Source organism: Anomaloglossus baeobatrachus, chromosome 5, assembly GCF_048569485.1.
Source record: "Anomaloglossus baeobatrachus isolate aAnoBae1 chromosome 5, aAnoBae1.hap1, whole genome shotgun sequence".
NCBI lineage: Eukaryota > Metazoa > Chordata > Amphibia > Anura > Aromobatidae > Anomaloglossus > Anomaloglossus baeobatrachus.
The window spans coordinates 233,255,295-233,327,383 of NC_134357.1; positions in this window are offsets into that span (position 1 = coordinate 233,255,295).

Sequence of the window (72,089 nt, forward strand, 5' to 3'; positions counted from 1 at the left end):
TATGAGAAACGTCTTACTGTTACTTTAAGGTCAAAGTTCAGCGAGCTTCAAAGGTTTATAAATAAGTTGAAGTAGGTTTTGTTACAAGTCTCTAGTGCGCAAGTACACTTATTTCGCGGGTAAAACGTACCACGTGACATGATGTAATGTTCAACTAAATTAGGATAGTTACTTTTTGTGTTACCATGTAAAGAGATAAGGGCTATCAGGAGGAGGGGTTTTGGGTTATAAAAGAAGCCCACACTTCAAAGGTAGGGGGAGAAGGAGGGAGAGGCAGAAGGTGACAGGAGAAAGACGGACTCATCTACAGACCATCCCGAGACGGCTTACACACTACAGCGATGTAAGATATATGAACTGTTATTTTTTCTATCTGTCTCCATCTATTAACTCAAGCCAAGACAGTTATTTTTCTCTAATGACTGTAACCCTCCAACTCTTATCTGAATAAATTCATAATATGTTTTTGACCTATCTTCGCTCCAATCATTATATACTGGCTATGCAGTTGTCGCCGTAAACCCATTATTTAACACAATTTCTCCTGAAAATGGTAATACCCCACATGTGACCATACAGTATTGTTTGGCCACACCACAGGGCTCGGGAGGGAAGGAGCGCCATTTGAATTTTGGAGCACAGATTTTCCTATAATAGTTTGCGGACTACATTTCCTGAGCCCCTAAATGCCAGAACAACAGAAACCACCTCAAATGGCCAAATTTTGGAAAGTACACCCCTCTGGGAGTTTATCAATGACATTATTATTATTATTATTATTATTATTATTATTATTATTATTATTTATTTATAGAGCACCATTAATTCCATGGTGCTGTACATGAGAAGGGGTTACATACAGAATACATATCCAAGTTACAATAGACAGACTGGTACAGAGGGAAGAGGAAAAACACAAAGAACTATATAAAAAAAACACCAAAAAGGAGCCAAGACAAATGATATGTGCACACACAGAATGTGGTGAGCCTTCCTCATAAAGATGGCTGCAGCCGAGGTGCAAGATGCTGATGTCACAGCCACTCAACCTCCACACTAGGGGGGAGGGGCGGTTGCTTAGCATAAGACATGCACACTAATAAGGCTTGCACTGGGAGCCCATCATATAATGAGTGAAATGCACAGTGTCTGAACTGTGCCCTAAAATGACGCCAGAAACCCAGGTCAGGCGGGCAAAACAGCACTATATAGGTGCATCTTGCACGGATACACGAGACGCACAGTGTCTGAAAAATGGCCTATAAATGACGCACAACACCAGGTCCAGGCGGGTCAGTTAGCACTATGAGTACATAACACATGACAGGCTCACCATTTAACCACCTGAATTCAAAAGGTCCACACACATCCTGCAAAAATGGATAAAATGTGCCATACCTCAAATAGTGAGATATTAGTTTATATTTGGCCCAAAATATGTAAGCTCGCAATCCGTTCGTCAAGGATTCTCACACTTGCGAGTCCCTACACTGAATTAGTTAGAAAAACCACAAAGAACTTATCAAAAAACACCAAAAAGGAGCCAAAGACAAATGATATGTGCACACACAGAATGTGGTGAGCCTTCCTCATAAAGATGGCTGCAGCCGAGGTGCAAGATGCTGATGTCACAGCCACTCAACCTCCACACTAGGGGGGAGGGGCGGCTGCTTAGCATAAGACATGCACACTAATAAGGCTTGCACTGGGAGCCCATCATATAATGAGTGAAATGCAGTGTCTGAACTGTGACCTATAAATGACGCCAGAAACCCAGGTCCGGCGGGCAAAACAGCACTATATAGGTGCATCTCGCATGGATACACGAGACGCACAGTGTCTGAAAAATGGCCTATAAATGACGCACAACACCAGGTCCAGGCGGGTCAGTTAGCACTATGAGTACATAACACATGACAAGCTCACCATTTAACCACCTGAATTCAAAAGGTCCACACACATCCTGCAAAAATGGATAAAATGTGCCATACCTCAAATAGTGAGATATTAGTTTATATTTTGGCCCAAAATATGTAAGCTCGCAATCCGTTCGTCAAGGATTCTCACACTTGCGAGTCCCTACACTGAATTAGTTAGAAAAACCACAAAGAACTATATCAAAAAAACACCAAAAAGGAGCCAAGACAAATGATATGTGTACACACAGAATGTGGTGAGCCTTCCTCATAAAGATGGCTGCAGCCGAGGTGCAAGATGCTGATGTCACAGCCACTCAACCTCCACACTAGGGGGGAGGGGCGGTTGCTTAGCATAAGACATGCACACTAATAAGGCTTGCACTGGGAGCCCATCATATAATGAGTGAAATGCACAGTGTCTGAACTGTGCCCTAAAATGACGCCAGAAACCCAGGTCAGGCGGGCAAAACAGCACTATATAGGTGCATCTTGCACGGATACACGAGACGCACAGTGCCTGAAAAATGGCCTATAAATGACGCACAACACCAGGTCCAGGCGGGTCAGTTAGCACTATGAGTACATAACACATGACAGGCTCACCATTTAACCACCTGAATTCAAAAGGTCCACACACATCCTGCAAAAATGGATAAAATGTGCCATACCTCAAATAGTGAGATATTAGTTTATATTTTGGCCCAAAATATGTAAGCTCGCAATCCGTTCGTCAAGGATTCTCACACTTGCGAGTCCCTACACTGAATTAGTTAGAAAAACCACAAAGAACTTATCAAAAAACACCAAAAAGGAGCCAAAGACAAATGATATGTGCACACACAGAATGTGGTGAGCCTTCCTCATAAAGATGGCTGCAGCCGAGGTGCAAGATGCTGATGTCACAGCCACTCAACCTCCACACTAGGGGGGAGGGGCGGTTGCTTAGCATAAGACATGCACACTAATAAGACTTGCACTGGGAGCCCATCATATAATGAGTGAAATGCACAGTGTCTGAACTGTGCCCTAAAATGATGCCAGAAACCCAGGTCAGGCGGGCAAAACAGCACTATATAGGTGCATCTTGCACGGATACACGAGACGCACAGTGCCTGAAAAATGGCCTATAACTGACGCACAACACCAGGTCCAGGCGGGTCAGTTAGCACTATGAGTACATAACACATGACAGGCTCACCATTTAACCACCTGAATTCAAAAGGTCCACACACATCCTGCAAAAATGGATAAAATGTGCCATACCTCAAATAGTGAGATATTAGTTTATATTTTGGCCCAAAATATGTAAGCTCGCAATCCGTTCGTCAAGGATTCTCACACTTGCGAGTCCCTACACTGAATTAGTTAGAAAAACCACAAAGAACTATCAAAAAACACCAAAAAGGAGCCAAGACAAATGATATGTGCACACACAGAATGTGGTGAGCCTTCCTCATAAAGATGGCTGCAGCCGAGGTGCAAGATGCTGATGTCACAGCCACTCAACCTCCACACTAGGGGGGAGGGGCGGCTGCTTAGCATAAGACATGCACACTAATAAGGCTTGCACTGGGAGCCCATCATATAATGAGTGAAATGCAGTGTCTGAACTGTGACCTATAAATGACGCCAGAAACCCAGGTCCGGCGGGCAAAACAGCACTATATAGGTGCATCTCGCACGGATACACGAGACGCACAGTGTCTGAATAATGGCCTATAAATGACGCACAACACCAGGTCCAGACGGGTCAGTTAGCCCTATGAGTACATAACACATGACAGGCTCACCATTTAACCACCTGAATTCAAAAGGTCCACACACATCCTGCAAAAATGGATAAAATGTGCCATACCTCAAATAGTGAGATATTAGTTTATATTTTGGCCCAAAATATGTAAGCTCGCAATCCGTTCGTCAAGGATTCTCACACTTGCGAGTCCCTACACTGAATTAGTTAGAAAAACCACAAAGAACTATATCAAAAAAACACCAAAAAGGAGCCAAGACAAATGATATGTGTACACACAGAATGTGGTGAGCCTTCCTCATAAAGATGGCTACAGCCGAGGTGCAAGATGCTGATGTCACAGCCACTCAACCTCCACACTAGGGGGGAGGGGCGGTTGCTTAGCATAAGACATGCACACTAATAAGGCTTGCACTGGGAGCCCATCATATAATGAGTGAAATGCACAGTGTCTGAACTGTGCCCTAAAATGACGCCAGAAACCCAGGTCAGGCGGGCAAAACAGCACTATATAGGTGCATCTTGCACGGATACACGAGACGCACAGTGTCTGAAAAATGGCCTATAAATGACGCACAACACCAGGTCCAGGCGGGTCAGTTAGCACTATGAGTACATAACACATGACAGGCTCACCATTTAACCACCTGAATTCAAAAGGTCCACACACATCCTGCAAAAATGGATAAAATGTGCCATACCTCAAATAGTGAGATATTAGTTTATATTTTGGCCCAAAATATGTAAGCTCGCCCGTTCGTCAAGGATTCTCACACTTGCGAGTCCCTACACTGAATTAGTTAGAAAAACCACAAAGAACTATATCAAAAAAACACCAAAAAGGAGCCAAAGACAAATGATATGTGCACACACAGAATGTGGTGAGCCTTCCTCATAAAGATGGCTGCAGCCGAGGTGCAAGATGCTGATGTCACAGCCACTCAACCTCCACACTAGGGGGGAGGGGCGGCTGCTTAGCATAAGACATGCACACTAATAAGGCTTGCACTGGGAGCCCATCATATAATGAGTGAAATGCACAGTGTCTGAACTGTGACCTATAAATGACGCCAGAAACCCAGGTCAGGCAGGCAAAACAGCACTATATAGGTGCATCTCGCACGGATACACGAGACGCACAGTGTCTGAAAAATGGCCTATAAATGACGCACAACACCAGGTCCAGGCGGGTCAGTTAGCACTATGAGTACATAACACATGACAGGCTCACCATTTAACCACCTGAATTCAAAAGGTCCACACACATCCTGCAAAAATGGATAAAATGTGCCATACCTCAAATAGTGAGATATTAGTTTATATTTTGGCCTAAAATATGTAAGCTTGCAATCCGTTCGTCAAGGATTCTCACACTTGCGAGTCCCTACACTGAATTAGTTAGAAAAACCACAAAGAGCTATATCAAAAAACACCAAAAAGGAGCCAAGACAAATGATATGTGCACACACAGAATGTGGTGAGCCTTCCTCATAAAGATGGCTGCAGCCGAGGTGCAAGATGCTGATGTCACAGCCACTCAACCTCCACACTAGGGGGGAGGGGCGGCTGCTTAGCATAAGACATGCACACTAATAAGGCTTGCACTGGGAGCCCATCATATAATGAGTGAAATGCAGTGTCTGAACTGTGCCCTAAAATGACGCCAGAAACCCAGGTCAGGCGGGCAAAACAGCACTATATAGGTGCATCTCGCACGGATACACGAGACGCACAGTGTCTGAAAAATGGCCTATAAATGACGCACAACACCAGGTCCAGGCGGGTCAGTTAGCACTATGAGTACATAACACATGACAGGCTCACCATTTAACCACCTGAATTCAAAAGGTCCACACACATCCTGCAAAAATGGATAAAATGTGCCATACCTCAAATAGTGAGATATTAGTTTATATTTTGGCCCAAAATATGTAAGCTCGCAATCCGTTCGTCAAGGATTCTCACACTTGCGAGTCCCTACACTGAATTAGTTAGAAAAACCACAAAGGACTATATCAAAAAAACACCAAAAAGGAGCCAAGACAAATGATATGTGCACACACAGAATGTGGTGAGCCTTCCTCATAAAGATGGCTGCAGCCAAGGTGCAAGATGCTGATGTCACAGCCACTCAACCTCCACACTAGGGGGGAGGGGCGGCTGCTTAGCATAAGACATGCACACCAATAAGGCTTGCACTGGGAGCCCATCATATAATGAGTGAAATGCACAGTGTCTAAACTGTGACCTATAAATGACGCCAGAAACCCAGGTCAGGCGGGCAAAACAGCACTATATAGGTGCATCTCGCACGGATACACGAGACGCACAGTGTCTGAATAATGGCCTATAAATGACGCACAACACCAGGTCCAGGCGGGTCAGTTAGCACTATGAGTACATAACACATGACAGGCTCACCATTTAACCACCTGAATTCAGAAGGTCCACACACATCCTGCAAAAATGGATAAAATGTGCCATACCTCAAATAGTGAGATATTAGTTTATATTTTGGCCCAAAATATGTAAGCTCGCAATCCGTTCGTCAAGGATTCTCACACTTGCGAGTCCCTACACTGAATTAGTTAGAAAAACCACAAAGAACTATATCAAAAAAACACCACACAAGTTACACAATTTCTCCTGAAAATGGTAATACCCCACATGTGACCATACAGTATTGTTTGGCCACACCACAGGGCTCGGGAGGGAAGGAGCGCCATTTGAATTTTGGAGCACAGATTTTCCTATAATAGTTTGCGGACTACATTTCCTGAGCCCCTAAATGCCAGAACAACAGAAACCACCTCAAATGGCCAAATTTTGGAAATTACACCTTTCTGGGAGTTTATCAATGACATTATTATTATTATTATTATTATTATTATTATTATTATTTATAGAGCACCATTAATTCCATGGTGCTGTACATGAGAAGGGGTTACATATATAATACATATCCAAGTTACAATAGACAGACTGGTACAGAGGGAAGAGGACCCTGCCCTTGCGAGTTTACATTTTATAGGATTTTGGGGAGGAGACAATAGATGGGGTGTTGTTTGGGCAGCGGCTCCGCACGGTGGTGAGGCGGCGGCGGCTCCGCACGATGGTGAGGCAGTAGCTGTGGTGGTGGTGAAGCAGTGGGGTCATTTAAGATTATAGGCATTCCTGAACAGATGAGTTGTCAAGTTCCGTTTGAAGCTTGGAAGTGTAGCAGCTAATCTGACGTGGTGAGGCAGCAAATTCCAGAAGACAGAGGCTACTCGGGGGAAGTGTTGGAGGCGGTTGTATGAGGAGCGAATGAGAGAGGAGGAGAGAAGGAGATCTTGGGATGATCAAAGATTACGTTTTGGAGTGTAGCTGCAGATTAGTTCAAAGATATACAGAGGAGACAGATTATGGATGGCTTTGTAGGTCAGTGTTAGTAGTTTGAATTGGATACGGTGGCAGATTGGGAGCCAATGGAGGGATTTGCAGAGGGGAGAAGCAGGGTGGTATTGAGGAGAGAGGTGGATCAGTCGGGCAGCAGAATTAAGGATGGACTGGAGAGGGGCAAGATGGTTAGCAGGGAGGTTACAGAGGAGGATGTTGCAGTAATCCAGGCGGAAGATAATGAGGGCATGCACTAGCATTTTTATAGATTGCGAATTATAGAAGGGACGGATTCTAGAAATGTTTTTGAGTTGAAGACGGCAGGAGGTGGTGAGGGATTGGATGTGTGGTGTGAAGGACAAGGCAGAGTCGAGCGTCACTCCAAGGCACCGAACTTTGGATACTGGGGAGAGCATGAAGTTATTTATTGTAATAGATACATCAGGTAGAGTGTGTAGGTGAGATGGAGGAAATATGATTAGTTCAGTTTTAGCCACATTGAGCTTTAGGAAGCGATAGGAGAAGAAAGAGGAAATAGCGGATAGACACTCTGGGATTATGGACAGCAGAGATGGCACATCGGGGCCAGAGAGGTAGATCTGAGTGTGATCGGCATATAGGTGGTACTGGAAGCCATATCGTTTTTCCAGAGCCTACCAGTAACATGAAAGTAGAGATGAGCGAGCCTCTGAAGGCTCGAGTTCGGTTCAGTTCGTCGAACAGAGGCCCCGTTCGACGAACGTTCAACCTACCGTTCGACGAACCTCTTGAACCCCATTGAAAACAATGGGAGTCAAACACAAACACATAAAAACACATAGAAAACACCTTCAAAGATGTCCAAAAGGTGACAAACAACTCCCGAGACACCACAGACACATGGGAAAGTGACAAGGACATATACTCATGCGAAAACAAAAGAGCTACACGACTAAAAGGAGGAGGAGACACAGATATAGGCATGTCATGCCCTTCTAAAATCATTACCCTAAGAAAAACTCAAAGAAATTTATTGCAAAAAGTAAACTTTATTATTAAAATTTATTTAAAACAGTAGTACAGCAGAAAAAATGTGAAAAATATACCCATTAACTATGCCCCATGATACAAAAAAACATCAATCTGTCAGATTCAGGATATCAAACCCAATATCAAGCATTGGTAATCATAGAAGCAAACTGAAATTTATGATAGATATATAATTAAATGACAGAATATCAGACATTAAATAAAGAAATCAAAAAATAAATGTATCAAACAAGGGGATGATTTCACATAGTAAGGACACAGGCTTATCCAATAGCAACTGTGATCAGATGGTATTGTATAAGCAGATGGATACTAATAATAATATAGTAAACAAAAAAAGGCTTATGATAAAGCCTAATGTGGAGTAACAGTATCAAACATGCCTGTTGGAAAAATAACACAGTGCTACATATTATGACAGCCTCACCAATATCACCCTAACGAGTTTTGCCGTGGCTTTCTCCAAGGGCGTATATAACAGAGTGGTCTGAGTGGGGTTTTTTATATACTGGTGTATCAATTCACTAACCAAGGCAATCAGTACTATTAAAAAATTAACCCATAGGTGTACACGGAATAAATACTGAGGTCCTGATGTTGGTGAATTCAAAAAATGATTTACAAATTTCCTCAACCCTTATTAAAATATACGTTTTATTTATAATTCATTAAAAATCCCAAAGACACACAAACACAAAATACTAGGATCAGGTGATCCCTATATAGATGTATATGTCGCGGGCGGAGGGGTGGGGACGCCGCTCGCCTGGGATCGCTGGCGCTCGGGTCCGGTGCTTCTGCTCCTCGGTAGCTCGAGCACGGGGGCCAGACCCGGGGCTCGAGCAGCGCCTCCTCGCCCACGAGTGAAAAGGGGAGGTTTGTTGGTGGGTATTTGGGGAAGTCGGTTGTGACGCCACCCACAGGTTGTGGTGATGGTGGGCACCACCGCTGCTGGTGACGGGGAATCCCGGTAGCGATGGCGGAGAGCTGCGGTGCCGGATGGCACTGTTGTACTCACTCAGACACAGAAGGACAGAGTCTCTGGTAAACCAAATGGCTGGATAGACGGGGCCCACAGTCGGCTGCGGTGTTCATGCTCTCCCCGGACGGGTTGATGGTGGCTGTCGTTTTCCTGCACCTGTGTATGTGCATTTGACTCCTATGGCTTCCCACGGGTAGTCCGCTCCCCGGTGTGTACGTGTCGGGAGAGCCCGTTTGCCCGCAGGCGCAGGCCCTTGGATCTCTGGCCCTTGGTGGTGGCACTTATCCGGACAGGTTGGGCTGTTGCCTTCTGACGGGACTTGGTTGGGAATGAACCCCTGAGGTTCAGACCGCAATGAGATAATTTGACCGTTACGTGGCTCCTAGCCTGGACGGGGTCTGAGTACCCTGCCTTGGTGCTTGGCTTCAATCTGCTCTACGGTTCGGTACCGGCGGGCCACTGCCCGACCCCGGTCCTACAGTTCCGCTGACCTCCACAAACTCCTATATGGGAGAGAAAAGGCGCAATAGGGTCTTACCCGATATATTGGGCAAACATAAAAGAAGTGATGCACTCACCTGATCGGGTTGTGCCAGTCACAACACCATTGATAGCAAGAATGAGCGCCCAAGCGGTCCAGCAGCAGCCCTGCTATACAGGAGGAACATCAGAAAGAAACTGGAGAAAAACAGGTTTTTTGCCGCGCTTGAAGACCACAGACATTGATGTCGGAACAGATGATTCTTTTATTGTTTCATTCCTACGCGTTTCGGAGATCCAAACTGTCTCCTTCTTCAGGGAAAGAATTTTACAGGGGCCAGGGAAGAATCCTTTTAAGAAGCAATGAAAAGGGGAGGGGAGACAAAGAGGAAATCCCTGCCCATGACGTCAGCTCACCATGTGTTGCAGAGCGATGACTCATGGCCACATGGAGTTTAGCCTCATCAAAGGTCACACTGAAAAAAACATATACATATATATACACATATCATACATGAATCCAAAAAAAGAATCAGAAGACTGTCAGAAAAAGCCAAATGTAGCTGAAAAAAACATATTAAAATAAAAACATTCATATACATATGAATCTATGCAAATACATATACGTATAAAAACAAAAAACTAGACATACATTAATATAGACCCAAGAACAATTTCTTTTTTGTGAAAAATCACTAGCTGCTTCACAGTCATTACTATGACTGAAAAGACATTGCACTGTATATGGTGACAGCGTATGTACCTGCAGGCTAAATTATTAAGATCCACATTTAATGATATTTATCATTCCTATTGTTAACCTTGTTAGTTAAAACATAGGTTTTAATAAAGCAAAAAGGCATTTACAAGAGGGGTGATGAAACGTGTATCTGGAAAAAAAAAAAAAAAAAAAAATAATAAATAGATCTGAAAAATCAGAAAAAGGGGGAAATCAAAAAAACTTTGTGATATATTGTGCGCATGCGTAAGGAAGGAGAAGATCCTCTTACCATGAGAGGTGAAGTGAGTTCAAGCCGTGAGAAAAAAGGCAGCGCGCAAGCGCGCTGCACATGGAAAGAAGCAATATCCTCACAAGGAGGTCAAATGAGTTCAGAGGCGTGGGAACTAACTGTAGCGCGCGTGCGCATACATATCGCAGTTCCACAGCAAACTGAAAGGGAAAAAAAGGGAATACACATAATCGTGCCATAAAAATGAATAACATGATGGCGGGGGATAAATGGAACGGGACCTTGCCCGACCGTGCAAAAAATAAGACAATTCAACAAAGAGCGAACGAAAAAGAAAGAGTGCGTTTGAACTTGAACAAGGGGAAAGCATTCCAAGTGACAAAATAGATGAATATACAAAAAAGCAACCTTCGTATGACAAACAAGGCAGTGAGCGGATGACAAGGAGGGGAGAAAATAAAAAATTATGAACACGCAGTAATATCTATACTGACCCAATATTGAAAGGACATTAAAAAAGCATGAACAAAAAGTAATTATATGTATATATACATCAGCCAGTACATGAAACTATAAAATAAGGTATTTATCACATTGATGTCTGCATATTTTGAGCAGAGGGGGAAGGGGCACGGATTGAAAACCATCTATATTTTATTGACATCTGGAATATACATTAGAAATTGAAAAAGTGAATATATATATATATATATAAAATATATATATAGAAAAAATATATATATAAAAAAAAATATAATATAAATAAAATAAATAATATAATATAAAAGTGTACAAAAAATGTGGAAATATAGAGGGGGAAGGGGCACAGATTAAAAACCATCTATATTTTATTGACATCTGGAATAAACATTAAAAATTAAAAAAATTGAAAAATATATATATATATATGAAAAATGATATATATATATAAAATATATGTGCACAAAAAATTGTTGTGGAAATATAGAAAACTTTTTTTTTAAAAACATATATATACCGTATATAAATTTAAAAATATTTTTTAATTTGGAAAAATATGTTGAAAAATGATGGAATGAATTAGAAAATGATAAAATAGATGCAGACATCAAAAAGTTACTGGGCAACATACAGCAGATTCATCTAAAGATTGATAAGATTAATAAAATTGATAAAATTAATAAAATAAATCAGTGACTTCATTAAGACCGAAAGGTTTAAGAGTATTCAGCCTGTGTATCCAATAGGACTCCTTTCTACTGAGGGTTTCTGCTCTATTGCTGATGCTAGAAGGGACTTGCTCTATGGGTGTAATTTTAAAAACTAAATTCTTATTATGAACAAGCGTGCAATGTTTGGACAACCCATGCTTTAGGAAGCCAGTTTTAATATTAAAACGATGGGAATTTAATCTGTTGTGAAGCTCCTGACTGGTTCTACCCACGTACTGTTTCCCGCAGACGCAATCCACCAGATACACTACATGATCAGACTGACATGTTAAATGCCCTTTTATTTGAAAGAACTCAGAGGTTCCTGGAGCGCTAAAGGTGGTCCTACCGTGATTTATGCTTTTACAACACAGACATTTTTTTATACCGCATCTATATGCCCCCCCCGTAACTGGAACACTTCTTTTTTGGCTCAGTGTTGGTGGGATCCCACTTAATCAGTACAAGAGGATTAGGAGGAACTGTACACGTGATGCCGATTTCAGAGACCAAGTGGGTATTCTAAAAGGACGTTTTTCAGAGAAAGAATATCCTGAGTCCTTAGTCCGGAAAGCATATCAGGAGACTGCTAAATTTAAACAGTCCGATCTTATCAAAAAGAAAAAAGATCCCCTGAACCCCATGCTGGTAGCCAATAAGGGTGTCTTTGCATGTAACTTCATTACCACGTTTAGTAGGGACAATATCACTATAAGGAATACCCTGACTAAACATTGGGCTCTCCTACAAAAGGATCCCATTCTGAGCCCGGTGTTGCCTCCAACCCCTGGAGTCACTTTCAGATGAGCACCCACTATTAAAACTATTGTGGCCCCCAGTAGACTCAGAGCACCAACACTGAGCCAAAAAAGAAGTGTTCCAGTTACGGGGGGGGCATATAGATGCGGTATAAAAAAATGTCTGTGTTGTAAAAGCATAAATCACGGTAGGACCACCTTTAGCGCTCCAGGAACCTCTGAGTTCTTTCAAATAAAAGGGCATTTAACATGTCAGTCTGATCATGTAGTGTATCTGGTGGATTGCGTCTGCGGGAAACAGTACGTGGGTAGAACCAGTCAGGAGCTTCACAACAGATTAAATTCCCATCGTTTTAATATTAAAACTGGCTTCCTAAAGCATGGGTTGTCCAAACATTGCACGCTTGTTCATAATAAGAATTTAGTTTTTAAAATTACACCCATAGAGCAAGTCCCTTCTAGCATCAGCAATAGAGCAGAAACCCTCAGTAGAAAGGAGTCCTATTGGATACACAGGCTGAATACTCTTAAACCTTTCGGTCTTAATGAAGTCACTGATTTATTTTATTAATTTTATCAATTTTATTAATCTTATCAATCTTTAGATGAATCTGCTGTATGTTGCCCAGTAACTTTTTGATGTCTGCATCTATTTTATCATTTTCTAATTCATTCCATCATTTTTCAACATATTTTTCCAAATTAAAAAATATTTTTAAATTTATATACGGTATATATATGTTTTTTAAAAAAAAGTTTTCTATATTTCCACAACAATTTTTTGTGCACATATATTTTATATATATATATCATTTTTCATATATATATATATATTTTTCAATTTTTTTAATTTTTAATGTTTATTCCAGATGTCAATAAAATATAGATGGTTTTTAATCTGTGCCCCTTCCCCCTCTATATTTCCACATTTTTTGTACACTTTTATATTATATTATTTATTTTATTTATATTATATATTTTTTTTTATATATATATTTTTTCTATATATATATTTTATATATATATATATATATTCACTTTTTCAATTTCTAATGTATATTCCAGATGTCAATAAAATATAGATGGTTTTCAATCCGTGCCCCTTCCCCCTCTGCTCAAAATATGCAGACATCAATGTGATAAATACCTTATTTTATAGTTTCATGTACTGGCTGATGTATATATACATATACTTACTTTTTGTTCATGCTTTTTTAATGTCCTTTCAATATTGGGTCAGTATAGATATTACTGCGTGTTCATAATTTTTTATTTTCTCCCCTCCTTGTCATCCGCTCACTGCCTTGTTTGTCATACGAAGGTTGCTTTTTTGTATATTCATCTATTTTGTCACTTGGAATGCTTTCCCCTTGTTCAAGTTCAAACGCACTCTTTCTTTTTCGTTCGCTCTTTGTTGAATTGTCTTATTTTTTGCACGGTCGGGCAAGGTCCCGTTCCATTTATCCCCCGCCATCATGTTATTCATTTTTATGGCACGATTATGTGTATTCCCTTTTTTTCCCTTTCAGTTTGCTGTGGAACTGCGATATGTATGCGCACGCGCGCTACATTTAGTTCCCACGCCTCTGAACTCATTTGACCTCCTTGTGAGGATATTGCTTCTTTCCATGTGCAGCGCGCTTGCGCGCTGCCTTTTTTCTCACGGCTTGAACTCACTTCACCTCTCATGGTAAGAGGATCTTCTCCTTCCTTACGCATGCGCACAATATATCACAAAGTTTTTTTGATTTCCCCCTTTTCTGATTTTTCAGATCTATTTATTATTTTTTTTTTTTTTTTTCCAGATACACGTTTCATCACCCCTCTTGTAAATGCCTTTTTGCTTTATTAAAACCTATGTTTTAACTAACAAGGTTAACAATAGGAATGATAAATATCATTAAATGTGGATCTTAATAATTTAGCCTGCAGGTACATACGCTGTCACCATATACAGTGCAATGTCTTTTCAGTCATAGTAATGACTGTGAAGCAGCTAGTGATTTTTCACAAAAAAGAAATTGTTCTTGGGTCTATATTAATGTATGTCTAGTTTTTTGTTTTTATACGTATATGTATTTGCATAGATTCATATGTATATGAATGTTTTTATTTTAATATGTTTTTTTCAGCTACATTTGGCTTTTTCTGACAGTCTTCTGATTCTTTTTTTGGATTCATGTATGATATGTGTATATATATGTATATGTTTTTTTCAGTGTGACCTTTGATGAGGCTAAACTCCATGTGGCCATGAGTCATCGCTCTGCAACACATGGTGAGCTGACGTCATGGGCAGGGATTTCCTCTTTGTCTCCCCTCCCCTTTTCATTGCTTCTTAAAAGGATTCTTCCCTGGCCCCTGTAAAATTCTTTCCCTGAAGAAGGAGACAGTTTGGATCTCCGAAACGCGTAGGAATGAAACAATAAAAGAATCATCTGTTCCGACATCAATGTCTGTGGTCTTCAAGCGCGGCAAAAAACCTGTTTTTCTCCAGTTTCTTTCTGATGTTCCTCCACAAACTCCTGCAGACGGCCACCACCGTCTGCCGACCTTGCTGGACGTGCCTGGGCTCCAACCCAGACACAAACAGTTTTCCTCCTCTCAACTCAGCTCAACTCCACTCAACTCCTTTTTCTAACTGAAACTGACAAACTCTGACTACTTTTCCCCGCCTACAGGCCTGTGAACTCCTCGGTGGGTGGGGCCAACCACCTGGCTCCGCCCCACCTGGTGTGGATGTCGCGGGCGGAGGAGGGGACGCTGCGCTCTCCCACTGCTCGGGTCCGGCTGCTGCTGCCGCTGCTCTGTGGTGGCTCGAACGGTGGGCTGGATCCCGGGGACTCGAGCGGCGCTCCTCGCCCGTGAGTGAAAAGGGTGGGGATTGGATTGTGGGGATTTGATTATTGTCCGTGACGCCACCCACGGTTGTGGTGATATTGGTGTCACCACCGCTGCTCTAGACGGGGATCCCGGGAGCGGTGACAGGGAGCAGCTTTGTTGTTAGTTCTCCCCTCTGTGGGTAGGGGGTTGGTTGTCCCGGGGCCCGGTGATGGGGTAGGGATGATGGATGGCAGGCGGGTTAAGGGGCCTGGTGAGGTGCAGGGTCGCGGGGGCAGCGCTGTGCCGTACGGCACGGTGGTACTCACTCAGCCAATGATGAGGACACAGTTCTCGGTAAAACACACGGCTGGATGGACGGGTCCCACAGACGGCTGCGGTTTTGTTTCTCCCGGCAGGTTGATGGTGACTGCCTTTCCCTGCACCTATGTATGGTAGATGGTTCCAATGGGTTCCCACCGGTAACCCGCTCCCCAGCTTGGATATGGGCTGGAGGAGCCCCTTCTGCCCGCAGGCTCTGGCCTTGGGAAACGGTTGCATTGGCGGTGGCGGTGTCTCCCTCTCTTGGTTGGACTGTTGCCTTCTGTCGGGACTTGGCTGCTGGGAAACCCAGGAGGTTCCCTTCAGTAACGAATTCGGCAAATTCACGGCGACTCCTAGCCTTGCCGGGGTCCGTAAGCCCCTGCCAGATGGTGCTGGCTTCTCTTTGCGTACCGGTCCGGTACCGCCGGGCCACCGCCCGTCCACGGTCGTTACGGTAAGCTCTGATAGGCCACTCCTGCAGACGGTCACCACCGTCTGCCAACCTTGCTGCTCCCTCCGGGCCACACACCCGGACCAACTTTAGTCTGCTCAGCTGCCACTTTCCTTCCTTCCACTTTCACTTCCCTAGCTGAACTCCTTACTTTTCCCGCCTCCAGTACTGTGAACTCCTCGGTGGGCGGGGCCAACCGCCTGGCCCACCCCCTGGTGTGAACATCAGCCCCTGGAGGAAGGCAATAAGAGTTATGTGTCTGACTTCGGTGTGCCTGACCGGGAGTGTGGGGTGTGTGGGTGTTGTGCTCTGTGGCCCCTGGCTTGTTTAGGGCGCCACATGGACATCAAGCCTGGAGGGTGGCAACAAGGATTTTGTTTGACTGGTGTCACCTACCCAGGGGAGGGTGTGTGTGTGTGGTGTTCTGTGTTGTGACCCCTGTGGGTCCAGGGCATCAAATATAGGGTTAGGGCAACGTATTAGAGATGAAATAAGGAGGGGGAGGGGGGGACTATGATGACCCTTGGTAAATCAAGTGTCCTTACCTGACAACGGAGGGTGTGACACCTTGAGTTACCGGGCGCCCCCGTTCCTCGTCGACTTTCCCTTTTCCTTGCCCTAAGCTTAGGGACAATACATAAAAATAGAAGGGGATAAGGGAAAATAAAGGTTGCCGTTCCCAGAATATAATAGGGTGCAATACATCAATATGCGTTCTAGACCTGACTCTAGGTAACATAATATACAACCATAGGAGGTGATGTACAAACAAAAAATGTCTGCATATTTAGCTCATATAATGATCCTTTGTACCGCAGATGTCACAAAGGGAGCCACCATAATCCCTCCAAAATAAGAAAAGAGACCGGGTAATTAGCAGAAGTTTACACTACCACCAAAGTCTTGCTGGGGTACAATTAGCCCCATAAAGATATTATGCATAAGACAAAAAGGTAATATACAGATAATTTACTTCCCTGAATGAAGCAGGTCCTCATCCCTGCCTAGCCTCTATGCGTTTCTCATTTCCCATTAAAGGTTCCTCAGGAGGCTTTGGGAGACAGCAGCAGATCCTGTAAGGTGGTAATCCATGGCTATAGGCAGCATTCATGTGAAACAGTAGAGATTTTATATGGTAGCGCCAGGAAATGGTCACATTCACTGGCCAATGGTACTCTGGGGCTACAATGTCCCTGAAAAGCAACTGCGCATGCCCAGTAAGGCTTCCGGACACTAGAGCGCCCGAAATCAGACTGCGCATGCGTGGGACCAGCGTCACTACACAAGCAACATCACTGATCATTCAAGCCGGCCCGCGCACGCTCAGTTCAATCGCCGCTTTTACAGGGATTTACAATGAGCTGCAGGAATGTAGCTCGGCCACCAGAGGGCCAGGAACCAAAAGTAGCCATGACCCTGGATTGTTGACTCCGGTCTTCTACACATCTCCTCCCTCCATTCCCATTCTTATCTAAAATAACTACACGGACACCGAATATCTTTGGATAATTCTGGCCATAGCAGCCATTTATTAAACAAAATACATAACCAATAAAATTGCAATATGGTAAGGTCCTTGAAGCTACAAACCCTGGTGATTCCTATAAACCGAACCATAAAACCAACTTGCTCCCAGCCGTTACCCACACTGGCTCAGGCGCACCACACTGTAAGGGTTAATCCTTCGTTAACCCCAACACACCCACAGGGGCCCCGACATCCCGGTCGGGATTCCCCTCAAAATCACCAGGTGACCAGCCATTCTGCCAATGAGGGGATCCATACCCGTATGGATTCCCCGAAACAATTTTAAACCAACTTCAAGGACCCACCAATAAAACGCCAACCAGCCACTACGACCCGAGAAACCCCACCCACACCACCCCCTCCCGTACAATGCACAACGCAGTCATATCACAAACATCAGGGAGGGCGGGTGGGACTCTTCCTTCATTCAAAGGAGCGGGAAAAGTACCGCTCCTCCCCTTTGGCTATCCAATCATTTCAAAACGGGCTCCCTCCCCCTCCCCCTCCCATGACACCCTGACCTCCCCACCAATCAGGGGTCATGCCGGCCTCCGCAAATGCCCCGTGGGGGGGGGCAATGGTCCATCCTCTCTTGACAGTAAGCTCAGCGTCAGTCAGATAGGTACCACCCTGTGTATACACAGGGAGTGCAGCAGACTTCCCTTGTGGATTTATCACAGCCTGTGCAGGGAAACTGTTTATATGTACACAATTAGGGGGTCCCAAGGTGCTATTAATGCCTGCAGAAGGATTCCCCATCTAGCAGGGACAACCAGGAGGAACCATAATCACTATTTAGTGAATGCCCCCAAAAATCAGAAATTTGATAAAAAAATTATTTAAAGCCTGATGATATGGTTGTGGAGCCCAAGACCATTTATTAAACATATTAAAGTACCAGGCAGACAAAGGAGTTGATCAGACCTCACAGTAACCATAATCCCCACCACTACCAAAATCTATATATACAGGCTCATGGAAAATGCCAGAGCTACAAAACCGTGACTCTAAAACTCCGAGTCAATAACCGGAGGCACGTTTGTGTCGGATTTAGGTATACCCACATCAATAGTGACCAAAAGGCCGAAAGACGCAAAAATAAATTAATTATTAGATTCTCAAAGAGGCAGAGCATTTTCAAAGGAAGGGAGAATAGGAGATCCTCTCATTCAAACCCAATGGTGCTTGAGATCTCAAGCGAAAAATCCACTGGCACTCTTTTTGCAGCACCTTCTTGTCAAAATCACCCCCTCTCACATTCAGGCGAATAACCTCTAAGATGACAAAGACCACAGATCTATCATTACCTCCATGACTCTCCCAGACATGCCTCGCCAATGGTGTATCCCTCCTGTGCCTAATATCGCCAATGTGCTGCCCAATTCGCCTCCTCAATTCTCTTATAGTTTTCCCTACATAATTTAGGGGGCATCCGCACGTTGCCATATATACGACGCCACTGGACTTGCAGTTGGCGAAATCCCTGATTTCATACTGTCGACCCGTTGTGACGCTAGAGAAGGACTTCGTGACAGTCCCCCAGCTGAAATATTTACAACTGCCACATCGATAACAGCCTAATGGTTTTCTGTCCAACCAGGTCCCTGGTGGAGTCGGTCTTGTATATAGGCTGTGCACAAGTTGATCCCTTAAAGATGCCCCCTTCCTATATGTGATGGAAGGATGGGGAGTGAGGACATCTTGGAGATCTGGATCTGCGAGCAGGATACCCCAGTGTTTACGGAAAATCATGTGTATCTGATCTGCCTGTGAATCAAAAGTACCGATCATTCTAATTGGTTCCCTTTCAGCCCTATTAGGTTTAGTTTGTAAAAGGGAATCTCTAGTACGCATCAAAGTGTCATTAAAGGCACCTCACAATACTGTATCGGGGTAACCTCTTTGATGGAATCTGTTTCGCAGATCCCTGGCTTGAGTAAAAAAATCTTGGTCTTGGGAACAATTGCGTCTAATGCGCAGATATTGGCCCTTGGGTATGCCTTTCCTGAGGGAGAGAGGATGGAAACTGTCCCACCTCAGGAGGCTATTAGTGGATGTAGGTTTGCTGTATGTTTTGGACAGGAGGTTCATCAATGGAGAAGGAGATATCAAGGAATGATAGTGTACTCTCATGGATCTCACTCGTAAAGGAGAGGCCAATCTGGTTGAAATTGATACAGCTCACAAAATCTCTGAATTCGTCCCTACTGCCAGACCAAATAATAAAAATATCATCGATGAATCTCCCCTAGAATTGGATCAATGGGATCCACCAGGGGGAGTTATCGTCGAAGATTGTATTTTCCTCCCACCAACCCAGGAGCAGATTCGCGTACGACGGGGCACATGAACTCCCTATCGCGGTGCCCCTGCGTTGGTGGAAGTACTTACCATCAAAAGTAAAATAATTATGAGTAAGGACGAAATTCAGAAGACCAAGAACCAGATTGCTGTGTGAGGCCGCAGATGCACTGCCCGTGAGAGTAAGAAATGTTCCACAGCTTCCATACCCTTTTGATGGCGTATGGAGCTGTAGAGAGCCTCCACATCAATGGATGCCAGAAAGGAACCCCTGTCCAGAGTCAGTCCCTCCACCTTTAACAGTAAATCTGCAGTGTCCCGAATGTAAGAAGGAAGGGTCAAAACAAAGGGGTTCAAGATTTTTTCTACATAGATGCTGACATTCTGTGTTACAGAACTCACACCCGAGACTATGGGGCGTCCCCGTAGTGGTGGGTACCCCTTATGGATCTTGGGTAGCGTGTAAAATGTAGCCACCATAGGTCTCACAGGTGTCATAAATTCAAACTCATTTTTTGAAATGAGATGATCTTCCAGAGCTCGGGTCAAGATATCATTGAGCTCTGCTGTAAATATGCCAGTAGGTGTCAGGGCCGAGAGGACTGGTAGGCCCTGGAGGTGGATCCACTGGACCGAACACCCCACCGGAGGGCAGGGTACACGGCAGCCGGAGCACTGGCGTAGCAGGGATGGGTCCCTCCGGGAACAGGTAGAACAAAGTCACACGGTACTAGGGGGGCCAGCGTCCTTCCGGGGACGGGTAGAACAAAGTCACCGGGGTCACAGAGTTCCTTGAGACAGTGCAGGACACTGGTACAGGTGCCGGGTAGTAAAGATAGGCAGTAGTACAGGACACGGCACAAGGGGACCTGAGAACCTAGCTCACAAGACAAAGCTTCAAGACACGTTGATCAGTCGCCGCCCACATGGAAAGGCCAGTCTTATATACCCAGCACAGCCTCATGTCATTTCCTGCTGCAGGTGTGCTGGGCCTATAAGACCAGGAGAGTGGGCGCGGCCCAGTCCTATACAGAACCATGTGGCTAAGACTCAGAGTCAGACTCATAAGACCAGGAGCAGGACACAGGAGAGCACGAGCGGGAGCGGCAGCCATGACCAGTGGACACGTGGACTGGATCAGTGAGCAAGGAGCGGTGGTGCGATGGCGATACTGGATCAGTGGGTAAGGAGCGGTGCCTGGACGGTGAGACCGGCTCAGTGGGTAAGGAGCGGCGGTGTGCTGGCGATGCTGGATCAGTGGGTACGGAGCGGTGGTGCGATGCAATGACCGGCTCAGTGGGTAAGGAGGACTGTTGGGACACCGGGAGCGTGACAGTAGGGTCTGTATTCAGAAGGCCATAGGTGTCCTGATCGTTGAGCAGGGAGTAACACATGTTCCTATACATCTCATGCTCCATAATAACCAAGTTCCCCCCCTTGTCAGAAGGTTTAACAATCAGATTTTGATTATTTTTAAGTGTGTGTAAGGCTGACCATTCTCACTGAGAAAGATTGTCCGTCATAATGCCATTTCTGACTTGTTGGATATCCTCTTCTACCAATTTAAGGAATATATCCACACTCGTCAAATCACTAGGTGGAGGAAATTTCTGACTTTTATTTTTAAGGCCCGTGAATGGACCCCAGCTCCTGTCATGACCCCTCTTCCAGGAGTTCTGTCAATAGTACATTAACCCCCTCCAAATCACTCACCTCAATGCCTAGCTGTTTACACTTCTCTCTGTCGTTATTTTTGAAGAACTTGTGCCATTTTAATTTCCTGGTAAAGAGATGGAGATCCTTAGTCCAACTAAACTGATCGAAGAAAGATGTGGGCACAAAGTTTAACCCTTTACACAGGACAAAGACCATGTTATTTGTTAGTGTGAAGGAGGAGAGGTTAATAATTTGTGTAGCGTCCAACCACCTCACTTTCTCTGTTCCCGACTCCGAAGGTTGTACAAGTTTGGCATTACTTCCTCTAAAAAAGAGGCTGATGCAGAAGAGGAGGAAGAGGAGGCAGACTGCACTACCTGAGGACGTGCTGGGAGATTCCCATTCATTGGGCCTGAGGATCTTGGCGCATTTTCTGACCATGGGGAGGGATAATTCCCCTTCTGATTGTGCCATTTTTGTTTGGGGAACTGTTTTCCTTGATACCCTCTGCCCCTAAACCTGTTTCTGTTCTGATATGATGACTCTGATCTATCCGTATCAGATATCTACTAATCAGAAGGAGAGATATCCGTGTACACTTTCTTTTGGACAGTAGCATTGGGATTTTGAGTAAAGTTATAGGCCTTCTTCTCTTTGAAATCCGTCAAATCCCGCATAAATTGTTTATACTTACGGGTTTTCAATGTATTCTGATATTTTTCAATATTATTTTGGAGGATTGTCTCCTTTTTATTTAAGTCCACCTCACTTTAAAATTCCAACGCTTTCTTACGTAATTCGTCCAATTCAGTCAATGACTTTGTGTAATTTTGTCTCTCTTTATCTAGAATGATATGCATAAAGCGTACAGAAGATGCAATGGATTCCCTCTGCCAGGCTTCTAAAAGAACAGGATCTTGTAGATTAGGGGCTGGGGAGATGTTAATTCTTAATCCCCTTGGCACATTGTTGTTTTTAATATCATTTTCTAGCGCCTTAATCTCCCACCATGCTCTAAGATTCTCAGAATACAGATCTTGTGGATCTTTAAAGATTTTTTTAATAGATGGAGAATCAGAGTCTATGGAGGGACATTCATCAGTCGAAAAAACCTGAGCTGCGCCTTTTAGCCAGTTGTCAGCGTTAATTGGGCCCGACAAAAAACTCGCCATCGAAATGATCAAAAGGGGCTTACAGTAACAAATGCAATTGTTAGGAAGAGTGTAGTACAAGCCAATTTACAAATTTCCTCAACCCTTATTAAAATATACGATTTATTTATAATTCATTAAAAATCCCAAAGACTCACAAACACAAAATACTAGGATCAGGTGATCCCTATATAGATGTATAGGGTTATGGCAACATATTAGAAATGAAATAAGGAGGGGGGGAGGGACTCTGATGATCCTTGGTAAATCAAGTGTCCCTACCTGACAACGGAGGGTGTGACACCTTGAGTTACCGGGCGCCCCCGTTCCTCGTCGACTTTCCCTTTTTCTTGCCCTAAGCTTAGGGACAATACATAAAAATAGAAGGGGATAAGGGAAAATAAAGGTTGCCGTTCCCAGAATATAATATGGTGCAATGCATCAATATGCGTTCTAGACCTGACTCTAGGTAACACGATATACAACCATAGGAGGTGATGTACAAGTAAAAAAATGTCTGCATATTTAGCTCATATAATGATCCTTTGTACCGCAGATGTCACAAAGGGAGCCACCATAATCCCTTCAAAATAAGGAAAGTGACCGGGTAATTAGCAGAAGTTTACACTACCACACATAATCAAAGTCTTGCTGGGGTACAATTAGCCCCATAAAGATATTATGCATAAGACAAAAGGGAATATACAGATAATTTACTTCCCTGAATGAAGCAGGTCCTCATCCCTGCCTAGTCTCTACCCGTTTCTCCTTTCCCATTAAAGGTTCCTCAGGAGGCTTTGGGAGACAGCAGCAGATCCTGTAAGGTGGTAATCCATGGCTATAGGCAACATTCATGTGAAACAGTAGAGATTTTATATGGTAGTGTGGCGCCCTGGACAAGCCAGGACGTCACAGGTACTACAACAACACACCCCACACCCCGGCTAGGCACACCGAAGTCAAACACAAATCCTTGTTGCCTCCCTCCAGGGGCTGATGTCCACACCAGGGGGTGGGCCAGGCGGTTGGCCCCGCCCATTGAGGAGTTCACAGTCCTGGAGGCGGGAAAAGGAAGCAGATCAGATTAGTTTTGAGAGGAGTTGAAGTGAGGAGTGAAGTGGCAGTAGAGGAGACTGACCGTGTCCGGGCGCGTGGCCCGGGCACATACAGCAAGGTTGGCAGACGGTGGTGACCGTCTGCTGGAGAGGCTGATTGGAGCGAACGTAAGGACCGGGGACGGGCGGTGGCCCGACACTACCGGATCGGGCAGCAAAGAGATGCCAGCACCATTCGGCAGGGCTTACGGACCCCGACCACGCTAGGAGTCGCTGTAAAACCAGTCAAATCCGTTAGCAATGGGAACCTCCGGGGTTTCCCAGCAGTCAAGACCCGATTGAAGGCAACAGCTCAAACCGTAAAGGGAAACACAGTCACCGCCAAGGCTACAGTTCCCAGGGCCAGAGCCTGCGGGGAAAAGGGGCTCCCTCAGCATCCATCCAAGCTGGGGAGCAGGTTACCGGTGGGAAGCCATTGGAACCGTGAACACAACACAGGTGCAGGGAAAGGCAGTCACCACCAACCTACCGGGAGAGCTACCGCAGCCGTCTGTGGTACCCGTCCATCCAGCCGTTTGTTTTACCGGAGACTTTGCATTCGTCATTGGCTGAGTGAGTACCACCGTGCCGTGCGGCACAGCGCTGCTCCCGCGACCCTGCACCTCACCAGGCCCCATAACCCGCCTGCCATCCCTAACCCTCACCGGGCCCCGGGACAACTAATCCCCTACCCACGGAGGGGAGAAACAACATCCAGGCTGCTCCCTGTCATCGCTCCCGGGATCCCCGTCCAGAGCAGCGGTGGTGTCACAACCTCACCACAACCGTGGGTGGCGTCACGGACAATATCCCTAAACCAAACAACCCACCCCCCTTTTCACTCACGGGCGAGGAGCGCCGCTTGAGTCCCCGGGATTCGGCCCACCACTCAAGCCACCGAGCAGCAGCAGCAGTGGGTGAGCGCAGCGTCCCTTCCTCCGCCTGCAACAGTAGCACCAGGAAATGGTCACATTCACTGACCAATGGTACTCTGGGGCTACAATGTCCCTGAAAAGCAACTGCGCTTGCCCAGTAAGGCTTCCGGACACTAGAACGCCCGGAATCAGACTGCGCATGCGTGGACCAGCGTCACTACACAAGCAACATCACTGATCATTAAAGCTGTCCCGCGCATGCTCAGTTCAATCGCCGCTTTTACAGGGATTTACAATGAGCTGCAGGAACGCAGCTCGGCCACCAGAGGGCCAGGAACCAAAAGTAAACAGACATGACTTCAGTAAGCTCAGCGTCAGTCACATAGGTACCACCCTGTGTATACACAGGGAATGCAGCAGACTTCCCTTGTGGATTTATCACAGCCTGTACAGGGAAACTGTTTATTTGTAGACAATTAGTGGGTCCCAAGGTGCTATTAATGCCTGCAGAAGGATTCCCCATCTAGCAGGGACAACCAGGAGGAACCATAATCCCTATTTAGTTAATGCCCCCAAAAATCAGAAATTTGATTAAAAAAATTATTTAAAGCCTGATGATATGGTTGTGGAGCCCAAGACCATTTATTAAACATATTAAAGTACCAGACAGACAAAGGAGTTGATCAGACCTCACAGTAACCATAATCCCCACCACTACCAAAATCTATATATACAGGCTCATGGAAAATCCCAGAGCTACAAAACCGTGACTCTTAAACTCCGAGTCAATAACCGGAGGCACGTTTGTGTTGGATTTAGGTATACCCACATCAATAGTGACCAAAAGGCCGAAAGACGCAAAAATAAATTAATTATTAGATTCTCAAAGAGGCAGAGCATTCTCAAAGGAAGGGAGAATAGGAGAGCCTCTCATTCAAACCCAATGGTGCTTGAGATCTCAAGCGAAAAATCCACTGGCACTCTTTTAGCAGCACCTTCTTGTCAAAATCACCCCCTCTCACATTCGGGCGAATAACCTCTAAGATGACAAAGACCACAGATCTATCATTACCTCCATGACTCTCCCAGACATGCCTCGCCAATGGTCTATCCGTCCTGTGGTTAATATCGCCAATGTGCTCCCCAATTCGCCTCCTCAATTCTCTTATAGTTTTCCCTACATAATTTAGGGGGCATCCGCACGTTGCCATACATACGACACCACTGGACTTGCAGTTGGCGAAATCCACCATACACCATTGGCGAGGCATGTCTGGGAGAGTCATGGAGGTAATGAAAGATCTGTGGTCTTTGTCATCTTAGAGGTTATTCGCCCGAATGTGAGAGGGGGTGATTTTGACAAGAAGGTGCTGCTGAAAGAGTGCCAGTGGATTTTTCGCTTGAGATCTCAAGCACCATTGGGTTTGAATGAGAGGCTCTCCTATTCTCCCTTCCTTTGAGAATGCTCTGCCTCTTTGAGAATCTAATAATTAATTTATTTTTGTGTCTTTTGGCCTTTTGGTCACTATTGATGTGGGTATACCTAAATCCAACACAAACGTGCCTCCGGTTATTGACTCTGAGTTTTAGAGTCACGGTTTTGTAGCTCTGGGATTTACCATGAGCCTGTATATATAGATTTTGGTAGTGGTGGGGATTATGGTTACTGTGAGGTCTGATCAACTCCCTTGTCTGGTACTTTAATATGTTTAATAAATGGTCTTGGACTCCACAACCATATCATCAGGCTTTAAATAATTTTTTTATCAAATTTCTGATTTTTGGGGGCATTCACTAAATAGTGATTATGGTTCCTCCTGGTTGTCCCTGCTAGATGGGGAATCCTTCTGCAGGCATTAATAGCACCTTGGGACCCCCTAATTGTCTACAAATAAACAGTTTCCCTGTACAGGCTGTGATAAATCCACAAGGGAAGTCTGCTGCATTCCCTGTGTATACACAGGGTGGTACCTATGTGACTGACGCTGAGCTTACTGAAGTCATGTCTGTTTACTTTTGGTTCCTGGCCCTCTGGTGGCCGAGCTGCGTTCCTGCAGCTCAGTGTAAATCCCTGTAAAAGCGGCGCTTGAACTGAGCATGCGCGGGCCGGCTTAAATGATCAGTGATGTTGCTTGTGCAGTGACGCTGTTCCCACGCATGCGCAGTCTGATTTCGGGCGCTCTAATGTCTGGAAGCCTTACTGGGCATGTGCAGTTGCTTTTCAGGGACATTGTAGCCCCAGAGTACCATTGGCCAGTGAATGTGACCATTTCCTGGCGCTACCATATAAAATCTCTACCGTTTTACATGAATGCTGCCTATAGCCATGGATTACCACCTTACAGGATCTGCTGCTGTCTCCCAAAGCCTCCTGAGGAACCTTTAATGGGAAAGGAGAAACCCGTAGAGGCTAGGTAGGGATGAGGACCTGCTTCATTCAGGGAAGTAAATTATCTGTATATTCCCTTTTGTCTTATGCATAATATCTTTATGGGGCTAATTGTACCCCAGCAAGACTTTGATTATGTTTGGTAGTGTAAACTTCTGCTAATTACCCGGTCTCTTTCCTTATTTTGGAGGGATTATGGTGGCTCCCTTTGTGACATCTGTGGTACAAAGGATTATTATATGAGCTAAATATGCAGACATTTTTTGTTTGTACATCACCTCCTATGGTTGTATATCGTGTTACCTAGAGTCAGGTCTAGAACGCATATCGATGTATTGCACCCTATTATAACGGCAACCTTTACTTTCCCTTATCCCCTTCTATTTTTATGTATTGTCCCTAAGCTTAGGGCAAGGAAAAGGGAAAGCCGACGAGGAATGGGGGCGCCCGGTAACTCAAGGTGTCACACCCTCCGTTGTCAGATAGGGACACTTGATTTTCCAAGGGTCATCATAATCCCCCCCCTCCTTATTTCATCTCTAATACGTTGCCATAACCCTATACATCTATATAGGGATCACCTGATCCTAGTATTTTGTGTTTGTGTGTCTTTGGGATTTTTAATGAATTATAAATAAAATGTATATTTTAATAAGGGTTGAGGAAATTTGTAAATCGGCTTGTACTACACTCTTCCTAACAATTGCATTTGTTACTATAAGCCCGAATTAAAAAAATGCAACAAATATTTGCATAAATGATAAACTCACCGCAGGTGAACAAGTAGCTGCAAAGTTAAACAATCTTTCAGCGTTCTAAAACAGGAAACCGGAAGTAGAGGAAAAGAGTGCAACCGGGAAGAATCTTCCCCGCGTGTATAGTGGTTCCACTTTAGAGGAGGTGACAAAATAAATGTGTGCGCAAGCTGGGTAGATGCATTGCGCATGCGTGTGACAGCGGGGAATAACATCCCCACTCACATACAATAGTTCCGTATAACCGGAAGTGAGGTAAAAGTTACATGCGCCAGGAAGATATCGTGTGGAACGCAATTGCGTTCCACACACACGGAAGTGAGATAATGTAAGTGCATGAACGGAACGCAATTGCGCCCCACACATGCAAAAGTGACTCAATGTGAATGCATAAATGCAATACAACTGCGTGCCGAATAACATTCCCACTCAAATACAACAGTTCCGTAAAACCGGAAGTGAAGTAAAAGTTATGTGCACAAAGGTATCGTGTGGAATGCAATTGCGCTCCACACACACGGAAGCGATATAATGTAAGTGCATAACCGGAACGCAGTTGCGTCCCACAAATGCAAAGGTGACTCAATATAAATGCATAAACACAACGCAACTGCGTGTCGAATATGCAGATAAAGTGAATGGTATAAATAAGTGTTATAATTAGAACGTTGATACGCTCAAGTATAAAATTAACTAGAAAGGTGCACATGAATTGAATCACAAATGTGTGAAGGATGCTTATTAACCCTGAAAAAAATAAAAAGAACGCCTATTGTAAAATACCCTGAATAAGTGTAATATAAACCAATGCAATTTAAGATGTTTGTATATAAAAAAAAAATTACTATGGGACCTGAGTATAAATAACATGTTAAATAATTTAAAAAAATTCATATGGAATACAATAAATATATGGGATAAATACACATCTTGTACATAGGATATATATATAAAAAGGTGAAGAAAATTACATATAAAAAGTGAAAAATAAAAAGTGCGCAGTGCGAAGTGCATAAAAGAATATGATAATACAGTCATTATTTTAATATAGATAGTAAGTGAATGAAGTACATATGAAAATACAAAATAGTCCCATATTAATTGTTCCAATAACGATGTTTGCGTGCAGATTCATAAACCCACCCCAAGGAATCTAAATCTTGTCAATCGCAAGAACAAGAAACTCCAGAGGGATACTGTTGTATTTGAAGAAGGATGTTATTCGGCACACAGTTGCGTTGCGTTTATGCATTCACATTGAGTCACTTTTGCATGTGTGGGATGCAATTGCGTTCCGTTCATGCACTTACATTATATCACTTCCGTGTGTGTGGAACGCAATTGCGTTCCACACGAAACCTTCCTGGCGCACGTAACTTTTACCTCATTTCCGGTTATACAGAACCATTGTATGTGAGTGGGGATGTTATTCCCCGCTGTCACACGCATGCGCAATGCATCTAACCAGCAAATATTTGTTGCATTTTTTGAATTCACATTTTGAATTTGAATTCACATTTGTTGCATTTTTTGAATTCATTTCAATTTATTTAATGTATGATATTCTGTCATTTAATTATATATCTGATATCATGAATTTCAGTTTGCTGCTATGACTACCAATGCTTGATATTGGGTTTGATACCCTGATTTTGACAGATTGATGATTTTTTGTATCATGGGGCATAGTTAATGGGTATATTTTTCACATTTTTTCTGCTGTACTACTGTTTTAAATAAATTTTAATAATAAAGTTTACTTTTTGCAATAAATTTCTTTGAGTTTTTCTTTGGTTAGTGTTTGTAAGTTCATAGTTTACCACTGTTTCACTGCCCGATTGTACAGTCATATGAAAAAGTTTGGGCACCCCTATTAATGTTAACCTTTTTTCTTTATAACAATTTGGGTTTTTTCAACAGCTATTTCAGTTTCATATATCTAATAACTGATGGACTCAGTAATATTTCTGGATTGAAATGAGGTTTATTGTACTAACAGAAAATGTGTAATCCTCATTTAAACAAAATTTGACCGGTGCAAAAGTATGGGCACCTCAACATAAAATTGACATTAATATTTTGTAGATCCTCCTTTTGCAAAAATAACAGCCTCTAGTCGCTTCCTGTAGCTTTAAATGAGTTCCTGGATCCTGGATGAAGGTATATTTGACCATTCCTGTTTACAAAACAATTCCAGTTCAGTTAAGTTTGATGGTCGCCGAGCATGGACAGCACGCTTAAAATCATCCCACAGATTTTCAATGATATTCAGGTCTGGGGACTGGGATGGCCATTCCAGAACATTGTAATTGTTCCTCTGCATGAATGCCTGAGTAGATTTGGAGCGGTGTTTTGGATCATTGTCTTGCTGAAATATCCATCCCCTGCGTAACTTCAACTTCGTCACTGATTCTTGCACATTATTGTCAAGAATCTGCTAATACTGAGTTGAATCCATGCGACCCTCAACTTTAACAAGATTCCCGATGCTGGCATTGGCCACACAGCCCCAAAGCATGATGGCACCTCCACCAAATTTTACTGTGGGTAGAAAGTGCTTTTCTTGGAATGCCGTGGGTTTTTTTGCCTCCATGCATAACGCCTTTTTGTATGACCAAACAACTCAATCTTTGTTTCATCAGTCCACAGGACCGTCTTCCAAAATGTAACTGGCTTGTTCAAATGTGCTTTTGCATACCTCAGGTGACTCTGTTTGTGGCGTGCTTGCAGAAATGGCTTCTTTCGCATCACTCTCCCATACAGCTTCTCCTTGTGCAACATGTGCTGTATTGTTGACTGATGCACATTGACACCATCTGCAGCAAGATGATGCTGCAGGTCTTTGGAGGTGGTCTGTGGATTGTCCTTGACTGTTCTCACCATTCTTCTTCTCTGCCTTTCTGATATTTTTCTTGGCCTGCCACTTCTGGGCTTAACAAGAACTGTATCTGTGTTCTTCCATTTCCTTACTATGTTCCTCACAGTGGAAACTGACAGTTTAAATCTCTGAGACAATTTTTTGTATCCTTCCCCTGAACAACTATGTTAAATAATCTTTGTTTTCAGATCATTTGAGAGTTGTTTTGAGGAGCCCATGATGCCACTCTTCATAGGAGATTCAAATAGGAGAACAACTTGCAAGTGGCCACCTTAAATACCTTTTCTCATGATTGGATACACCTGCCTATGAAGTTCAAAGCTCAATGAGGTTACAAAACAAATTTAGTGCTTTAGTAAGTCAGTAAAAAGTAGTTAGGAGTGTTCAAATAAAAAATTTGATAAGGGTGCCCATACTTTTGCACCGGTCAAATTTTGTTAAAATGTGGATTGCACATTTTCTGTTAGTACAATAAACCTCATTTAAATCCAGAAATATTACTCAGTCCATCAGTTATTAGATATATGAAACTGAAATAGCTGTTGCAAAAACCCAAATTGTTATAAAGAAAAAAGTTTAACATTAATAGGGGTGCCCAAACTTTTTCATATGACTGTATATACATTTGAACTGGCTTATTTTGTGTGGTGGTCAAATTGTAGGTTAATTGTTCATACTTTTTTTAGTTTTTTTCCATTTATCATAATGGATTTCTGAGCCAGAGAAAAGGATTGGCTTCTTAAAGCTGATTCACTTTTCAGCTTGGATGTACAGCAGAAAGAGGATACAGGCACAACAGATAAGAAAAATGTAATCAAACAAATGAGCGACATTTTGCACCGTCGCATGAAATTATGGTGCAATAAAAAGACATTGGAACAATATTTGATGAGAAATTTAATCCCTAGGGGACTTCGGGTCCAAATTTATCCATCATTTGGAAAGTAAGAATTGGAATTTTCAAAACGATGGGAAGACATCTGCAACGTTTGTTCTACGAGTTTTATGCAAGCCATTATTGATTATGATGAAGTACAGTTAGACTCCCTCGATGTTGAGTTGGAAGGAATTCAGTCAAGTTATAAGTACATGGACTAAAGAGTAGAGATGAGCGAACCGGTCGCAGTTCGGCTCGAGGTCGGTTCGCCGAACGGAGCTCCCGTTCGAGTTCGGTTCGTCGAACGTTCGACGAACCGAACTCGAACCAATAGGCTATAATGGGAGGCAATCACAAACACATAAAAATGCATTATAAATGTACACATACAGTTAATAAACATTGCCATAACACTTACCGGTCCCCGCGATCCCTCCTGCACTCTGTCTCCTGCCGCTATTCCATCCGATGATCGCTGAATCCTCCCGGTGACCGGCACTGCCAGCAGTGATGCAGGACCTATCGTGACGTCAAAATAGCTATGTGACCAGTCACGTGACTGTTATCTCATTGGCTACAGACTGGTCACATGACTATGACGCGTCATGTAGGACCTGCGAGTGCATCTCTCCGGTACACGGTGCACATTTGTGTATCGCCGTGTACCGGCGACATGCTGTAGCACACGGTCGACTCCCCATTCCGTTAGGGACCGGCTGACACAGCCGGTCATTAACGGAGATCACCGTTGCCATAGCAACGCAGTTAGCGGTGACGTCACCGCTAACCGCGGCTCCGGGAATCACATGATCGGAGCCCTGTTGCTATGGTAAAACGTCTGTCACCGCCAGCAGCACTGATCTCTCACTCCGTGAAGGCTGCACGCTGCTTTCCGTGCACCCTTCACAGAGTGATTTCTGCACGGGAAGCAGCGTCTTCCCCCATGCAGCAGTGATGGAGCAGAGCTGCATTTGTTGAACGAGAAAGACAGAAGACCATGGATCGTGGAGGGCTGACAGGGGGTAATAAAGATGGAGTCTCTAATGTGTCTGTGTATTTATTTCTATTAAAGTATTTTTTCTCTGTGTGGTGTCTTTTTTTTAACCCTTTATTGGAGATTCTTAATGGCTGAGTCAAACGTGCCTGGCATTAAGAATCTCTGGCTTAATACTAGCTAGTAAAACAAAGCCAGTATTAACTCATGATTACCCAACAAGCCACCCGGCTCCAGGGCTGTTGGAAGAGTTGGACACAGCGCCAGATGATGGCGCTTTTATGAAAGCGCCATTTTCTGGGGCGGCTGCGGACTGCAATTCGCAGCAGAGGCGCCCAGAAACCTCGGGCTAAACTGTGCTGCGGATTCCAATCCCCAGCTGCCTAGTTGTACCCGACTGGACACAAAAATGGAGTGAAGCTCACGTCGTTTTTTTTTTTAATTATTTCATGAAATAAGTGAAATAATTAAAAAAAACGGGCTTCCCTATATTTTTGGTTCCCAGCCGGGTACAAATAGGCAACTGGGGGTTGGAGGCAGCCCGTGGCTGCCTGCTGTACCTGGCTAGCATACAAAAATATGGCGAAGCCCACGTCATTTTTTTGGTGGGCAAAAAACTTCTGCATACAGTCCTGGATGGAGTATGCTGAGCCTTGTAGTTCTGCAGCTGCTATCTGCTCTTCTCCATACAGACAGACAGCAGCTGCAGAACTACAAGGCTCAGCTTTGTATTTAGCCAAAAAAATGAAAAAAAAAAATGACGTAGGGTTCCCCCTATTTTTGTAGCCAGCTAGGGTAAAGCAGACGGCTGCAGCCTGCAGACCACAGCTGGCAGCTTCACCTTGGCTGGTAATCCAAAACTGAGGGCACCCCACGCTGTTATTTTAAATTAAATAAATAATTAAAAAAAAAAAAACACGTAGGGGTCCCCCCAAAATTGGATCACCAGCCAAGGTAAAGCAGACAGCTGGGGTCTGATATTCTCAGACTAGGGAGGTCCATGGTTATTGGACTCTCCCCAGCCTAAAAATAGCAGGCCGCAGCCGCCCCAGAAGTGGCGCATCCATTAGATGATTAGATGCGCCAATCCTGGTGCTTCGCCCCAGCTCATCCCGCGCCCTGGAGCGGTGGCAAATGGGGTAATATATGGGGTTAATACCAGATGTGTAATGTCACCTGGCATCAAGCCCTGGGGTTGGTGAGGTCAGGCGTCTATCAGATACCCGACATCACCAACCCAGTCAGTAATAAAAAAAAATAGACGACAAACACATTTTTATTTGAAAAAACACTCCCCAAAACATTCCCTCTTTAACCAATTTATTAGAAAGAAAAACAAATCCAGGTCTGGTGTAATCCAATGGGTTGCCATGACGATCCACACTGTCCCAGTCAATGAAGAGCAGGATGTTCCCCATTGGCTGGGAGAGCAATGCAGTGACCTGAGCTAACATCAATGGGTCAGCCCAGGTCACTGCAGGGCATGACAAGTGCTGCTGTCAGGAGCGAGGTACATTACCTGCGCTGATCTCCAGAACACTGACAGCACCTGTCACTGAGTTTAATGACCGCCGCCTTCACAGCCAAGTATCGCGAGAGGCCCATGACGTCACCGCTAGTCAGTCTCGGGTCGGAAGCGAGAGAAGGTGATGTGACAAGCGGCGGCCATGGAGGACAGTGACAGCGCTGAGGTCGGGACTTCATCACCGCAGGTAAGCCGAGCGGGGACCATGTGTGCAGAGTGCAGTGTGCAGAGTGTGTGTGTGTGTGTGTGTGTGAGTGTGTGTGTGTACACGTACATGCCGCGTGCAAAAAGCTCGAGTTATAGTTCGATCTAGAACAGCCCCCAAAATCACTCGAACCGCGAACTGGAGAACCGCGAACCGCGCTCAACTCTACTAAGGAGGACATCACATCCTTTAATAGCGACATAGATGAGAAATCTAAAACATGGGAAAAACAGATTAGTGAAGTCAAGAACAAGAAACTCCAGTGGGATCTCCTTGATGATCAAACCGGACGTGTTTACAAGTAGAAATTTGGTAGGGTGGACAGACATTCAAGAAATCCTTCTATTTCATCAGCATCATCGTCTACCAGGGACTTATCCACCATGGATTGACAATTTGGAAAGAATGAACAGAGGGGTTACTCTAAAAAGAACGAACCATGGAAAAAGAAGAGCAATAAAAGGAAGTTGATTCCAGATGAAGAACAGGATAGATCTAGCTCACTAAAGGTAATTAATCTTTTTAATATTTCTCTATCTACTGCTCACATCAGTGTTTTAAGTAAGGGGTTATCTTTTTGTCCTACTTCCAAATTTGATTGGTTTTCAGCAGTCACGGATCTGAACCTTTTTGCAAGGAAGTTATTGCTCAAGAAATTTTTTCATGATGAGAACCTTCGATCTATTTTTCCTACATCTCAAGAGATAGAAGCCATCCAAATCCTTGAGGAATTATTGAGAGAGCAGGATGATCACACTGGAGGCAAGGTTCCATCTTCCCTCATCGCTAAATCTAAGAAATTTCCTTCGCTTGCTACATGTCCCACTATTGAACTCTTTGTGTGTTTGGTGGGTAAGGATTTAAAAACCATTCCATCAACTATTTTGCAAGATAACTGTACCAACGTCGAAAGAGAGGCATTGAAGGATCTTTCCAAAATGGAAGATATAGTGATTAAGCCGTCTGGTAAAGGGGGTAACGTGGTCATTTGGCCACGTGCCCTATACGAAAAGGAAGCTATGCGTCAGCTACGAGACCCCCCAATGCTACAGACGTCTGTTTTACAATCCCCTGACCAATTTTCAGACTAGTCTGAAAAAGATTCTTGCAAAAGGAGTTGAAGATGGTATCTTGTCTACTAAAGAAGCAGAGTCTTTATGTATTGATGATCCTACTGTTTCGACAATATATTTTTTGCCTAAAGTGCATAAAAATCCATTGGTGCCTCTGGGGCGGCCAATTGTTTCAGGCAATGGAAACATTTGTGAGTTCATCTGTAAATTTGTGGACCGTTAACTACAGCCACTGGTTGAGACCTTACCTTCCTTTCTTAGGGAAACGAAGGACATCTTGAAGAAAATGGAGGACTTACATCTTGATCAAGATATGCTACTCATTACAGCTGATGTAGAACAATTATATACCTCCATTCGCCCCAAGGATGGTTTAACAGCGGTGAGATTTTTTTCTTGATTCTTCTAACGTTGACAGGGGTTTGGCAGATCTAATTATGGAACTCCTTGAGTTCATATTACATCATATTTGTTTCTTTTTCAGAGATGTTCTCTACTTACAGCTCCAGGGAACAGCAATGGGGGCAGCTTGCGCCCCCTCATATGCTAATATTTTCCTGGGGCTGTGGGAGAGGAACATCTTTGTTACTGACCCATTACCTCTGTCTGAAAAAGTCCACATGTGGTCAATGTACATCGATAATGTCATTTTTGTTTGGCAGGGCAGCCGGCAGGAACTTGTGTCCTTCATGCTGGCTGCCAGAATGACATCAATTTGAAGCTCACATACCGAATTGGCACCATCGTCATTGACTTCTTGGATGTTAAGTTTCACATTGGTTCGGATGGGACTATACATTCTGTACAGATTGCCAAAGGTCCATAAGGGTCTCAGTCCATTGAAAGGTAGACCCATTGTGTCTGGCGTAAACAACATCAGCCAGAATAGTGGGCTCTACTTGGATGAGATCCTTACACCTTTCATGACTGCCTTGCCATCATACATGAGGGACATCTCTGATTTATTATTAAAACTTGATGGCCTTTCTGTAGATTCCAAAACCCTATTGGCTAGTATTGATGTGGAGGCTCTTTACTCCTCCATCCCTCACACTAGAGGGATGGAGGCAGTAGACAGTTTCCTCAATACAAGAGGGCTGCAATTCCAGCAACATAATCAGTTCATTAAACAACTGTTGAATTTTTGCCTTAAGCTGGTGTCACACATAACGACGACGACAACGACGTCGCTGCTACGTCACCATTTTCTGTGACGTTGCAGCGACGTCCCGTCGCTGTCGCTGTGTGTGACATCCAGCAACGACCTGGCCCCTGCTGTGAGGTCGCCGGTCGTTGCTGAATGTCCAGCTTCATTTTTTGGTCGTCACTCTCCCGCTGTGACACACACATCGCTGTGTGTGACAGCGAGAGAGCGACGAAATGAAGCGATCAGGAGCCGGCACTGGCAGCTGCGGTAAGCTGTAACCAGCGTAAACATCGGGTAACCAAGGGAAGACCGTTCCCTGGTTACCCGATGTTTACGCTGGTTACCAGCCTCCGCTCTTGCTGCCAGTGCCGGCTCCTGCACTGTGACATGTGGCTGCAGTATGCATCGGGTAATTAACCCGATGCATACTGTAGCAAGGAGAGCAAGGAGCCAGCGCTAAGCAGTGCGCGCGGCTCCTTGCTCTCTGCACTGTGACATGTAGGTGCAGCACACATCGGGTTAATTAACCCGATGTGTACTGTACCTAGGAGAGCAAGGAGCCAGCGCTAAGCGCGGCTCCCTGCTCTCTGCACATGTAGCACAGCGACGTTATGATTGCTGCTTCTGCTGTGTTTGACAGCTAAGCAGCGATCAATAACAGCGACTTACAAGGTCGCTGTTACGTCACCGAAAATGGTGACGTAACAGCGACGTCGTTGTCGCTGTCGCTTAGTGTGACACCAGCTTAACCCGCAATTTCTTCCTGTTTGACCACAAGTATTTCGACCAACTCGGGGGCGAGGCGATGGGGTGCCCTTGTGCCCCCACGTATGCAAACATCTACCTGGGTTGGTGGGAAGAAAAAGTGGTATTTGATACATCTGAGGCTCAAGGGAATTACCTGTCAAAGGTGGAATTATGGCTCCGATATGTGGATGACATACTCATCCTATGGTCAGGAACACAGGATGAGTTCCGCTCCTTTGTCGGTCTGTTGAACATGAACAACCTGGGTTTGGCTTTCACTTTTGAAATTAAAGAGACTGAAATTGCATTTTTAGATGTCTTAATTAAGAAAAATGCAACAGGCGAGATCTGTACAGCTATGTACCGCAAACCTACAGCAGCTAACTCCCTTATAAAGCATGGAATACCAAAAGGGCAATACCTGCGGACTCGCAGAAATTGCTCTGATCAGGATACCTTCAACAGACAGGCAAAGGACCTGAGACAGAGATTCCTGGATAAGGGATATCCGGGTGGAATTCTGAAAAAGGCTTACAGAGAAGCTAAAAACAAAAACAGGACACAACTTCTCAATCCAACCAGAAGTCATAACACCAATGAAAATGAGGCTTTCAGATTTATTACCACCTGACAATGGAGCCCAAAAAGTAACGGAGATTTTGCAAAAATATTGGGGAGTACTGCATATGGACAACGATCTCAAAAGAGGCCTCTGTGATCAGCCGAGTATAACATACAGGAGAGGGCGCTCTTTAAGAGATCGGTTAGTCCATAGCCACTTCAGAGCACCTACCAATGAGACCTGGTTAAAATCAAATACCAGAGGATGCTTCAAATGTGGCAACTGTATTGCCTGCCCGTTTATTACAAAAAGCAAGACCTTTGTCAGTCATGTCACAGGGAAGGAATATGTCATTAGAGAATTCATAAACTGTAAAACCGAAGGTGTAATTTACAAAATGACATGTTCCTGTGACAAAGAATACATAGGCAAAACAAAACGTGAATTGCGGCGCAGAATTGGTGATCATTTGGGAGATGTCCTACATAAAACGGACACCCCAATTGCCAGACATATCAACACAGTACACGGCGGTGATACGCAAGTCATGCGATTCCAGGGCATCGACATAGTGAAAAAAACACTCAGAGGCGGCCCTTGGGATCGTAGAATTCTACAGAAAGAATCCAAATGGATTTTTATCCTTGACACGATGGTGCCAAAAGGCTTAAATGAACAGCTTAGCTATAGCTGTTTTATCTGATTCCCTGGCTGTAGCTATTTCCTCTTCTCTTTCCTTATCATTTATTCATTTATAATGTACAGTTTAGTGTTAATGAAACTTGGAGTGACTTGTTGTGGCTTTTGCTGGCCAAAAACCTTATGTGAGTCCACTGAGGAATTTCAGTGAGCCCACTTCTGCTAGTGAATACATACAGTGACCAAATAGGGGCTAATATGAATTCCCCCTATTACATGGTGTGAACTAACATTTTAAGGGAACTCATTCTATATGATATACGCATACCGTCTAAATGACTATATATTATTTTATTATACCAATCGAGCATCATCCCTTCATATGACTGTCCATGGAACATATTCCCACAGATAAAACATTTTTGTATGATTTATATGACATGCTATGGTATCTCCCTGCATTTTTGCTAGGGACTGGTGCGCTTGCTAAAACTTTACTGCACTAAATGCAACCTACTGCATGGTCTGTTAGACAGAGTGCCTTGGATGCAGGATCTGCGCTGACAGCGCTGCGCTCTTTGCTTAATCTAGCATCAGTACATACTATGCGGCAAGGCATTGTGGGATTGATGACTCGCCCCCAGGGGCGGGACAGTATGACGACGTCCAGCGCTGTTTCATGCTGCACATGTCACAGCTATTGGAACATGGGGCATTCTGGGATTGATGACGCGCCCCTAGGGGCGGGACAGTATGACGACATCCAGTATTGTCCCATAATGCACACATCACAGCTATTGGAACATGGGGCATTCTGGGATTGATGACACGCCCTGTAGGGCGGGACAAGATGGCTGCGCCCAACTTTACTCCATGCTGTATATGGTGCTGCTATCACCAGCGATTGCAATCCGCCCCCTGAACAACAGGTGAGTTTAAACACTCCTATGAGTGATTTCTGGGCACATAATAGGCGGCATGCTTCTCTGTCTGATTGGAGCAATTATGCATTGATGGTCTATTTAAAGATGGACACACACTGCGGCAGCTTGTCCTAGCACTAAACCATTCTAAGTGTGTCTCATTGTCTGTATCATTAGCCCTTCACCCAAAGCATCTCCCCTGATGAATCCTGGCAGAGGAAACGTGTCGAGAGGCTTCTTGGTGATGACCTTTTAGGGCCATTCTATTTAGGGTCATCTTGGTACTGTCCTTGTAAGGGCTGGAGTTAATGAGGTGTTGAGGAACTAGCTCGTTCTTGCCAGGGAAAGAGCTCATGCCTGGTTGTGGACAGCTACCCGACTGATCTACACTGATGACCCCCTCCAGCAACTGACCCGGACCTACATATGGGTGAGACCAACCCTTTATATCAAGTTCAAGTGTATAACTGCACATTATAAGATTTTTTGATCCGGATGTATTACTCATCAGGCAACATTCATACATATATGTTACCGCCATAGCCATACCCATTTAACTTAAATCCAGGAGACACCACTGTGACCTTGGTTTGTTTCCCTCCGGGTAATGGTTGGCACTATTGGGTTAACATATATGGTCATATGCCTGTCCTTTGGATGATTCACCAACTCCATATATGATATTGTATTATTATGTTATCACATGAGGTTTGGTTCCCACTGGAACACACCCAATTTAAATTTAAACAATAGACAGGATTGCATTCTTTGTACCTTTCACCCGGATCAAAGCAGTTTATCTCACAGTGTCCATGAACCTTGGGTTCTGACGTGTTGTTGAACCTTTTGGTATTCGTCTGATAAATTGGATATTTTGCCGACTGTTACCATCTCCTAATCGTGTGGTGGTTCCAACACCGTTTTTGTTGTGGTCCTTTCGGACATGAATAGTGGTTTCTTTTGTTTGCACAATGTTTTTATGGTTGCAACACTACGCAACTTTTTATAGAAAGTATAATTAAAAGTTATGTATTATGCCCTCTATTATTGCTGATACTTACCTTTATATTGAGAGGCGTCATAAGAACGGTTTATCATTTCCCGTCTCTGTATTTGCTGGTATTTCGGCTATACATTCTGACTTATTCAGAAAAGAAACTGCCGTTAATTCGGTTTTACATGCTAGATCATCCCATCCCAAACATGTGATTAGGAACATCCCAAAAGGACAATTCTTAAGAATTAAAAGAATATGTTCCAATGACGCATTGTTTGAAACGCAGGCTGAAGAACAAAAAAGAAGATTCTTGTTCAGAGGATATCAGAGACGTGAATCATGGCTATTATGCTGCTAAAAACATAGAGCGGCGGACATTTCTGAATGATTCGAAGAGATTGAAACCTCAAGAAGACGTTATTCGAGTCATTACCACCTTTAACTCACACTCTGAAGAGGTACGTACTGTTTTGAAAAAGCACTGGGATATTCTCGTAACGGATAATATGCTCAGGCAATACTTGCCATCTGATCCTAACATTACCTTTCGGAGGTCAAAAAGTTTGAAAGATTTGTTGGTACACAGTCACCACAGAGGACAACAAGGAAAAACATTTTTGGATTCTTCCAAGATTCCATGGGGTTGTAAGCCCTGTGGTGACTGTGTAGCATGTCCTAACGTTGAAAGAGTGAAGAATTTATTTGATTCAGGAGATAAAAAAGAATATAAGATCACCCATGCCCTTACATGTAGCACTAAAGGGGTCATTTATATGGCATCTTGTCCTTCCAATCTAAAATATGTAGGCCTCACCACTCGCCAATTCAGAAGGAGACCTCGGGAACATATTCTATCTATCTCTGGCTCTCAGGATGAAGATGATGTGTCCAAGCTTACCTCCATTTCTCGTCACTTCAAACAATTTCAAAAATGTAATCCCACACTTCTGAAGATCCGTGCGATTGACAAGATTTTGGTAAGTCAGAGGGGTGGGAAATGGAAGCAATTTCTTGCACAAAAGGAATCCCGTTGGATCTTCACGCTAAATACTTTAGTACCAAATGGGTTGAATGAGAACATTAGTTTCTCCCCCTTTTTATGAGTATTGATCTGTTTGTGCAAATTTCGCTTTTGTTTGTTTTGTCTTGAATTTTTGTGCCCACTAATGTTGTTTTTATCTTTTTATTTTTATTTTAGATTCCTTGGGGGGTTTATGAATCTGCACGCAAACATCGTTATTGGAACAATTAATATGGGACTATTTTGTATTTTTATATGTACTTCATTCACTTACTATCTATATTAAAATAATGACTGTATTATCATATATTTTTATGTGTGTTTCACATCGCACTGCGCACTATTTATTTTTCACTTTTTATATGTAATTTTCTTCACCTTTTTATATATATATTCTATGTACAAGATGTGTATTTATCCCATATATTTAATGTATTCCATATGATTTTTTTTTAAATTATTTAACATGTTATTTATACTCAGGTCCAATAGTATTTTTTTTTATATATACAAACATCTTAAATTGCATTGGTTTATATTACACTTATTCAGGGTATTTTACCATAGGTGTTCTTTTTAGTTTTTTCAGAGTTAATAAGCATCCTTCACACATTTGCGATTCAATTCATGTGCACCTTTCTAGTTACCGGTAATTTTATACTTGAGCGTATCAACGTTCTAATTATAACACTTATTTATACCATTCACTTTATCTGCATATTCGACACGCAGTTGCGTTGTGTTTATGCATCTATATTGAGTCACCTTTGCATTTGTGGGATGCAACTGCGTTCCGGTTATGCACTTACATTATATCACTTCCCTGTGTGTGGAGCGCAATTGCGTTCCACACGATACCTTCCTGGCGCACATAACTTTTACTTCACTTCCGGTTTTACGGAACTGTTGTATGTGAGTGGTGATGTTATTCCTGTCACACGCATGCGCAATGCATCTACCCAGCTTGCGCACACATTTATTTTGTCACCTCCTCTAAAGTGGAACCACTATACACGCGGGGAAGATTCTTCCCCGTTGCACTCTTTTCCTCTTCTTCCGGTTTCCTGTTTTAGAACGCTGAAAGATTGTTTAACCCTGCAGCTACTCGTTCACCTGCGGTATTTGTTGCATTTTTTTAATTCACCAATGTCAGGACCTCAGTATTTATTCCGTGTACACCTATTGGTTAATTTTTTAATTTTTTAATAGTACTGATTGCCTTGTTTAGTGAATTGATACACCAGTATATAAAATCCCCACTCAGACCACTCTGTTATATACGCCCTTGGAGAAAGCCACGGCGAAACGCGTCAGGTGATATTGGTGAGGCTGTCATAATATGTAGCACTGTGTTATTTTTCCAGCAGGCATGTTTGATACTGCTACTCCATATTAGGCTTTATCATAAGCCTTTTTTTGTTTACTATATTATTATTAGTATCCATCTGCTTATACAATACCATCTGATCACAGTTGCTATTAGATCAGCCTGTGTCCTTACTATGTGAAATCATCCCCTTTTTTTGATACATTTATTTTTTTATTTCTTTATTTAATGTCTGATATTCTGTCATTTAATTATATATCTGATATCATGAATTTCAGTTTGCTGCTATGACTACCAATGCTTGATATTGGGTTTGATACCCTGAATCTGACAGATTGATGATTTTTTGTATCATGGGGCATAGTTAATGGGTATATTTTTCACATTTTTTCTGCTGTACTACTGTTTTAAATAAATGTTAATAATAAAGTTTACTTTTTTCAATAAATTTCTTTGAGTTTTTCTTAGGGAAGTGTTTGTAGGTTCATAGTTTACCACTGTTTCACTGCCCGATTGTATTTAGATTTGAACTGGCTTATTTTGTGTGGTGGTCAAATTGTAGGTTAATCCTTCTAAAATCATGTAAAACACAGCAAGGGGACTCCAAGCAGAGTCTCCTTCTTTTCCAAAAATTGGGCCACACAGACACCCCTTCAGTGGCATCACTTGTGCCCTAGTTGCAAACTTGACAGGTTGATTTGCATGAAGCACATTCAAAAATACGCCAGCCTTAACTGTCCCCAGGATGACACCGGGGTAGGTAGCAAAGTCTTTGCTGAACCATGACTTGTTTATCTTGGCTCATTTTTCAAAATACCGCAAGTGGACTCCAAGCACAGTCTCCCTTTTTTCCAAAAATTGGGCCACACACACCACTTCAGTGGCATCACTTGTGCCCCAGTTGCAAACTTGACAGGTAGATTTGCATCAAGCACATTCAAAAATACGCCAGCCTTAACTGTCCCCAGGATGACACCGGGGTAGGTATCAAAGTCTTTGCTGAACCATGACTTGTTCATCTTGGCTCATTTTTAAAAACACAGCAAGGGGACTCCAAGCAGAGTCTCCCGTTTTTCCAAAAATTGGGCCCCACAGCCACTACTTCAGTGGCAGCACTTGTGCCCCAGTTGCAAACTTGATAGGTAGATTTTCATCAAGCACATTCAAAAATACGCCAGCCTTTACTCTCCCCAGGATGACACAGGGGTAGTAAAGTTCCTTGCGGATCCAAGACTTGTTCATCTTGATGAACGTTAGTCTGTCCACATTGTCACTGGAAAGACGTGTGCACTTATCTGTCAGCACACACCCAGCAGTACTGAAGACACGTTCAGAGACAACGCTGGCTGCGAGACACGACAAGATCTCCAAGGCGTAAGTGGCGAGCTCAGGCCATTTTTCAAGATTTGAAGCCCAAAATGAGCAAGGCTCCAGTTGCAAAGTCATGGCATCGATGTTCATTTGGAGATACTCCTGTATCATCCTCTCCAGCCATTGACTATGTGTCAGACTTCTTGTCTCTTGTGGCCTTGCATTGGATGGTCTAAAAAAATTATGAAACGATTCCATAAAATTGCTGTTACCAACACCAGACAAGGTGTTGCTGGTACGGTTTGACTGATGATGACGAGACAGTCCCATGCTTGGCAAGTTACAATTCACTGCGTGCACCACTGGTGTTTGGTGGAGAAGGCGAGCTAAGATCGAGTAACAGCTTCTGCTGATACTGCTGCATATGTGCGTCCCTTTCTATGGCTGGAAATATTTCACAAAATTTGGACTTGTATCGGGGATCTAATAGTGTGGCAACCCAGTAGTCATCATTACTTCTAATTCGGACAATCCGAGGGTCATGTTGTAGGTAGTGCAGCAAAAAGGCGCTCATTTGTCTTGCGCATCCATGTGCACCAAGTCCTCACTGTGTTTGTGGCCACGAGGTGATAACCGTGCTTTCTTCCTCTGACATATCCCCCCAACTTCGTTCAACCGAAATTTGACCAAGGTCCCTCATCTGCTGAGTCTTCTATGCCCATCGAGAGTTCGTCCTCCATTTCTTCCTGGTCTCCTGCACCTTCCTCAACATTTTGGCTGCTACCATGCGCCCTTGTTAACCCCTCTCCCCCACCGTCCCATGCCTGCCGCCTTGGTGATGCTGAACGTCTGGACCTTGTAGATGTTGGTATCCCTTGCGCATATGAATCCTCCTGTACTTCCTCCCCTTCCTCTTGCTCCACCCCCTGACTCCGAATAGTGTTTAGCCTGTGCTCCAGCATGTAAATGACTGGAATTGTCATGCTAATAATGGCATTGTCAGCGCTAAACATATTCGTTGCCATGTCGAAACTGTGCAGAAGGATACATAAGTCCTTGATCTGAGACCACTCCAGCAGTGTGATCTGCCCCACCTCTGCATCTTGTTGGCCCAGGCTATATGTCATAACACATTGCACCAGGGCTTGGCGGTGCTGCCATAGTCGCTTCAACATGTTGAGAGTCGAATTCCAGCGTGTCGGCACATCGCATTTCAGGCGATGAACCGGCAGGCCGAAAGACTTCTGGAGCGATGCAAGTCGGTCAGCTGCGGCGGTTGAACGACGGAAGTGAGCAGAGAAAGACCGTGCCCTGTGCAGAAGCCCATCTAGGCCGGGATAGTGGGTTAAAAATTGCTGGACAACAAGGTTCAACACGTGAGCCATACGAGACACGTGTGTCACCTTGCCCCGGGGTAGGGCCGCACTCAGGTTTGCAGCATTGTCGCACATGGCCTTCCCTGGCTGCAGGTTGAGTGGAGACAACACTTTAGTAAACTCACTCGCCAGAGCTGACCACAACTCCTCAGGTGTGTGACTCTTATTTCCAAGACATTTCAAGGTAAAGACCACCTGATACCGTTGAGCTCTGCTGCCAGCATAGTAAGGAGGTGTGCGGGATTCCTTGTGCACAGTTACATTGCGGGTGGCCTGACCAGGTAGGCTTGGGGCGGAGGTGGAGGACCCAGACGAGGTTGAGGAGGCAGAAGCAGTGGAGGAACTTTGACATATAGAGGATTGACGCACAAGTCGTGGGGACGGCAAGACATGTTCAGCAGACTTTTCTCCATCTCTCACCATAGTTACCCAGTGCCCAGTCAGTGACATGTAATGCCCCTGTCCATGCTTACTGGTCCAAGTATCAGTGGTGAAATGCACCCTGTCACACACAGAGTTGCTCAAGGAAGCGGTGATGTTGTGTGCGACATGCTGGTGTAGCACAGGCACACTTTTCTTGGAGAAGTAGTGGCGACTGGGCATCTGGTACTGGGGCACTGCGACTGACATAAGGTCTCGAAAATCCTCTGTGTCCACCAGGCAGAAAGGCAGCATTTTGGTAGCTAAGAGCTTACAGAGGGATAACGTCAACCTCTTAGCTTTGTCATGGCTCGGAGGAAATGGCCTTCTATTTGCCAACATCTGAGGGACCGAGATCTGGCTGCTGTGTGGAGACGGTGTTGAATAGGGTGTCCCTGGAAAACTGCAGGTCTGTGAGGAAAGTGCAGGCGGAGACATGATGTTGCCTACATCCAAAGTTGGTGCTCTTGATGTCTGAGAGAGCTCTACACCAGCACTGGTTTTCCCTTCCAAAACAACTGATGACCTGCCAAGCAAACTGCCTGTTGCGGTTAAAGAGGTGGAAGGTCTGCGTGGAAAACCATGTGTGACAGCTGTCCCCACAGTCAGAGGATGAAGAGCGCGCGGATGCACTTGAAGGAGCAGACAGTGGTTGGCCCGCTCCACTTGGCTGCATTGTAGCACGGTGAGCTTCCCACTGGGACTTATTCTTGTTATTCATGTGTAGAGATGAGCGAACCGGTCCCGGTTCGGCTCGAGGCCGGTTCGCCGAACGGGGGTCCCGTTCGAGTTCGGTTCGTCGAACATTCGACGAACCGAACTCGAACGTATAGGCTATAATGGGAGGCAATCACAAACACATAAAAATGCATTATAAATGTACACAAACAGTTAATAAACATTGCCATAACACTTACCGGTCCTCGCGATCCCTTCTGCACTCTGTCTCCTGCCGCTATTCCATCCGATGATCGCTGAATCCTCCCGGTGACCTGCACTGCCAGCAGAGAAGCAGGACCTATCGTGACGTCAAAATAGCCATGTGACCAGTCACGTGGCTATTATCTCATTGGCTACAGACTGGTCACATGACTATGACACGTCATGTAGGACCTGCGAGTGCATCTCTCCGGTACACGGTGCACATATGTGTATCGCCGTGTACCGGCGACATGCTCTAGCACACGGTCGACTCCCGGTTCCGTTAGGGACCGGCTGACACAGCCGGTCATTAACGGAGATCACCGTTGCCATAGCAACGCAGTTAGCGGTGACGTCACCGCTAACCGCGGCTCCGGGAGCACCGTTGCTATGGTAACGCGTCTGTCAGCGTTACCGCTAGCAGCCAGCAGTGATCACTCACGGAGTGAAGGCTGCACGCTGCTTCCCGATTGTAGTGAGCATTGTAGTTAGGATGGAGGTTCCCCAGCCCCAAGTGATGCCCCTCACTATAATCGTCACTACTACTACACTAGAAAGAAAGAAGACAGAAGAGCAGGATCGTGGAGGGCTGACAGGGGTAATAAAGATGGAGTCTCTAATGTGTCTGTGTATTTATTTCTATTAAAGTATTTTTTCTCTGTGTGGTGTCTTTTTTTAACCCTTTATTGGAGATTCTTAATGGCCGGGTCAAACGTGCCTGACATTAAGAATCTCTGGCTTAATACTGGCTGGTAAAACAAAGCCAGTATTAACTCATGATTACCCAACAAGCCACCCGGCTCCAGGGCTGTTGGAAGAGTTGGATACAGCGCCAGATGATGGCGCTTCTATGAGAGCGCCATTTTCTGGGACGGCTGCGGACTGAAATCCGCAGCAGAGGCGCCCACAAACCTCGGGCTAACCTGTGCTGCGGATTCCAATCCCCAGCTGCCTAGTTGTACCCGGCTGGACACAAAAATAGGGCGAAGCCCACGTCATTTGTTTTTTAATTATTTCATGAAATAAGTGAAATAATTAAAAAAAACGGGCTTCCCTATATTTTTGGTTCCCAGCCGGGTACAAATAGGCAACTGGGGGTTGGAGGCAGCCCGTGGCTGCCAGCTGTACCTGGCTAGCATACAAAAATATGGCGAAGCCCACGTCATTTTTTTGGTGGGCAAAAAACTTCTGCATACAGTCCTGGATGGAGTATGCTGAGCCTTGTAGTTCTGCAGCTGCTGTCTGCTCTTCTCCATACAGACAGACAGCAGCTGCAGAACTACAAGGCTCAGCATACTCCATCCAGGACTGTATGCAGAAGTTTTTTGCCCCCTGAAAAAATTATGTGGCTTCGCCATATTTTTGTATGCTAGCCAGGTACAGCAGGCAGGTACGGCTGCCCCCAACCCCCAGTTGCCTATTTGTACCCGGCTGGGAACCAAAAATAAAGGGAAGCCCTTTTTTTATTATTTCATGAATTTCATGAAATAATTAGAAAACAAATGACGTAGGCTTTGCCCCATTTTTGTGTCCAGCCAGGTACAACTAGGCAGCTGGGATTGGAATCCGCACCACCGGTTGGCCTGAGCTTTCTGGGCCCCACTGCTGCGAATTGCAGTCTGCAGCCACCTCAGAAAATGGCATTTTCATAGAAGCGCCATCTTCTGGCGCTGTATCCAACTCTTCCAGCACCTGCCTGCTATACCTGGCTAGCATACAAAAATATGGCGAAGCTCACGTCCTTTTTTTGTAGCTTTTTGGCAAAAAAAAAAAAAAATGCTTCCCTGGATTTTCCATTGCCAGTGAAGGTAACACCAAGCAGTGGGGGTTAGCAGCCAGTAGCTGCTTGGATTACCCTTAGCTAGCAATACAAAAAATGCAGTGGGAGCTAACATATATTTTTTTTAATTATTTATTTAAATAACTAAAAATAAAATGGGCTTCCCTGTATTTTGATTGCTGGACATCACAGTGCTGTAAAAATAAATCTTTAAAAAAATGACGTAGCGCTCCGCGGTATTTTTGATTCTCAGCGCAGATAAAGCAGACAGCTATGGGTTGCCACCCCCATCTGCCTGCCGTTACCTTGGTTGGCAATCAAAATACAGGGAAGCCCATTAATTTTTTCTATTTAAAAAATAGTTAAAAAAAAAAAATTACGTTGGGTCCCCCCATTTTTGATAGCCAGCTAGGGTAAAGCAGACGGCTGTAGCCTGAAAACCACAGCTGGCAGCTTTACCGTGGTTGGGGATCCAATGTGGAGGTCCCCTCAGGCTCTTTTTTATAATTATTTTATAAATATTAATAATTACACAATAAAAGTAGGGGACCCCCCAAATTGGATCACCAGCCAAGGTAAAGCGGACAGCTGTGGTCTGGTATTCTCAGGGTGGGAAGGTCCATAGTTATTGGGCCTTCACAGCCTAAAAATAGCAGGCCGCAGGCACCCCAGACGTGGCGCATCCACTAGATGCGCCAATCCTGGCGCTTCACCCCAGCTCATCCCGTGCCCTGGTGCAGTGGCAAACGGGGTAATAAATCGGGTTGATACTAGCTGTAAAGTCACCTGAGATCAAGCCCAGCAGTTTGTGATGTCATGGCGTCTATTAGATACCCAACATCATAAACTGTCAGTACTAACAAAAACAAAAAATCGACAAAAGAAATTTATTTGAAAAAACAGTCCCCAAAACATTTCCTCTTTCACCAATTTATTGTAAGAAAAAAAATAAAGGGGTCCCACGACGACTCTGGACCGTCTAGAATATGGGGGGGAGACACTCAGGGAACGTATCCCCCATTTTCTAGGAGTGCGGACCCTTCATGTGAGGAGTGTGGGTGCAATGAATCTGCACTCACTCTCCCCGGGTCCACAGCAGCAGAGTCCATGTCGTAATGGTTGCTACCAAAGCTGCAATGCCCTGCTCATGAGGTAAGGGCATGCCTAATCAGGAGAACTACTGTAGAGGAAGCTCTGCTCACTGGTATATAGGTGCTCAGAGGTAATAATAGATAAAATTAGTGAGTAACCTCGGCACTCTATATCTCCCAGACTAAGTCAGTAAGTCACAACGGATAGTAATGCAAAATCACTCTTTATTGGTCCGTATTAAGAAAATTTTTTTTTCATAAGCATATATGTTTTTGTCCAAAACAAGTTACAAATGACGTTTCGGCCTGAGCCTTCGTCAGATTGGACTTATCTGCATGTAATCATGAAAAATGACAATAATCAGTATCACATAAGAGTGCGAGAACAATAACATAAACTCGAACAATGTAGAGGTACAATTGGGATGCAGCAAAAAAATTGCAACACAGCAAGAAATGAAACACATGATACAAATGTCATAATACAGTACAAGGACAATATAGTAATGACAAATATGGGGTCAGAGTAGACTTAGACAGCTCTGGTACGAAAGAGATGTCAATCATAAAGTAACATGTGCAGTAGGTGTAGAGCTACACTATGCATGGCAGAGCTAATGGGTAGACCGACCATAGAAAAAGTAGAGAAAAAGTGGAGAAAAAGTGGAGAATAAGTGGAACATAAGAGGAGAAAAAGTGAAGAAAAAGTGGAGAAAAAAGTGGAGAAAAAGTGGAGAAAAAGTGGAGAAAAAGTGGAGAAAAAGTGGAGAAAAAGTGGAGATTAAGAGGAGAAAAAGTGGAGAAAAAAGTGGAGAAAAAGTGGAGAAAAAGTGGAGCATAAGTGGAGAAAAAGTGGAGAAAAAGTGGAGAAAAAGTGGAGCATAAGAGGAGAAAAAGTGGAGAAAAAGTGGAGAAAAAAGTGGAGAAAAAGTGGAGAAAAAGTGGAGAAAAAGTGGAGAAAAAGTGGAGAAAAAGTGGAGATTAAGAGGAGAAAAAGTGGAGAAAAAGTGGAGAAAAAGTGGAGCATAAGAGGAGAAAAAGTGGAGAAAAAAGTGGAGAAAACGTGGAGAAAACGTGGAGAAAAAGTGGAGAAAAAGTGGAGAAAAAGTGGAGCATAAGAGGAGAAAAAGTGGAGAAAAAAGTGGAGAAAACGTGGAGAAAAAGTGGAGAAAAAGTGGAGAATAAGTGGAGCATAAGAGGAGAAAAAGTGGAGATTAAGAGGAGAAAAAGTGGAGAAAAAGTGGAGAAAAAGTGGAGAAAAAGTGGAGAAAAAGTGGAGCATAAGAGGAGAAAAAGTGGAGAAAAAAGTGGAGAAAAAGTGGAGAAAAAGTGGAGATTAAGAGGAGAAAAAGTGGAGCATAAGAGGAGAAAAAGTGGAGAAAAAAGTGGAGAAAAAGTGGAGAAAGTGGAGAAAAAAATGGAGAAAAAGTGGAGAAAAAGTGGAGAAAAAGTGGAGAATAAGAGGAGAAAAAGTGGAGAAAAAGTGGAGAAAAAGTGGAGAATAAGAGGAGAAAAAGTGGAGAATAAGTGGAGAAAAAAATGGAGAAAAAGTGGAGAAAAAGTGGAGAAAAAGTGGAGCATAAGAGGAGAAAAAGTGGAGAAAAAGTGGAGAAAAAGTGGAGAAAAAGTGGAGCATAAGAGGAGAAAAAGTGGAGAAAAAAGTGGAGAAAAAGTGGAGAAAAAGTGGAGCATAAGAGGAGAAAAAGTGGAGAAAAAGTGGAGAAAAAGTGGAGCATAAGAGGAGAAAAAGTGGAGAAAAAGTGGAGAAAAAGTGGAGAAAAAGTGGAGCATAAGAGGAGAAAAAGTGGAGAAAAAGTGGAGAAAAAAGTGGAGAAAAAGTGGAGAAAAAGTGGAGAAAAAGTGGAGAAAAAGTGGAGAAAAAGTGGAGATTAAGAGGAGAAAAAGTGGAGAAAAAGTGGAGAAAAAGTGGAGCATAAGAGGAGAAAAAGTGGAGAAAAAAGTGGAGAAAACGTGGAGAAAACGTGGAGAAAAAGTGGAGAAAAAGTGGAGAAAAAGTGGAGAAAAAGTGGAGCATAAGAGGAGAAAAAGTGGAGAAAAAAGTGGAGAAAACGTGGAGAAAAAGTGGAGAAAAAGTGGAGCATAAGAGGAGAAAAAGTGGAGATTAAGAGGAGAAAAAGTGGAGAAAAAGTGGAGAAAAAGTGGAGAAAAAGTGGAGAAAAAGTGGAGAAAAAGTGGAGCATAAGAGGAGAAAAAGTGGAGAAAAAAGTGGAGAAAAAGTGGAGAAAAAGTGGAGAAAAAGTGGAGATTAAGAGGAGAAAAAGTGGAGCATAAGAGGAGAAAAAGTGGAGAAAAAAGTGGAGAAAAAGTGGAGAAAGTGGAGAAAAAAATGGAGAAAAAGTGGAGAAAAAGTGGAGAAAAAGTGGAGAATAAGAGGAGAAAAAGTGGAGAAAAAGTGGAGAAAAAGTGGAGAATAAGAGGAGAAAAAGTGGAGAATAAGTGGAGAAAAAAATGGAGAAAAAGTGGAGAAAAAGTGGAGAGAAAGTGGAGAAAAAAATGGAGAAAAAGTGGAACACCCTTTGGTACCTTTCATGTGGCACTAAGGGGTGCTTAGCTTTGTATTTAGCCAAAAAAATGAAAAAAAATGACATAGGGTTCCCCCTAGTTTTGTAGCCAGCTAGGGTAAAGCACACGGCTGCAGCCTGCAGACCACAGCTGGCAACCTCACCTTGGCTGGTAATCCAAAACTGAGGGCACCCCACGCTGTTATTTTAAATTAAATAAATAATTAAAAAAAAAACCACGTAGGGGTCCCCCAAAATTGGATCACCAGCCAAGGTAAAGCAGACAGCTGGGGCCTGATATTCTCAGACTAGGGAGGTCCATGGTTATTGGAATCTCCCCAGCCTAAAAATAGCAGGCCGCAGCCGCCCCAGAAGTGGCGCATCCATTAGATGCGCCAATCCTGGTGCTTCGCCCCAGCTCATCCCGCGCCCTGGTGCGGTGGCAAACGGGGTAATATTTGGGGTTAATACCAGATGTGTAATGTCACCTGGCATCAAGCCCTGGGGTTGGTGAGGTCAGGCGTCTATCAGATACCCGACATCACCAACCCAGTCAGTAATAAAAAAAAAATACACGACAAACACATTTTTATTTGAAAAAACACTCCCCAAAACATTCCCTCTTTAACCAATTTATTAGATTGAAAAACAAATCCAGGTCTGGTGTAATCCAAGGGGTTGCCATGACGATGCACACTGTCCCAGTCAATGAAGAGCAGGATGTTCCCCATTGGCTGGGAGAGCAGTGCAGTGACCTGAGCTAACATCAATGGGTCAGCCCAGGTCACTGCAGGGGGGTGACAAGTGCTGCTGTCAGTGAGGTACATTACCTGCGCTGATCTCCAGCACACTGACAGCCCCTGTCACTGAGGTCAATGACCGGCGCCTTCACATCAAGTATCGCGAGAGGTCCGTGACGTCACCGCCAGTGTCAGTCTCGGGTCGGAAGCGATAGGTGATGTGACAAGCGGCGGCCATGGAGGACAGTGACAGCGCTGAGGTCGGGATGGCGGGACTTCATCACCGCAGGTAAGCCGAGCGAGCGAGCGGGCGGGCGGGCGGGGGGGGGGGGGGTGGATGTGTGTGTGTGTTTGTGTATGTGTATGTATGTGTACATGCCGCGGGCAGGAGGGGGTGGAGCGAGCTGAGCGGGAAAGTGTGGGCTTCCTGCACGTAACTAAGATAAATATCGGGTTACTAACCAAAGCGCTTTGCTTGGATACCCGATGTTTATCTTGGTTACCAGCTTGTGGCAGGCTGCCAGCGATGGCTCCTGCTTGCTCACTGTAGCTGTAAAAAGCCCTGCTTTTTGCTGCTAGAACCGTTCTCGAACGTATCTAGAACTATCGAGCTTTTAGCAAAAAGCTCGAGTTCTAGTTCGATCTCGAACAGCCCAAAAATCACTCGAGCCTAGAACTGGAGAACCACGAACCACGAACCGCGCTCAACTCTATTCATGTGACGATTCATGGAAGAAGTTGTCAAACTAGTGAGGTTTTGGCCTCTACTTATAGATTGGCGACAAATCTTACAGATCACATGATTTGGGAGATCCTTTACAATGTCAAAAAAGGACCAGGCTAGGCAAGGCTTAGAGCCCATGCGACCTGCAGAGCCACCCCGACTTGTGCTCAGAGGCAGAGTTGTGGCTGAGGATGCAGTTGTTGACATGCTTCCAGTACTCTGACTCTGTCCAGGAAGGCGCAAGCTAACTTCGTCGTCAGTCGCATTCTCCTCCACCGCCTCTGGTGACCTCCTCGAGTGCTTGACTGTGGGTTGACAGTAAGTGGGATCTAGAACTTCATCATCAAGCGTTGTGTTTGCACTCCCCTCTCCCTCAGACCTAACCTCTTCCTGCCCTGACTGAATAGTTAAGTTGTCATCCCAATCAGGTATCTGCGTCTCACCGTCATCAGTATGTTCCTCATTGTCTCCACCAACAGGTGTTACAGTTTGGGAATGAGGGTCTACATTATGCTCAGAAACTTGGTCATCAGGACCTGAATCTGACTCACAAAGCTTCTGGGCATCACTGCAGACCATTTCCTGGTCTGTACTTACTGTAGCTTGGGAGCAGGCCTCAGATTCCCAGGCTATAGTGTGGCTGAACAGCTCTGCAGACTCAGCCATCTCTGTTACACCATACTCTGCAGGGCGGGTGGAGACTTGAGAGCTGGGAGAAAGCAAGTGCGATTGGGGTGACAACTCAGAGGACTGTTGTTTTTTGGATGTTGAAGTTGAGGTGGAGGAATGGCCACTTGTTGGAGCACTTGAGATCCATTCAAGCATGTTCTTTTTGTGTGCATCATCTACCTTTGTTACAGTTGATCGGTTCCGTAAAAAAGGTAGCACATCCGATTGTCCATGGAAAGTAGTAGACATCTTACTTTTGCTGGAAGATGGCCTTTCTTCAGCAGATGTTAATGTAGCTTTCCCACCTACTCCACGGACACAAACTTTTTTTCCTTTTCCAACACGCCTTTTCCTCTTTTCTCCAGCATCTGTCCTTTTGCCACTCATTTTGTTATCAACAAGATTGGACACTTAAAATGTGGTAGCAAAAATGGAGAGGTGGTGTAGATTGCAGAAATGGTCTAGCTTTATTGACAGCTGAAGAACCAACACTGAATATCAGTGACAATTTTAGTATGCCCCTAACAGTGGCAGCATAGTTTGCAATTAGAATTGCGTAGCAAAATTGGACAGGTGTGTACAATGCAGAGGTGGTCTTGCTTTATTCACAGCTGAAGAACCAACACTGAGTATCCCAGTCAATTTTAGTATGCCCCTAACAGTGGTAGCACAGTTTGCAATTAGAATTGCGTAGCAAAAACTGGGCAAGTGGGTAGAATGCACGGGTGCTGTGGCTCAGTGGACAGCAAAGGAACACTAACTTAGTATTCCAGACACTTTTAGGATGCCACAAAAAGTGTCAGGTCTTTGGGGAAATAAAATAACGTGGCAAAAATGGGCAGGTGGGTAGAATGCACGGGTGCTGTGGCTCAGTGGACAGGAAAGGAACACTAACTATTCTGCCACCGATATATGTGGATGAGATGTGTCTGAGAGATGTGGTCATGGATCTCTATATAAACAATGGCGGATAGCGTTGCTCACTAATCGGTGCTCCTAGGCCTCAATAAGTCAACAGTCTATATTTACAATACCTTGAAGAAGTGAGATGTCACAGATGATGAAGGGATGAAGAGGAGGTGGGAGTTAGCACTGTAGATTAAAGCTGTTATAGGCGCACCAGATTAAAGGTAACAAGAGAATCCTTTCTCCAATCCTAAAAGGGAATGTATCGTCAGAAAAAAAAAAATTCAATAACTTAAAAAATGTAAAGTAATAATGATTTGTTTAAATATTATTATTTTTTTTAATTGAGCAAAATATAAAAAAAAAATTAAAAAGTTTGATATTTTCCACTGTTTCCACTGTTAAACACTAGAGGGAGCAGCTTCTGAAATCCTACAGAAATCCAACTGTAGAAAAAACTCACATTACAGCTGCAGTAAAAGTGGGCGGAGTCTGCTCTCCTGTGTGTGATGACACACCTTCCCCTCCCAATCTGAGTGTTTACAACAGATAAGAGAGAATGACATGTAGGGACACAGTGCAGAGCCATTTTGTTGGTGACCAGAAATGTATAAAGTGTCACCAAGCACAGCAGGAGTATCACACAGGATAGGATTAGATACATGGCTCAGCATACAGTATCACACAGGATAGGATTAGATACACAGCTCAGCAGAAAGTATCACCCGGGAGAGGATTAGATACACAGCTCAGCAGACAGTATCACACAGGATAGGGTTAGATACATGGCTCAGCAGACAGTATCACACAGGACAGGATTTGATACATAGCTCAGCAGACAGTATCACACAGGATAGGATTAGATACACAGCTCAGCAGACAGTATCACCCAGGACAGGATTAGATACACAGCCGTGCAGACAATATCACACAGGATAGGATTAGATACACGGCTCAGCAGACAGTATCACGCAGGAGAGAATTAGATACACGGCTCAGCAGACAGTATCACACAGGATAGGATTAGATACACGGCTCAGCAGACAGTATCACCCAGGACAGGATTAGATACACAGCTCAGCAGACAGTATCACACAGGATAGGATTAGATACACAGCTCACCAGACAGTATCACACAGGAGATGATTAGATATACAGCTCAGCAGACAGTATCACCCAGGACAGGATTGGATACACAGCTCAGCAGACAGTATCACACAGGATAGGATTAGATACATGGCTCAGCAGACAGTATCACCGAGGACAGGATAAGATACACAGCTCAGCAGACAGTATCACACAGGATAGGATTAGATACACGGCTCAGTAGACAGTATCACACAGGAGAGGATTGGATACACAGCTCAGCAGACAGTATCACCCAGGACAGGATTGGATACACAGCTCAGCAGACAGTATCACACAGGATAGGATTAGATACACGGCTCAGCAGTCAGTATCACACAGGACAGGATTATATACACAGCTCAGCAGACAGTATCACACAGGATAGGATTAGATACATGTCTCAGCAGACAGTATCCCACAGGAGAGGATTAGATACACAGCCGTGCAGACAGTATCCCACAGGATAGGATTAGATACACAGCCGTGCAGACAGTATCACACGATAGGATTAGATACACAGCCGTGCAGACAGTATCACACAGGACAGAATTAGATACACAGCCATGCAGACAGTATCACACAGGATAGGATTAGATACACAGCCGTGCAGACAGTATCACACAGAATAGGATTAGATACACAGCCGTGCAGACAGTATCACACAGGAGAGAATTAGATACACAACTCAGCAGACAGTATCACCCAGGACAGGATTAGATACACAGCTCAGCAGACAGTATCACCCAGGACAGGATTAGATACATAGCTCAGCAGACAGTATCACACAGGATAGGATTAGATACACGGCTCAGCAGACAGTATCACACAGGAGAGGATTAAATACACAGCCGTGCAGACAGTATCACACAGGATAGGATTAGATACACAGCCGTGCAGACAGTATCACACAGGATAGGATTAGATACACAGCCGTGCAGACAGTATCACACAGGATAGGATTAGATACACAGCCGTGCAGACAGTATCACACAGGATAGTATTAGATACACAGCCGTGCAGACAGTATCACACAGGATAGGATTATATACACAGTCGTGCAGACAGTATCACACAGGAGGATTAGATACACAGCCGTGCAGACAGTATGACACAGGAGAGGATTAGATACACAGCCGTGCAGACCGTATCACACAGGATAGGATTAGATACACAGCCGTGCAGACAGTATCACACAAGAGAGGATTAGATACACAGCCGTGCAGACAGTATCACACAGGATAGGATTAGATACACGGCTCAGCAGACAGTATCACACAGGACAGGATTAGATACACAGCTCAGCAGACAGTATCACACAGGATAGGATTAGATACACAGCCGTGCAGACAGTATCACACAGGATAGGATTAGATACACAGCCATGCAGACAGTATCATATGATAGGATTAGCTACACAGCCGTGCAGACAGTATCACACGATAGGATTAGATACACAGCCGTGCAGACAGTATCACACAGGATAGGATTAGATACACAGCCGTGCAGACAATATCACACAGGATAGGATTAGATACACAGCCGTGCAGACAGTATCACACAGGAGAGAATTAGATACACAGCTCAGCAGACAGTATCACACAGGATAGGATTAGATACACAGCTCAGCAGACAGTATCACCCAGGACAGGATTAGATACATAGCTCAGCAGACAGTATCACACAGGAGAGGATTAGATACACAGCCGTGCAGACAGTATCACACGATAGGATTAGATACACAGCCGTGCAGACAGTATCACACAGGAGAGGATTAGATACACAGCTCACCAGACAGTATCACACAGGAGATGATTAGATATACAGCTCAGCAGACAGTATCACCCAGGACAGGATTGGATACACAGCTCAGCAGACAGTATCACACAGGATAGGATTAGATACATGGCTCAGCAGACAGTATCACCGAGGACAGGATAAGATACACAGCTCAGCAGACAGTATCACACAGGATAGGATTAGATACACGGCTCAGTAGACAATATCACACAGGAGAGGATTGGATACACAGCTCAGCAGACAGTATCACCCAGGACAGGATTGGATACACAGCTCAGCAGACAGTATCACACAGGATAGGATTAGATACACGGCTCAGCAGTCAGTATCACACAGGACAGGATTATATACACAGCTCAGCAGACAGTATCACACAGGATAGGATTAGATACATGTCTCAGCAGACAGTATCCCACAGGAGAGGATTAGATACACAGCCGTGCAGACAGTATCCCACAGGATAGGATTAGATACACAGCCGTGCAGACAGTATCACACGATAGGATTAGATACACAGCCGTGCAGACAGTATCACACAGGACAGAATTAGATACACAGCCATGCAGACAGTATCACACAGGATAGGATTAGATACACAGCCGTGCAGACAGTATCACACAGAATAGGATTAGATACACAGCCGTGCAGACAGTATCACACAGGAGAGAATTAGATACACAACTCAGCAGACAGTATCACCCAGGACAGGATTAGATACACAGCTCAGCAGACAGTATCACCCAGGACAGGATTAGATATATAGCTCAGCAGACAGTATCACACAGGATAGGATTAGATACACGGCTCAGCAGACAGTATCACACAGGAGAGGATTAAATACACAGCCGTGCAGACAGTATCACACAGGATAGGATTAGATACACAGCCGTGCAGACAGTATCACACAGGATAGGATTAGATACACAGCCGTGCAGACAGTATCACACAGGATAGGATTAGATACACAGCCGTGCAGACAGTATCACACAGGATAGTATTAGATACACAGCCGTGCAGACAGTATCACACAGGATAGGATTAGATACACAGTCGTGCAGACAGTATCACACAGGAGGATTAGATACACAGCCGTGCAGACAGTATGACACAGGAGAGGATTAGATACACAGCCGTGCAGACCGTATCACACAGGATAGGATTAGATACACAGCCGTGCAGACAGTATCACACAAGAGAGGATTAGATACACAGCCGTGCAGACAGTATCACACAGGATAGGATTAGATACACGGCTCAGCAGACAGTATCACACAGGACAGGATTAGATACACAGCTCAGCAGACAGTATCACACAGGATAGGATTAGATACACAGCCGTGCAGACAGTATCACACAGGATAGGATTAGATACACAGCCATGCAGACAGTATCACATGATAGGATTAGCTACACAGCCGTGCAGACAGTATCACACGATAGGATTAGATACACAGCCGTGCAGACAGTATCACACAGGATAGGATTAGATACACAGCCGTGCAGACAGTATCACACAGGATAGGATTAGATACACAGCCGTGCAGACAGTATCACACAGGAGAGAATTAGATACACAGCTCAGCAGACAGTATCACACAGGATAGGATTAGATACACAGCTCAGCAGACAGTATCACCCAGGACAGGATTAGATACATAGCTCAGCAGACAGTATCACACAGGAGAGGATTAGATACACAGCCGTGCAGACAGTATCACACGATAGGATTAGATACACAGCCGTGCAGACAGTATCACACAGGAGAGGATTAGATACACAGCCGTGCAGACAGTATCACACAATAGGATTAGATACTCAGCCGTGCATACAGTATCACACAGGATAGGATTAGATACACAGCCGTGCAGACAGTATCACACAGGATAGGATTAGATACACAGCCGTGCAGACAGTATCACAGAGGATAGGATTAGATACACAGCCGTGCAGACTGTATCACACAGGATAGGATTAGATACACAGCCGTGCAGACAGTATCACACAGGAGAGGATTAGATACAAAGCCTGCAGAGAGTATCACACAGGAGTGGATTAGATACACAGCTGTGCAGACAGTATCAGTGGTAGCAGCGGCAGTATTCACATGCAGTGGCACACACACACACACACCAGCGGTGGCAGCGGGCAGAGCAGTAGCTGGGGAAAGCAGAGGAAGGAGGTGTCATCGGAGATGGTAACGGCGGGGGGAGGGGCGGTGGTAGCAGTAGCGGGGGCAGAGTGGGGGCTGGGGAGAGCGGAGGGATGGGGTGTCATTGGAGATGGTAACGGGGGGAGGGGAGGATAGGCAGCCCGTACTCACACATCCCGGCGGTTGACAGGGGTATAGTGGAGCAAACAGCATATGCTGTGAGCTCCACAATGATGGCGCTGATCTCCTCCCTCTGCTGTAATCTGGACAGCCCAAGGGGGTCTAGTCCAGGTCACAGCAAACGCCCACTGTAACGTAAAGGATGGGGTCAGATCCCGACCACTGTTCTCTATGCACAGGGGCTGCCATAAAGGAGTGAGTAACTGTCATTACACACACAGCAAATCCTGCATGGCCTCCAGTGCCTCTAGTAAAATTAGAATTAAATATAAACTAAATAAGCTGCGATTTTCATTTTGTATTAAAAATACTTAATTTCATTATCACTATTTTTAATACAAAAATAAAAAAACGCGATACATTACCTTGAAGCATGAAGTTCCAACAAGGCAAAGAAAACCCTACAACAGGAAGCCAGGCCAGAAGAGAGGAGGGCTTAACCGCCCAAAGGTATTATGGAAAAATACAATAACATAAAAATACAGGGTAATACAAACAATGACCAGAAGATGGCAGCGAAGGATAGCAGATGCAAATGATGATACGATTAATATATAACATTACAAATGTCCATGTATGGCTGAAAATCAATAGATAGGCGGATGCAGCACACTCCCCGTCTGAAATCCTTGGATTTCACTATATGAACAGTCCCATATTTGGTATATGTACCTGGAGTGCACGAAGCAATACTTCAACCTGTAAGATAAAGATAAACAATGCATACAATGCAACGATAACCAAAATATAACAAGGTGGACGAATGTCTGTAACAAGTTCCGGAAGTAGTCCGAAGGATAACCTCATCTTCGGATTAAAGAAGCCACGCTAGGCGAAACTGTCTCCAACCCAATTGTAATCCAAGCCTAAGTTACTTGGAGGAGTTCCTTTTGAAAAACATTTTGCTGCACATTGCGTATCACGAACAGTTCACTCGGAGCAATATCTTCTGCAGAAAGAGGCTTATGGCAGATATATCAACTACGGAAATCAGTGTTACTGTCCTTATTGTGGTAGCATTGTACTATGTGGACTAACCTTGCAATGGTACGAACCAGCCTTGTCCATCTTGAGAACCGCTCAAATCGCCGACAGTCCAAGCCAACCATCTCCTTGGAATTGGTGATGAAGGTGTTGACATCAGGACGAATCTCTGGGTCGACATCTGGATCCTGAATGATGAGGCTGTCTTCAACGGCAGTCTTTTCGCACTGGTTGTGAAGGAACTCTTTTCCGATTAACCAAGAAGAGTTTGCGAAGGCACCAGCAGACACTGGTCTGGTAGCGAGGTCCGCAGGGTTCAGATGGGATGGAAAGTGCTGCCATTGCTGAGGTTTAGAGGATCTCCTTATTCTTTCGACGTGGTTACTGACGTAGACGTAGAAACGTTTCATCTGGTTGTATATGTAACCCAGAACTACCTTACTGTCTGTGTAGAATCTTGTGTTGTCCAAGTGAATAGCTAGTTCGCCTTGTATGAAGTCTGCAATCTCTATGGCTAGTACAGCCCCAAAGAGCTCGAGTCTGGATATAGTGAGCCCGGGTTTAGGTGTCAGTTTGGCCTTCCCAAACAGAAATCCAACATGTGCTTCATTGTTAGAGTCCGTAACCTTCAAATAAGAAACGGCTGCAATAGCTTCAGTGGAGGCATCAGCAAATACACGAATCTCCTTCCTATGACTCGTAGAAAGGGATGTCGGAATGTAACAGCGTGGTATGCAGACCTTATCCAAGGCACAAAGAGATTATATCCACAACTTCCACTTTATTTGTTTGTCTGTAGGGAGAGGTACATCCCAGTCCTTAATGGATTCTGAGTAGTGATGAGCGAGTACTAAAAAGCTCGGGTGCTCGAAGCTCGGGCCGAGCCTCCCAAGATACTCGTGTACTCGGCCCGAGCAACGAGCCCAATGTTATCCTATGGGAGACCCGAGTATTTTTGTGAAATGACCCCCCGGCAGCATGTAGAAACCCTAAAAATGTCACAAAAGTCTCAGAAGAGTGCTCAAATGACATGGCAACAGCATGGGGAAGACCCCTTGAAGCATTTATCACTCAAAAGTCACAGCTGTGAACAATTTTGTCCGCGTTTCCCGCCATTTTTACGGACTCACCAGCAAACCTTCCAAAATGACCCCAAAATGATTTTTCATGGCAGAAATGTTAAGGGCACATACCCAATAGTGAGATAGAGCTGGTGTATGTTACTTTTTGAGATTAATACATGAAAGATTTTACGTGAAAACATTGTGTGGCACTCCGATGTCCCTGAGAAGAGACGTACATGAAGGCCTCTTGAGTCTAATGTGCCCATTTTGAGGAAGTGAGTCTTTGTAGTATTTTCCTTTGCCAGGGCAGTCCAAAATTGTGAGGTTCACCAATGCCCCTGCATACAGACGTGCATGAGGGCCTGTAAACCTGAAGTGCCCATTGTAAGGAAGTGGGTCTATTGTAGTATAGCCCTTAGGCAGGGCAGCCAAAAATTGGGAGGCTCCACATTGTCCCTGGATAGAGACGTGCATGATGGCCTGTAAACCTGAAGTGCCCATTGTCAGGAAGTGGGTGTATTATAGTATAGCCCTTAGGCAGGGCAGCCAAAAATTGGGAGGCTCCACATTGTCCCTGGATAGAGACGTGCATGATGGCCTGTAAACCTGAAGTGCCCATTGGAAGGAAGTGGGTCTATTGTAGTATAGCCCTTAGGCAGGGCAGCCAAAAATTGGGAGGCTCCACGTTGTCCCTGGATAGAGACGTGCATGAGGGCCTGTAAACCTGAAGTGCCCATTGGAAGGAAGTGGGTCTATTGTAGTATAGCCCTTAGGCAGGGCAGCCAAAAATTGGGAGGCTCCACGTTGTCCCTGGATAGAGACGTGCATGAGGGCCTGTAAACCTGAAGTGCCCATTGTCAGGAAGTGGGTGTATTATAGTATAGCCCTTAGGCAGGGCAGCCAAAAATTGGGAGGCTCCACATTGTCCCTGGATAGAGACGTGCATGATGGCCTGTAAACCTGAAGTGCCCATTGTAAGGAAGTGGGTCTATTGTAGTATAGCCCTTAGGCAGGGCAGCCAAAAATTGGGAGGCTCCACATTGTCCCTGGATAGAGACCTGTTAGGTTCTTAGTGCCTCCGTGCTTGCATTTAAAAACCGCACGTGTGTGCCTGTTGGTGGCAGCTTTCCGCTGCATTTGTGTGAGTTTTGCAAAAACTTGGATATAACGCACAAGTCTAGTGAATACACATCAGCACAGCATTGCAAAATGCGCAAGGGCGTTGTCAACGAACAAGGAAGTGGACGTGATGGTGGTGCAGGCAGAGACCGAGGTTGTGTGCAAGCTCTAATTTCGCCACAACAAAGGGCCACATCTAGTCGCTCGCACGTCCTGTCCCAAATTCTTGGGGACCGCAGCAGTACACCGCTCTTGAACCAAGACCAGTGTCAACAGGTTGTTAGTTGGATAGCGGATAATGCTTCCAGTCAGATTGGCACCACCACAAACACTCTGTCTTCCACACGGTCAAGTGTCAGTAGCCGTGATACTGCACCGCACATTTCAGAACCTGATCCTCCTTCCTACCACCAGGCCGAGTACACGTCCACGGACATTACTGATCCCACACTTGGACACTCGGAAGAGCTGTTCGTTCACGTTTCCATTCACAAATTCTGGCCTCTCGCCAGCTCCTGTTGAAGTGGGCCATGACGAGATTGTATGTACAGATGCCCAAATATTTGAGCAGCCACGTTCTCACGAAGTTGGCAACGTGTCTCAACAAGGGGTGGACGATGATGAGACACAATTGTCAGGAAGTCAGGAGGAGGAGCAGGGTGCGGAAGAGGAAGACGACGTGGTGGATGATCCAGTAACTGACCCAACCTGGCAGGAGGATATGCAGAGCGAGGACAGCAGTGCACAGGGGGAGGGAGGCGTAGCATCCCAACAGGCAGTAAGAAGCAGAGTGGTGGCCCCAGGCAGACGTCAGGCAACTGTTCCCCGGAACAACACGACACAAGGTGCCTGTACAAATGTTAGGTCTTCCCGAGTCTGGCTGTAATACTATTGTATGTATTGAGGATTTCGATTGCGTTAGGGCAATGACAACCAGAGACGAGTTCTTGGTGCAAGACGTTTATAATATGCAACCAGCAAATATGTACATAAACGGAACAAAAACACAGTAGAACATAAATACAGGAAATACCTTCCAGGGACGGAGCGAAAGGGAATTCCCGGGACCGCGCACCGGACTCCCCCAGGGAGACCACCAAGAGCGAACCCCTATACAGGGACTGTCTGGCAATCACCCCAGAAGCCCTAAATGCGCAGCAGCCGGGACACAAAAGGGCAATAGGTAAGTCCAAAAATGTCCGTACGTGATGTGAGTCCAGAGTGGTATTAAACGGAAGGAACCGGGCAGAAGTGCCGACCAAAGACGGCAAACGGAGTCCGGGCACAGCTAGATGATACCAGATGAAGTCCAGAGTCGGTGTCGGTTGTTTTCCAAGAGGATCCGAATAACAATCAGGAACCAAAAGCAGCAGGGCAGGAGCACACAGGAAGCAGTATACTCAGGCACTGGACTAAGCTTTAGGGGCGGCTTTTAAACAGATGGACAGGAAGTAGGGCAACAGAACAGAAAACTCCATGTTAACAAAGGGCAAGCTCTTTCAAAAGAAAACTGGAAAACCCGGAACTCTGACACTGGCAGTTTTTTAAGTTGGCTCCAGATGATTCTAAAAAGGCCATTTGCAACACCTGCCATGCCAGCATCAGCAGGGGTACCAAAACTAGCAGCCTGACCACCACCAGCATGATCAGGCACATGTCAGCCAAGCACCCGACTTTGTGGGAAGTACAACAGAGTCGAGGAGCAGTGCTTGCTGATGTCACTGCTACGTCTTCGCTGGTTGTGCATGCGAGCCAATCCCCTGTCCATGCTGCCTGCGAACAAGCCTCCTCCACTCCTGCACCTGCAGTTGCCTACGCAGAAAGAACACCATCATCAAGCACGTCCTTGTCCCAGCGCAGCGTTCAGTTATCCATTCAGCAAACCTTTGAACGCAGGCGCAAATACACTGCCAACACCCCACATGCCACAGTTCTAAATGCTAACATTTCGCGACTGCTTGCGCTGGAAATGTTGCCTTTTAGGCTGGTTTAGACAGAAGCATTCCGCGACCTGATGGTGGCAGCTGTCCCACGTTACTCGGTCCACAGCCGCCACTATTTCTCCCGGTGTGCCGTCCCCGCATTGCATAACCACGTGTCACAAAACATCACACGTGCCCTGAACAACGCTGTTTCAGCCAAAGTCCACCTAACCACAGACACGTGGACAAGTGCATGTGGGCAAGGCCTCTACATCTCGTTGACGTCACACTGGGTTAATATTGTGCAAGCTGGGACCCAGTCTGAGCGAGGGACGGAACACGTCCTTCACACACCAAGTTTTGCAGGCCCTACCTCAGTCAGGGTTTCACACACACTCTACAGCTCCGGAATGTCATGCTCCTCAGCCTCCTCCTCCTCCTGCGCATCCTGATCCACTTTACCCTCCACACCAGTCCCAAGCTGGAAGTGTCGCGGGCGGAGGAGGGGACGGTGCGCTCTCCCACTGCTCGGGTCCGGCTGACGCTGCTCTACGGCTGCTGCTGCTCGTTGGCTCGAGCGATGGCCAGATCCCGGGGACTCGAGCGGCGCTACTCGCCCGTGAGTGAAAAGGGGTGGTTTGGGTTTTGGGGATATTGTCCGTGACGCCACCCACGGTTGTAGTGATTGTGTGGACACCACCGCTGCTCTGGACGGGGATCCCGGGAGCCTGTGACAGGGAGCAGCTTTGTTGTTATTTCTCCCCTCCGTGGGTAGGGGGGTTGGTTGTCCCGGGGCCTGGTGATGGGGTAGAGATGGATGACAGGCGGGTTGCGGGGCCTGATGAGGTGCAGGGTCGCAGGGGCAGCGCTGTGCCGCACGGCACGGAGGTACTCACTCAGCCCAATGATGATGACACAGTTCACGGTAAAACAAGTGGCTGGATGGACGGGTCACTCGGACGGCTGCGGTTGTTCCTCCCTGCAGGTTAGTGATGACTGTCTCTCCCTGCACCTAAGTTAAGTGTTGGTAGTGATGGTTTCCCAACGGTAACCCGCTCCCCGACCTGGATATGGGCCGGAGGAGCCCCTTTTGCCCACAGGCGCTGGCCCTGGGAGACGGTTGCCCTTGGCGGTGGCGGTGTCTCCCCTTCACGGTTGTATGGTTGCCTTCTATCTGGACTTGGCTGTTTGGAAACCCTGAGGTTCCCTTCACTAACGGATTTGGCAAATTCATGGCGACACCAAGCCTTGCCGGGATCCGAAAGTCCTCTGCCAATGGTGCTGGCTTCTCTTTGTATACCGGTCCGGTACGGCCGGGTCACCACCCGTCCACGGTCCTTACGGCAGACTCCAATCGGCCTCCACTGCAGACGGTCACCACATCCTGCCAACCTTGCTGTCCTGTCCGGGCCACACACCCGGACCAACTTCAGGCTCTTTGCTGTCACTTTTCTCCTCTCTACTACTTTCCTCCTTCCACTTCCTTAGCTTAACTCTCACTGCCTGTGTTTTCCCTCCTCCTCGGTGGGTGGAGACCAACCGCCTGGCTCCACACCCTGGTGTGGACAACAGCCCCTGGGGAAGGCAACAAGGATTTTGTGTTTTGACTATGATATGCCTGCAGGGAGTGTGGGGTGTTTAAGTGTTGTGCTCTGTGGCCCCTGGCTTGTCAGGGTAGATGATGAGGAGGAGGAGGAGGAGGACAGCATGTTCAGTCATCGTGTTGGTCAGGATACTGAAGTGATGGCTGTTAAGAGTCTGGCACACATGGCTGACTTTATGGTAAGCTGCCTGTCTCGTGACCCTCGCGTTAAGAACATCTTGGCCGACAATCATTACTGGTTGGTAACACTGTTAGACCCACGCTAAAAGGAGAACTTTATGTCTCTTATTCCCGAGGCGGAGAGGTCAGGCAAAATGCAGCAGTTCCAGAAGGCCATAGTCACGGAAGTAGGCAAAGCATTCCCCTCACAAAACGCTAGCGGCATAGGTCAGGAATCAGTGGACAACCAAGGCGTACAGCCGAGAGGGGCACAAGTCCAATCCGCCAGAGGTAGGGGAACAGTCTTTAAGATGTGGGACAGTTTTCTCAGCCCCTCACATACCACAGCCCCTGAGGTGAGGGGTAGTGCCACAAGAAATCCTAAGTTTGGCCAGATGCTCAAGGAGTACCTTGCAGATCAAACAACTGTACTCCGACATTCCTCTGTGCCTTACAATTAATGTGTATCCAAGCTGGACACGTGGCATGAATTGGCTCTCTACGCCTTGGAAGTCCTGGCCTGCCCTGCCGCTAGCGTTTTGTCAGAGCGTGTTTTTAGTGCCGCAGGTGGAATCATTACAGATAAACGCACCCGCCTGTCAACTGTAAATGCTGACAGGCTGACTCTGATTAAGATGAACAAGGGTTGGATTTGGCCAGACTTCACCACACACACCAACAGCAAATTACAGCGGAATTTAAAGTTTGTAACGGGAATTTGCCATGTACCTCCACTCACCCATGGTAACACACTTCTGGACTTTGGCTAATCGCTGGACTGCTCCTCCTTCTCCTCATGCGCCATCATGGTGACCGTTACAATAGTTAAGCCGTTGTTTCAGGTATACCCCCAGTGGTAAATTTTTTCGCCCATTCTTTCTGAATGGGCATTACAACGACAGGAGACCCGCTCCTTTGCAATGGGAACAATGTTTTGAGGCCCTCATGCACATCTCTATCCAGGGACAATGTGGAGCCTCCAAATTTTTGGCTGCCCTGCCTAAGGGCTATACTACAATAGACCCACTTCCTTACAATGGGCACTTCATGTTTACAGGCCATCATGCACGTCTCTATCCAGGGACAATATGGAGCCTGACGCTGCCACCGACTGCCACACACATGCTGTTTTTAAATGCAAGCACGGACGCAATAAGAACCTAACTGGTTTTTAGGAGCGACAATTACTGAGAAGTCTGACACTATCAGACACTGCTGACTGACGTGTATTATACACTAGACTTGTGCGTTATATAATAGTTTGTGCAAAACGCGCACCTGTACGCTGCCACCGACAGACACACACGTGCTGTTTTTAAATGCAAGCACGGACGCAATAAGAACCTAACTGGTTTTTAGGAGCGACAATTACTGAGAAGTCTGACACTATCAGACACTGCTGACTGACGTGTATTATACACTAGACTTGTGCGTTATATAATAGTTTGTGCAAAACGCGCACCTGTACGCTGCCACCGACAGACACACACGTGCTGTTTTTAAATGCAAGCACGGACGCAATAAGAACCTAACTGGTTTTTAGGAGCGACAATTACTGAGAAGTCTGACACTATCAGACACTGCTGACTGCCGTGTATTATACACTAGACTTGTGCGTTATATAATAGTTTGTGCAAAACGCGCACCTGTACGCTGCCACCGACAGACACACACGTGCTGTTTTTAAATGCAAGCACGGACGCACTAAGAACCTAACTGGTTTTTAGGAGCGACAATTACTGAGAAGTCTGACACTATCAGACACTGCTGACTGACGTGTATTATACACTAGACTTGTGCGTTATATAATAGTTTGTGCAAAACGCGCACCTGTACGCTGCCACCGACTGCCACACACGTGCTGTTTTTAAATGCAAGCACGGACGCAATAAGAACCTAACTGGTTTTTAGGAGCGACAATTACTGAGAAGTCTGACACTATCAGACACTGCTGACTGACGTGTATTATACACTAGACTTGTGCGTTATATAATAGTTTGTGCAAAACGCGCACCTGTACGCTGCCACCGACAGACACACACGTGCTGTTTTTAAATGCAAGCACGGACGCAATAAGAACCTAACTGGTTTTTAGGAGCGACAATTACTGAGAAGTCTGACACTATCAGACACTGCTGACTGACGTGTATTATACACTAGACTTGTGCGTTATATAATAGTTTGTGCAAAACGCGCACCTGTACGCTGCCACCGACTGCCACACACGTGCTGTTTTTAAATGCAAGCACGGATGCAATAAGAACCTAACTGGTTTTTAGGAGCGACAATTACTGAGAAGTCTGACACTATCAGACACTGCTGACTGACGTGTATTATACACTAGACTTGTGCGTTATATAATAGTTTGTGCAAAACGCGCACCTGTACGCTGCCACCGACAGACACACACGTGCTGTTTTTAAATGCAAGCACGGACGCAATAAGAACCTAACTGGTTTTTAGGAGCGACAATTACTGAGAAGTCTGACACTATCAGACACTGCTGACTGACGTGTATTATACACTAGACTTGTGCGTTATATAATAGTTTGTGCAAAACGCGCACCTGTACGCTGCCACCGACAGACACACACGTGCTGTTTTTAAATGCAAGCACGGACGCAATAAGAACCTAACTGGTTTTTAGGAGCGACAATTACTGAGAAGTCTGACACTATCAGACACTGCTGACTGCCGTGTATTATACACTAGACTTGTGCGTTATATAATAGTTTGTGCAAAACGCGCACCTGTACGCTGCCACCGACAGACACACACGTGCTGTTTTTAAATGCAAGCACGGACGCACTAAGAACCTAACTGGTTTTTAGGAGCGACAATTACTGAGAAGTCTGACACTATCAGACACTGCTGACTGACGTGTATTATACACTAGACTTGTGCGTTATATAATAGTTTGTGCAAAACGCGCACCTGTACGCTGCCACCGACTGCCACACACGTGCTGTTTTTAAATGCAAGCACGGACGCAATAAGAACCTAACTGGTTTTTAGGAGCGACAATTACTGAGAAGTCTGACACTATCAGACACTGCTGACTGACGTGTATTATACACTAGACTTGTGCGTTATATAATAGTTTGTGCAAAACGCGCACCTGTACGCTGCCACCGACAGACACACACGTGCTGTTTTTAAATGCAAGCACGGACGCAATAAGAACCTAACTGGTTTTTAGGAGCGACAATTACTGAGAAGTCTGACACTATCAGACACTGCTGACTGACGTGTATTATACACTAGACTTGTGCGTTATATAATAGTTTGTGCAAAACGCGCACCTGTACGCTGCCACCGACAGACACACACATGCTGTTTTTAAATGCAAGCACGGACGCAATAAGAACCTAACTGGTTTTTAGGAGCGACAATTACTGAGAAGTCTGACACTATCAGACACTGCTGACTGCCGTGTATTATACACTAGACTTGTGCGTTATATAATAGTTTGTGCAAAACGCGCACCTGTACGCTGCCACCGACAGACACACACGTGCTGTTTTTAAATGCAAGCACGGACGCACTAAGAACCTAACTGGTTTTTAGGAGCGACAATTACTGAGAAGTCTGACACTATCAGACACTGCTGACTGACGTGTATTATACACTAGACTTGTGCGTTATATAATAGTTTGTGCAAAACGCGCACCTGTACGCTGCCACCGACTGCCACACACGTGCTGTTTTTAAATGCAAGCACGGACGCAATAAGAACCTAACTGGTTTTTAGGAGCGACAATTACTGAGAAGTCTGACACTATCAGACACTGCTGACTGACGTGTATTATACACTAGACTTGTGCGTTATATAATAGTTTGTGCAAAACGCGCACCTGTACGCTGCCACCGACAGACACACACGTGCTGTTTTTAAATGCAAGCACGGACGCAATAAGAACCTAACTGGTTTTTAGGAGCGACAATTACTGAGAAGTCTGACACTATCAGACACTGCTGACTGACGTGTATTATACACTAGACTTGTGCGTTATATAATAGTTTGTGCAAAACGCGCACCTGTACGCTGCCACCGACAGATACACACGTGCTGTTTTTAAATGCAAGCACGGACGCAATAAGAACCTAACTGGTTTTTAGGAGCGACAATTACTGAGAAGTCTGACACTATCAGACACTGCTGACTGACGTGTATTATACACTAGACTTGTGCGTTAATAATAGTTTGTGCAAAACGCGCACCTGTACGCTGCCACCGACTGCCACACACGTGCTGTTTTTAAATGCAAGCACGGACGCAATAAGAACCTAACTGGTTTTTAGGAGCGACAATTACTGAGAAGTCTGACACTATCAGACACTGCTGACTGACGTGTATTATACACTAGACTTGTGCGTTATATAATAGTTTGTGCAAAACGCGCACCTGTACGCTGCCACCGACAGACACACACGTGCTGTTTTTAAATGCAAGCACGGACGCAATAAGAACCTAACTGGTTTTTAGGAGCGACAATTACTGAGAAGTCTGACACTATCAGACACTGCTGACTGACGTGTATTATACACTAGACTTGTGCGTTATATAATAGTTTGTGCAAAACGCGCACCTGTACGCTGCCACCGACTGCCACACACGTGCTGTTTTTAAATGCAAGCACGGACGCAATAAGAACCTAACTGGTTTTTAGGAGCGACAATTACTGAGAAGTCTGACACTATCAGACACTGCTGACTGACGTGTATTATACACTAGACTTGTGCGTTATATAATAGTTTGTGCAAAACGCGCACCTGTACGCTGCCACCGACAGACACACACGTGCTGTT